We start from the raw sequence: 70,266 nt of genomic DNA on the forward strand, positions 1-70,266 counted from the left end.
AATTAGCTGGGTGTGGTGGCAGACGCCTGAAATTCCAGCCACTTGGGAGGCTGAGGCAAGAGAATCACTTGAAACCGGGAAGCAGAGGTTGCAGTGAGCCGAGATAGCGCCACCGCACTCCAGCCTGGGTAACAGAGTAAGACTCCATCTCGAAAGAAAAAAAAAAAAAGAAAAAAAAAATTATATGGGAGAATGTACATACGTTATATGCAAATACCATGCCATTTAATGTGTCCTGGCTGTGTGTGGTGGTTCATGCTTGTAATCCCAGCAATTTGGGGGGCTAGGCGGGTGGTTCACTTGAGGTCAAGAGTTTGAGACCAGACTGGCCAACAAGGTGAAACCCCATCTCTATAAAAAATACAAATATTAGCTAGGCATGTAATCCCAGCTACTCAGGAGGCTGAGACATGAAAATTGGTTGAACCCAGGAGGTGGAGGTTACAGTGAGCCAAGATTGTGCTGCTGCGCTCCAGGCTGGGTGACAGCAATTCTGTCTCTAATAATAATAATGAAATGATGATGATGTAAGAGTCTTGAACAGCTGCAGATTTTGGTATAGGGGAGTGTCCTGGAACCAATCCCTCACAGATACTGAGAGATGACTGTACATTTATCTTCTAAGATATCAACTCTAGAATCTGATAAGGGAGAATAAAAACAAGTCTTGGCTGAGTACAGAGGGCTTAAATAGCAGTCAGGAATTCAAACTCCCACAACCACCCCCAAATTACTGCTTTATGGCAGGCGACATAGGACTCGACTAAAATGTAGGAATTTGACAGAGGAAGGATCATTGGCAGAGTCAAGGACATGGGAAACTCACACTCATGGAATCAAATGTTTAGTGAATAGGGTTCATGCAGGGGAGCAGAAGTGGCCTGGGCAGCCTTTCATCACTGTTAAAATTTTTGTTTGGGCTGGGTGTGGTGGCTCACACTTATAATCCCAGCACTCTGGGAGGCCAAGGCAGGCAGATCACCTGAGGTCAGGAGTTCGAGACCAGCCTGACCAACATGGAGAAAACCTTTCCCTACTAAAAATACAAAAATAAAAAATTAGCCAGGCATGGTGGCACATGCCTATAATCCCAGCTACTCGGGAGGCTGAGGCAGGAGAATCACTTGAACCTGGGAGGCAACAAAAGTGAGACAGTCTTACTTTGTCGCCCAGGATGGAATGCAGTGTCACCATCTTGGCTCACTGCAAACTCCACCTCCCCGGTTCAAACGATTCTCTTGCCTCAGCCTTCTGAGGAGCTGGGACTACAGGCCATGCCACCACACCCAGCTAATTTTTTTTTTTCGAGACGGAGTCTCACTTTGTTGCCCAGGCTGGAGTGCAGCGGTGAGACCTCAGCTCACTGCAACCTCCACCTCCCAGGTTCAAGTGATTCTCCTGTCTCAACCTCCTGAATAGCTGGGATTACAGGTACCCACCACCAAGCTTGGCTAATTTTTGTATTTTTTGTAGAGATGGGGTTTCACCATGTTGGCTAGGCTTGTCTTGAACTCCTGGCCCCAGGTGATCCACTCGCCTCGGCCTCCCAAAATGCTGGGATTACAGGTGTGAGCCACTGCGCCCAGCCAATTTTTAAATTTTTTATAGACAGGATTTTGCCAGGTTGCCCAGAATGGTCTTGAACTTCTGGGATCAAGTTATCCTTCTGCCTCGGCTTTCCAAAGCGCTGGGATTACAGGCATGAGCTGCCACGTACAGCCTATGCTAAATCTGTACATCGCTAAGTTTTAGACAGCAAAGTGGGGCTTTGAAAGATAAACAGTCCAAAGTGATGTAACATGCCAGAAGGATTTACATAGGTTTAGAAATGGCAAAAACAACTAGAAAATAAATAAAAAGGAAAAAGAAACCAAATATTACAGATGCTTTAAAAAAGAGGTACCAATAGGCTGGGCGCAGTGGCTCATGCCTGTAATCCCAGCACTTTGGGAGGCGAAGGTGGGTGGATCACAAGGTCAGGAGATTGAGACCATCCTGGCTAACACAGTGAAACCCCATCTCTACTAAAAATACAAAAAATTAGCTGGGCGTGGTGGCAGGTGCCTGTAGTCCCAGCTACTTGGGAGGCTGAGGCAGGAGAATGGCGTGAACCTGGGAGGCGGAGCTTGCAGTGAGCTGAGATTGTGCTACTGCACTCCAGCCTGGGTGACAGAGTGAGACTCCATCTCATTAAAAAAAAAAAAAAAAAAAAAGAGGTACCAATAATAGTAAGGAAGACTATGACACTACCCAAGTGCTTAACTATTAGAGCTGACAACAAAACGAACCTAGACTGACTAAGGAACAAAGGGGAGGAAAGAATCTACAAGATGACTAGCTTTCCCAGGACTTTCATCATTTCTCAGGTGTTATGGACACTATTTCACTATCTTGTTTTACTAATTCATTTAAGAATTAACTCATCGGCCAAGTGGTGTGGCTTACGCCTGTAATCCCAGCACTCTGGAAGGCCAAGGCAGGAGGCCCACGAGGTCAAGAGATGGAGACCATCCTGGCCAACCAACATGGTGAAACCCTGTCTCTACTAAAAATACAACAAAATTAGCTGGGCATAGTGGCACATGCCTGTAGTCCCGGTTATTCGGGAGGCTCAGGCAGGAGAATTGCTTGAACCTGGGAGGCGGAGGCTGCAGTGAGCTGCGATCACCCCACTGCACTCCAGCCCAGGTGACAAAGCAAGACTCTGTCTCAAAAAATAAATAAATAAATAAAAGAATTAACTTATCTCTGAGGAGTTAAAGCTCCAAGAGAATTAAAACACTGCAATCAAAGAGGCAGAGACTTCAGCAAAAGGCAGGTAGGCTTATTTCTGAGCCCCTTGTAAAAGAGTATAGGCAGACGGCTTTGGACTGACCTAAGCAGGAAGCTAAAGCCATAGGCATCTCACAAGCCCCTTTCCATCCCACCTCAGTTCAGTCAGGATAGCCAGCAGTAAAAGCATGGCTTTGTTGGCCGGGCATGGTGGCTCACACCTGTAATCCCAGCACTTTGGGAGGATGAGGTAGATGAATCACCTGAGGTCAGGAGTTCGAGACCAGTCTAACCAACACGGAGAAACCCCATCTCTAAAGCAAGGCCTCTAGAACCACAGTGCCTACATATGAATTCCAGGTCTGCGACCCTTCGACAAGTTACATATCTATGCATTAGATTTCTTCCTCACAAAATGGGGGATAACATTACCTGTCTTAGAGGGCTGTTGTGAGGATCCATTAGTTAACATTCAAAATGACTAGAATACATCTGTTAGATAGTACTTACCTTCATTCTACCAAGTATTCAACTTAATATGACTAGGTCCTATGGTCAGGGAAGAGATAAACAAGGCTAAATGTATGAGTCATAAGGACGGACGTGAGGGTGAAAAGCCCAGTAGCCAAGTGGAACACTGAAGAAATCAAAGGATAATACCACCTAGCCTCTAGCATCGTGGGACCACTACTCAAGATTTTTTTCTCTCCTTGATAAAAACAAATGAAATTTAAATATTTTGTTTCTGCTAGCAGAAAGGCAGAGAGGTCTGACTGTGACAGGATACTGGCATGAGAATAGGCCGGAAAGCCAAAATGAAGACTGGAATCGTAAGGAACATTGGAAGAAGGCAGAGAAAAATAACTCCAGGTAAGGGGAGAATTCTGAAAACTATACGAAAAAAAAAAAAAAAGATGTTATATGTCCTTTATATGTTATATGTCCTTTATATGTTATATGTTATATACCAGAGCCCTAGGAGGTACTGGGTGTTGCTCTACACACAACCACATATGGGGAACACCCATGCTTTAGACAGGTTGCTCATTCTTTGGGTGGTGAATGCAAAATGGTGCTTCGTAAGCTTTACAGTATTATCCTTTGAACTCCAAAAGGGTCTTTCCAACCAAAATTTACTGAGAAATCTGAAGAATACTCCCTCAAGAAGGCAAAAGAGTCTGAATGCCCTCATTCCAGGTCTCCCTTCCCTCCCTAGTAAGGTTTTCTGCCTCCTCCTATTTGCCAGAAGATAAGAGAGATGGCCCAAGGTTGAAAAACACATAACAACTTTCTCAAATGACTTAGATTTAATCATCGGAAGCAAACTAAATGGAAACCTTACAATAGAGAAGAATTACATGTCAGTGTCTTTTGGAAAACTGAGCTGGGACAGAAAGGGACTGGGGGCTGCCCCCCAACCTGATCCCTTCTGAACAAAGACGTCCACAGTGTTCCTGGCACTCTGGCTCAGGAAAAGGGGAGACTCTGCTGGTTCTGTGCACTGAAGTAGCCTTGCCTAGCGCTCACTCCTGGCCAGCATCAGGAGCCCCGCCTTGCCGGCTCTGGTCATCGCCTTTCTTTTTGTGGCCTGAGACGATGTCATCAATTCGCAGTAGCAGAACTGCCGTCTAGAAGAAAAACCACAGATGCAAAGAGGTCAGCAGAGAAGGAAAGGACACTTTTCTTTCCTTTAGATCTATCACCTAGATCCTACTACAGAACTGCCATTTTGTCTGACATCTACCTTTTCAGTCTTTTATTCTTTTTTGAGATGCAGTTTCCCTCTTGCCACCCAGGCTAAAGTGCAGTGGCATGATCTCAGCTCACTGCAACCTCCGCTTCCTGGGTTCAAGCGATTCTACTACCTCAGCCTCCCAAGTATTTGGGATTACAGGCTCACACCACCATGCCTGGCTAATTTTGTATTTTTAGTAGAGACGGGATTTCTCCATGTTGGTTAGGCTGGTCTTGAACTCCTGACCTCACGTGATCCACCTACTTCAGCCTCCCAAAGTGCTGTGATTATAGGCGTGAGCCACCATGTCCCACCTTTTCAGTCCTGAATGTAAAATGCAGTTCTCAGCCAGGCGCGGTGGCACACACCTGTAATCCCAGCACTTTGGGAAGCCAAGGCAGGTGGATCACAAGGTCAGGAGTTCGAGATCAGCCTGGCCAACATGCTGAAACCCTGTCTCTACTAAAAATAGAAAAAATTAGCCGGGCGTGGTGGCAGGCACCTGTAATTCCAGCTACTTGGGAGGCTGACACAGGAGATTCGCTTGAACCCGGGAGGTGGAGGCTGCAGTGGGCCAAGACCATGCCACTGCACTCCAGCCTGGGCAACAGAGCAAGACTCCATTTCAAAAAAAAAAAAAAAAGAAAAAACAATTGCAGTTCTCCCTAAGCAAGTGATACAGCTTGTGCTATGTTATCTTGCTTTTAGTATGAGCTAAAGATAATTAGGGATTATCTTAGGTATAATACCTTGGAGGAATATTCTGCCTTCTATACGCCTCCCTTCAAGACTAGACCAGGCTGGGCATGGTGGCTCATGCCTGTAACCCCAGCACTTTGGGAGGCCAAGGTGGGCAGATCACCTGAGGTCAGGAGTTCGAGACAGCCTGGGTAACATAGTGAAACCCTATCTCTACTAAAAAATATAAAAATTAGCTGGCAGTAGTGGTGCATGCCTGTAGCCCCAGCTACTTGGGAGGCTGAGGCACAAGAATCGCTTGAACCCGGGAGGCAGAGATTGCAGTGAGCTGACATTACACCATTGCACTCCAGCCTGGGTGACAGAGTGAGACTGCGTCTCAAAAAAAAAAAAAAAAAGGCCGGGCGCGGTGGCTCAAGCCTGTAATCCCAGCACTTTGGGAGGCCGAGACGGGCGGATCACGAGGTCAGGAGATCAAGACCATCCTGGCTAACACGGTGAAACCCCATCTCTACTAAAAATACAAAAAATTAGCCGGGCGTGGTGGCGGGCGCCTGTAGTCCCAGCTACTCGGAGGCTGAGGCGGGAGAATGGCGTGAACCCGGGAGGCGGAGCTTGCAGTGAGCCGAGATCTCGCCACTGCACTCCAGCCTGGGAGACACAGCGAGACTCCGTCTCAAAAAAAAAAAAAAAAAAAAAAAAAAAAGAAAAAAAAAATTTAAACAGCATGTACATATCTTAGGGTGCCTTACCTCCACTGCTGTCTTGTAAGTCTGCAGCTTCACAGCCAATGGCTCCCATATGCCCAGTTCCTTCATGTCTACCAAAGTACCTGTCTCACCATTTACACCCCAGGTCTCACAGTTCTCCTGGGTGTGCTTGGCCTGCAATTGAAGCAAGAAGTAAAGGGGAAAATAATCGTTAACAGGAAACATCAGGTAAAAAATGAAGTAAAAAATAATGGACTGGTATGGAAGGGATAGGGAAAAATGGCAATGACAGCAAACAAGTCAAAGACTAAAAGGAGAGAAAGATTTCAAGGAATAAACTATAAAGAGAATTTGGATAGCCAGATATGAACCTTCCCCTCAGGGCAAACACAGCTTTCCCTGCTCCATCAAGAGAAAAGCTTGGAGAGGAACTCACCCGAAGAGAGGTAAGTAGACGGATGGTGCTGGCCCCACAGTTCTGGATCAGGGTACGAGGGATGACCTCTAGGGCCTGGGCAACCGCCCTGTATGGCCATTGTTCCACACCAGTCATGGCCTTGGATTTTTCTGTCAAGGCATGGGCCACAGCCATCTCGGAGGCCCCACCCCCTGGCACCAGCTGAGGGTCCAGGAGAACATTGCGACACACTTGCATGGCATCCTGGAGGTTGCGTTCTACTTCCTTGGAGAAGCAAACAGACAGTATGAAGCCAAAGCTTGATGACTCATAAAAAAAAATCAGAGGCACCAAAAGGACTTCCTAACTGCCAAAGTTAATAAACCACCAAGAAGGGCAACTAGAAAAGGTACTTGGAACCCCTGCTGGGCAGGGGAGATTATTTATCTGAGAATATGTAACTCATGACTATAATATAGGGTGGCAGGGAGTGGTAACTGCAAAGGGTTTGGGGGTATCACCCAACCATAAAGTTAGGTCTTTATCCATTATGCTAGATTAGAGCAATAACCTATCTCATCCCCTGCTAGTTATCTGGAAATAAACAGCATGTGTCTTGCTAGACAAGAGCCAAAACCTATTCCATCCCTTCCTAGCTGTATCTTTTAGGAGGTTGCATGGTGTTGTACAAACTCTCCCACTTACTAGCTATGTGCCTTTGGGAAAGTTACTTAGCCTCAACGAGGAAAAAAAAAGTAATATTTATAACTTCAACATAAAAAATAAGAAAGCAGTTGTTGCCAGGGAGGAGGAAATGAGATATCTTGTTCAAGGGGTACAGAGTCTCAGTTTTGCAAGATGAAAAAGTTCTGGAGATCTCTTGCACAAGAACGTGAATATACTTAACATTACTGAACTGTATAATTAAAATGATTAAGATGGTAAATTTTATGCTTATTACAATTTTAAAAATTTTAAATTATTTAATTTAAAAAAGGAAGCAGAAAAGGAATTTGTGGCTATAAGTCCAAATTAAATAGCTATAAATGGACCACAGAATTATTTCAGGCCCTTTGGGAAACTCTCAAGAAGTCCAGTGATCTATTTCATCTGGTCATACATCCAAGGCTGACTCACCGAGAGAATCTCTTTGCTAGCCCCCCGGAGGAGAATGGTGCAGGCCTTGGGGTCTTTGCACTCAGTGATGAATGTAAAGTATTCATCTCCAATTTTCTTGATTTCCAAGAGGCCTGCTCCTGTTCCAACATCATCTTCTCTCAGTTCCTCTGGTCGGCTGACTATCCGGGCCCCACAGGCTCTATTGGATGGAAAAGGTGGGGAGAATCAGATGATTTCAGATACTTTTACCCATTTCCCTAGTCTCTAAGGTCTGTAGTTAGGGATAAGGGCAAAAGTGGATTGCTGGAAACATCACTTAAGAGGTCTTGCCTGTCCGGTGAAAAAGATTTCCAGAGGGACAGGCACAGCGGCTCACACTTGTAATCCCAGTACTTTGGGAGGCCGGGCAGGAGGACTGCTTGAGCCCAGAAATTTGAGACCAGCCTGGGTAACGTAACAAGACTGTCTCTACAAAAAATAAAAAACTAGCTGGGCATAGTGATGCATACCTGTAGCTGCAGCTACTCAGGAGGGTGAGGTGGGGGATCCCTTGAAAACATGATACCAAGGATGCAGTGAGCTGTGACCATGCCATTGCACTCCAGCCTAGATAACAGGGTGGGACCCTATCTTAAAAAAAAAAAAAAAAAAAAAAAACCCAAAAAACAAACAAAAAAAACCACTGAAGCTGTCATTGCGTTACAGCAGCATTGCAGTTATGCCAGCAGCTGTGAAAACCCTGTGCTTTTTGAGAAATATACCTATTAATCTCATTGAAAATGCAGCTTTTATGTAGGTAAGAACAGCATACCTATATATGCTAATATGATTTGAGAAAACATGAAATCATTATGACACCTCATCAAAAAAGGAAGGTCAAAGATCTAAAGCTGGAGAATTTAATGCCAGCAAAGGATGGTTTGATAATTTTAGAAAGAGGTTTGTTTGGCTTTTAAAATGTCAAGATAACAGGAAATAGCTTCTGCTGACCAAGAAACAGCAGATATGTTCCCAGGGGCTTGGTGGCTCATGCCTGTAATCCCAACACTTTGGAAGGCCAAGCAAGGCGGGTGGATCGCTTGAGGTCAGGAGTTCGAGACCAGCCTGGTGAAACTTGTCTCTACTAAAAATACAAGAAAAAATTAGCCAGGTGTTGTGGCACACGCCTGTACTCCCAGCTACTTGGGAGGCTGTGGCAGGAGAATCGCTTGAACCTACGAAGCAGAAGTTGTGGTGAGCAAGATCGCGCCACTGAACTCCAGCCTGGGTGACTGTGAGACTCTGTCTCAAAAAAAAAAGAGAAATCATTGAGGAGAAATGGTATCTGCCTAAATACAATTTTAATGTATATGAAAGTGACCTAATCAGGAAGATTATGCCACAAATGACATTTATTAGTAAGAAAGAAAAGGGAGCACCAGGATTTTGTGCAAAGAAGTTAGCCTGTCCCTTGGAGGGTCAAGTTTATGTCTTGTGGTTGTACAACCAGGCCTGGACAATAAGAACACTTTTTCTGGATTGCTTCCATCCATGCTTTGTCCTTTAAGTCAGGAAGTACTTTTCCACAAAGGGACTACTTTTGAAAGTGCTTCTGATATTGGGCAATGCCCATGGATACCCAGAGACACATAAGTTCAACACTGAAGACATTCAAATACTCTAGACCAGACAGTCAGAGAAAAGCTTATTACACATGGTACTTCATGTAAAGAACCGTTGGCTGGGCATGGTGGCTCATGCCTTTAATCCCAGCACTTTGGGAGGCTCAGGTGGGCAGATCACGAGGTCAAGAGATCGAGACCATCCTGGCCAACATGGTGAAAACCCATCTCTACTAAAAATACAAAAATTAGCTGGGCATGGTGGTGTGCACCTGTAGTCTCAGCTACTCCAGAGGCTGAGGCAGAATTGCTTGAACCCAGGAGGCAGAGGTTACAGTGAGCCAAGATGACACCACTGCACTCCAGCCTGGCGACAGAACAAGACTCTGTCTCAAAAAAATAAAAAATAAAAAATAAAGTCAACATTATGAAAGAGAGCCCCAACAAAGAGAATATGATGAAAATATGAAAGGATTATACTACTGAAGATACCAGTTGTTATAGAAAAAGCCTTATGAAAGCCATCAAGCCCAAAACAGAAGATTTCTGCAGGAAGAAACTGTGTCCAGATGTTGTACATGACTTTGTAGGATTTATGACAGAGCCAATCAAGGAAATCATGAAAGAGACTGGATGTGGCTAAAAAAATTGGTGTGGTGGTGGTGAACAGTTTCAAGATATGAATCTTGGAAAAATTAAAGAGCTAACAGACAATACACCAGAGGAATTAACAGAAGATGACAAGCCAGGTGCGGTGGCTCACACCGGTAATCTGAGCACTTTGGGAGGCTGAGGCGGGCAGATCACCTGACGTTGGGAGTTCGAGACCAGCCTGACCAACATGGAGAAACCCCGTTTCTACTAAAAATACGAAATTAGCTGGGCATGGTGGCTCATGCCTGTAATCCCAGCTACTCGGGAGGCTGAGGCAGGAGAATCGTTTGAATCTGGGAGGCAAGAGGTTGTGGTGAGCTGAGATTGTGCCATTGCACTCCAGCGTGGGCGACAGAGCGAAACTCCGTCTCAAAAACAAAAACAACCAAACAGAAGAAGACTTGATGGACACGACTGCTTCCAAACCAGTGCCAGACGATGAGGAAGAGGACGTAGAAGAAGCAGTGCCAGAAAACAAACTGACATCAGACAATCTGGCAGAAGGCTTCTGATTATTCAAGACTGCTTTTGACTTCTTTTACAATATGGACCCTTCTATGATAGAGGCACTGAAACTAAAACAGTGGAAGAGCAACCGGTACTATACAGAAATATTTTTAGAGAAATGAAAAAGCAAAAGTCAGACAAATTACGATGTATTTTCATTGAGCTACACCGAGTGTGCCTCCTGCCCATCCTGCCTCCCCTTCCACCACTCTTCTGCCTCTGACACCCAAGACAGAAAGACCAGCCCCTATTCTTCCTCCACAGCCTATTCAACATGAAGACGATGATGACCTTTATGATGATCTACTTCCACTTAAGGCATAGTAAATGTGTTATCTCTTCCTTATGATTTTCTTTTTTTGGAGACGGTGTTTCACTCTTGTCACCTAGGCTGGAGTGCAATGGCACCATCTTGGCTCACTGCAACCTCCGCCTCCTTGGTTCAAGCGATTCTCCTGCCTCAGCCTCCTGAGTAGCTGGGATTACAGGCATGCACCACCACACTCAGCTAATTTTTGTATTATTATTAGAGATGGGGTTTCACCATGTTGGTCAGGTTGGTCTCGGACTCCTGACCTCAGGTGATCCACCTGCCTTGGCCTCCCGAAGTGCTGGGATTATAGGCATGAGCCTGTAATAAAAAAATAACATTTTATTTTCTCTAGCTTACTTTATTGAAGTGAATACAGTATATAACACATATGATGTACAAAATATGTGAGTTAATTGTGTTATTGGTAACGGTTCAGGTCAACAGTCAGCTATTAGGAGTGGGAGAGTTAAAAAATTATACATGGATTTTCAACTCCTTAGGGGCTGATTCCCCTAACCCCCAAGTTGTTCAAGGGTCAACTGTACACCTAAGGCAACTAGTCATCACTACTATAACCAGATATGGTTGAATTAAAAATATACTATGTGGTTACTAAAATTTGGACAAATTAGTTCTCATGCATATCTAACATGTACATATTTCAACTAGAGAATTAAAATGTGCAAAAAAGAAAGAAAAAATTAACATGTCTATACTATATAATGGTAATTTCTAGATACAACCCATCCTGTACAGCCCAGTTGAGTCTCCAGGCCAATAATAGGACTGTACCAAAGATGCAAACGTCAAGCAAGGAGGAAGGCGAATAAGCATGTAAGTATAGTCGGCCCTCTATATCCGCAGGTCCCGCATCCAGATTCCACCAACCAAGCATCGATAATATGGCAGGGGGGTGGGGTGGGGGGACGGACAATAATACAATGGCAAAAATAATATAAATTTTAAAGACAATACAGTATAGCAACTATTTATATAGCATTTACATTATGTTAGGCATTATAAGCAATCTAAAGGTGATTTAAAGTGTAAAGAAGGATGCGTATAGGTTATACACAAATACCATGCCATTTTATACAAGGATTAAGCATCCACAAACTTTAGTATTCAAGGGGGGATCCCAGAACCAATGCCCCATGGATATCAAGGGATGACTGCATACGTCTGACCCAAGTTTAATGAATATAGGACTAATTGCTTATTTGGCACTCCCTCCAACTCATGGGCATGTGAAGTCAACTATGTGTATGCATGTTAATACCCTTTGGGATATAAAGGTATAAAAGATGATTTGGATCTGTGATATATTATGTTGGGGTACATTTGTCAGCTTTTTAATAAATTAGTATTAAAAACGAATGAACTTTGCTGGGCATGGTGGTGCATGCCAATAGTTCCAGGTACTGGGAAGGCTGATAACAGGATGACTGCTTGAGCCCAGGAGTTTGAGACAGGCCTAGCTAATACAGCAAGACCTCGTCTATTAAAAAGAATGGGGGCCGGGCGCGGTGGCTCAAGCCTGTAATCCCAGCACTTTGGGAGGCCAAGGCGGGCGGATCACAAGGTCAGGAGATCGAGACCACAGTGAAACCCCGTCTCTACTAAAAATACAAAAAATTAGCCGGGCGCGGTGGCGGGCGCCTGTAGTCCCAGCTACTCAGGAGGCTGAGGCAGGAGAATGGCGGGAACCCGGGAGGCGGAGCTTGCAGTGAGCCGAGATCGCGCCACTGCACTCCAGCCTGGGCAACAGCGTGAGACTCCGTCTCAAAAAAAAAAGAAGAATGGTCTCTGAGCACAGACATCAGTGCAAAAGTAGTGAATGCAATCTAGAGTTGCATAAAACAGCAGTTAAGGATGTAGTTGAGGAAACTGATGGTTCTGCTATAATCCAGGCCACTTAAAACAGGCTATTCTGGAAATGTTCATTCAAAAATCATCATAATGACATTAAAAAAAAACCTCTTTGATAGGCAGTTATTTAGAAATGTAATGGACACCCACCAAGGTAGCAATTACAGATGTCTAAGCACGAGCTGCTCACTAATGGTTAGGGGCAGCACAGATGAGACTCATGCAGTAAATAACCATTGGACTAGAGGACTTCTGAAGAGGGCAGGCAGCTAAGCCAAGGTTATTTCCACCTGTTACTGTATCCTTTATTAAACCTTTTCAGGTAATGATGACTATGTTATACAACTACAAAAAGGAAACACACGGGAAGAAAAGTCTTATTTTTACCTGGCCTACTCACCTAGCGATGCGATTATTGTCTGTCTTCCGGACTCTGCGGATGGCTGTGATATTGGCCCGCATGAGGTAGTGCTGAGCTAAATCTACAAATCCAAGAGTACAGATGTCAAACTGGGTTCTGAACTGGTTTTATAATCAAAGTACTCTAACCATCATGCTATTACGCCTCTGCCAAACATGAGGGGAAAAAACAAATCACCCACCCTCATCTACCTCAAAGGTAGGCTGGAAAAATTAACAAGTCCCACCTGAGATGCCCTTTTCGGTGATGACCACATCGGGTTTCAGTTGGATAATGTCCTCACAGAGCTGCTGGATGTACTCTTCTTCCATTTGGAGAATTCGGGTGAAGTCTTCCTCTCGTGTAATCTCAATGTCAGTCTATGTGGTAAAGGAAAGACACGATTTTAAAATCCCTGGACTGGTGAAGCTCTAAGGGTCCTACTATACTCCCTCCACCCACGTCTCCCACGTATCTCAGACTCAGAATTATGTTAAAGCCATGACCTCAATACCTCTGTAAGCCAATTTAGCTCTAGTTATATCATTATAAAACAACCAGAACTGAAAGTCACACAGCAATTAGTGTTGAGTCTGGCCTTTCTACTCTGACCACCCAGTCCAATCCTACATCTGTCCTGGCAATGTGCATGAAAATTCCAGGCCTTAATTCTTCCCACTAACTGATTCTTGTTCTTTCCAAATGTGATGGAGCCTTGTGAGCCTCCTGCACCCTAGATTTTTTTTTTTTTTTTTTTTTGAGACAGGTCTTACTGTTGCTCAGGCTGGAGTTCAGTGGTGTGATAACAGCTCCCTGCACCCTTGACCTTCTGGGTTCAAGAATCCTCTTGCTTCAGCCTCCTTAGTGGTGGGGACTACAGGCATGTGCCACCACGCCCAGTTAATTTTTTTAAATAAAGACAGTATTCGCCATGTTGCCTAGGCTGGTCTTGAACTCTTGGGCTCAAGCCATCCACCCACCTTAGCCTCCCAAAGTGCTAGGATTATAAGTGTGAGCCACTGCATCCAGCTGAAATTCTCCTTTAGTACTTCAAAGCTGAATTAACTCCTACCTTATGTTCCCCTGGTACATTAGGAAAGGTCGCATGATAGTATAAAACAAGCCAAACACGACCAGGTTCAAATCTTGATTTTGGCCAATACCAGCTGTATTCCTTGAGCAATTAACCTAACTTGTCTGAGCTTCAGATCCCTCATCTATAAAATGGAATCAATACCAACTAAAGGACTGTTCTAAGAGTCAGTGTACACTATGCACCCAGAAGGCATGCAGTAAACATACCTTTTATTTCTGTTGTTCATATTTGTAGTCAGATTCTTGCATCTACTTTAAGGAACAAGGCCAAGAACCTTACCTGGCTTTCTCCTTTCTTGTATTCCAGAGAAGAATCCAAAAGCACAATGCGAGGGTTCTTGATATAGCGCCGCATGCGTGGATGGGTCACATCCTTGTTAATCATGACTCCACGCAAGACACAGGAGTCTTCAATGATGCCCCCAGGTATCTGAACAAAAGACAACTGCACTTTATAATCCACAATCAAGAGACAATTTCTTAATTTCCTTCCCAGATGTTCATCTTTCCCAAATAGCCACTGTTTCAGGTTTCTAAAGTTCCTTTCTTTGATGAAGTTCAAAAATATGGTTGGAATCACGTTTTTTCCCCACTAGGAAATACACCAATTTTAGACCATGACACTCAACTTGAAGGTCAGCTGAGACCCACAGAAATTCAATGACTTGACAAAAGACTTAGAGGGGCTTATGAGTCAGGCACAATGGCTCACACCTAAAATCCCAGCTACTCAAGAGGCTCAGGCAGGAGGATCCCTCGAGGCTGGGAGTTCGAGACCAGCCTGGGCAACACATTGAGACCCAATTGCTATTTAAATAAATAAGGGCTTAGGTCTCTCCAATTAAAAAAAAAAAAAAAAAAAAAAAGCTACCAGAGAATTTTAGGCTTGGGGCTCCATCTACTGGCCACAAGCTATACTACTAAACTTTTTGATCTTAATGAAACTTAGTAGAGGAGAGAAAGCTTTCTGGGGCTTACCATTATAATAGTACTATATAATAGAGCCCTTGTTAAGCTTATATCCTGATCAAATGACTGATGTATGCAAATACACAAACATGGAGACACCAATAAGCCTGTCCCTTGTCCTTATAAACCTTGTGTAGGGATAGCAGTGAAGGTAACAACAAAATTATTTCAGGATGGTAGCCTCTTTAGGTTTTTGTTTCCAGGCAGCAAGTATAGTTCTTTCCCGTTTTTTTTTTTTTTTGAGACAGAGTCTTGCTCTGTTGCCCAGGCTAGAGTGCAGTGGCGCAATCTCAGCTCACTGCAAGCTCCGCCTCCTAGGTTCACGCCATTCTCCTGCCTCAGCCTCCAGAGTAGCTGGGACTACAGGCTCCCACTACCACGTCTGGCTGATTTTTTGTATTTTTTTTTTTTTTTTTAGTAGAGATGGGGTTTCACTGTGTTAGCCAGGATGGTCTCGATCTCCTAACCGCATGATCCACCCACCTCAGTCTCCCAAAGTGCTGGGATTACAGGCGTGAGCCACCGCGCCCGGCCAATTCTTCCCAGTTCTAATTAAAGGTACCTTGTTCTGGCCAGGTGCAGTGGGTCACCCTGTAATCCCAGCACTTTGAGAGGCCAACATGGGCGGATCACCTCAGGTCAGGAGTTCAAGACCATCCTGGCTAACACAGTGAAACCCCGTTTCTGCTTAAAATACAGAAAGAAATTAGCTGGGTGTGGTGGCGGGCATCTGTAATCCCAGCTATTTTAAAGGCTGAGGCAGGAGAATCACTTGAACCCGGGAGGTGGAGGCTACAGTGAGCTGAGATTGCACCACTGCATTCTAGCCTCTGGGCGACAGAGCAAGACTCCATATCAAACAAACAAACATACCTAGCCCTGATTTAAAACTATTTCATTCAAGTAGGATGCGATGGCTTATGCCTGTAATCCCAGCACTTTGGGAGCCTGAGGTGGGAGGATCACCTGAGGCCAGGAGTTCAAGACCAGCCTGGGCAACATGAGACCCTCATCTCCACAAAAAGAAAAAAAAAAAATAGCTGGGCACAGTGGCATGTGCCTGTAGTCCTAGAAAATCAGTGGATTTGCTTGAGGCCAGGAGTTTGAGGCTGCAGTGGGCTATGACTGTGCCACTGTACTCCAGCCTGGGCAACAGGGTGAGACTCTGTCTCAAAAACAAAACAACACTAAAAACAAACTATTTCCTCACAAGTGAGATGACTCATGCTAAGATATAATTTGACCCAATGTATACACTGTGAAAGTTTACCTTTTCCACTTTTGCGTATTTTTTTATGTCAATCTCTTTCCGACCATTCTCCTCAAACTGTACCGTCTTGACAGCATCCAGGGCAATGTTGCAAGCCAAAGATGACCATCGACTGATGGCTTTGGTAGTAATGGAGCTGTTGATGATGTTCAGCATCATATCACTGTCATTGATGTCGACTGGGATACTAGAGAAAGAAAACCAGACGATATGTGAAGAAGGCATGTTAGATATGTAGAGATGTGCCTCATCTATACCGCAGTGACTATAATAATGGACCAAGAGGCAGAACATGGGGACTTGTTCTTTTGGAGGAAACAAAAAGGACATTAGGAGGTAACCTTTATCCATTCCTCTGCCTTTCAGCAAGATTACAACTCATCTGTAGAAGGTGCCTTAATTCCCTGAGCAACCCTTTACACTTACATACAAAGATTATAGTAAAATAATTTGTTCCTTATCTTCTGCTTCAACCAAGTAAACTTTTCAACTTTTACAACTCAGATCAAGACACTTTTTTTCTATGAAACTCTATCCTGTAACTAGCTAACTTTAAGAGTTTCATCAATCATTCATTTTGAACAGCAAATTTTATTTTTTAACTCATGGTGTGCCACAGTGGTCAAAGATGACCACCAACTGGTCATCTTTGTGTTTTTATGTTACTGTAAACACATTTTATGTATTTTCCATTTTTATATTAATTTCAGTCTCTCCTCACAAGATACTTTCGCATAATGCTAAAATATCTTTTTTGGCCGTGCACAGTGGCTCACACTTGTAATCTCAGCACTCTGGGAGGCCAAGGCAGGCAGATCGCTTGAGGTCAGGAATTCGAGACCAGTCTGGCCAATATGGTGAAACCCCAGCTCTATTAAAAATACAAAAATTAGCCAGGAGTGGTGGCCTGTGCCTGTTGTCCCAGTTACTCTGGAGGCAGAGGTTACAGTGACCTGAGATCGTGTTACTGCACTACAGCCTGGGCGACAGAGATTCCGTCTCAAAAAAAAAAAAAACACCACCAAAATAAACCAAATTCCTCTTTTAACAGTGAAAGGCACATAATATACCAATTATTAAATGGTTGAATTATGGACTTTTGGGAAGAAGCAATGACTCCAAAAGTAGTATCTAAGATAAAGGGGGCTGGGTGCCATGCTTCACACCTATAATCTCAACACTTTGGAAGACTGAGGAGAGCTTGAGGCCAGGAGTTCAAAATCAACCTGGGCAACATAGTAAACCTTATCTCTATGAAAAATAAAAAAAAATTAGCAGGGCGTGATGGACACATCTGTAGTCCTAGCTACTTGGGAGGCTGGGGCAGGACTGTTTAAGGCCAGGAGCCGGAGGCTGCAGTAAGCTGTGATTGCACCACTGCACTCCAGCTTAGGCAACAGAGTGAGACCATATCTCTAAAAAATAAATTTTTGGGGAGGCCGAGGTGGGTGGATCACCTGAGGTCAGGAGTTTGAGACCAGACTGACGAATATGGTGAAACCCCATCTCTACTAAAAATACCAAAATTAGCTACGTATGGTGGTATGCACCTGTAGTCCCAGCTACTTGGGAGGCTGAGACAGGAGAACTGCTTGAACCCAGGAGGTAAAGGCTGCAGTGAGCCAACATCGTGCCACTGCACTCCAGCCTGGGCAACAGAGCAAGACCCCCCACTCCCCCCCAAAAAATGTTTTTACATAAGACTAAAGTGTTCTAGGTAGGCAATTTTTACTTGATTAAAAAATATATATTTTGGGCCAGGCACGGTGGCTCATGCCTGTAATCTCAGCACTTTGGGAGGCCAAGGCAGGCAGTGGGCAGATCACCTGAGGTCAGGAGTTTGAGACCAGCCTGACCAACTTGGAGAAAAACCCCATCTCTACTAAAATTACAACACTAGCCAGGCCTAGTGGCACATGCCTATAATCCCAGCTACTCAAGAGGCTGAGGCAGGAAAATTGCTTGAAGCCAGAAGGCAGAAGTTGAGGTGAGCCGAGATCCAGCCACTGCATTCCGGCCTGGGCAACAAGAGTGAAACTCCATCTCAAAAAAAAAAAAAGCTTTCTAAGGGTGCAGCTCCACACAATAAAATCTCTAGGTACCTCTACATTCTCACAGAGCTTACTGCATAAAAATAATTAAACATTTCATTCCTTAAGTGTGCCAGACAAAGATATTAGTATACAACTTGTTTAAGAGCAGGCAGTATATGGCTGGGCGCGGTGGCTCACGCCTGTAATCCCAGCACTTTGGGAGGTCAAGACAGGTGGATCACCTGAGGTCGGGAGTTCGAGACCAGCCTGACCAGCATGGAGAAACCCCGTCTCTACCAGAAATACAAAATTAGCTGGACGTGGAGGTGCATGCCTGTAATCCCAGCTACTTAAGAGGCTGAGACAGGAGAATCGCTTGAACCCGGGAGGCGGAAGTTGCGGTGAGCCGAGATCGCGCCATTGCACTCCAGACTAGGTAACAAGAGCAAAAACTCCATCTTAGGAAAAAAAAAAAAAAAAAGCGCAGACAGTATAATATAAACCTCACCAAATTACTAAATACTTATGCATCTAGTGACTCAACCATATGAGTAGAACATTTAAATAAAGAAAAGAAAAAAACAAACAAACTATTTCCAGTCAGGCATGAAAAAAAGAATACATTATCGATTTTTATTTTTTTTTGAGACAGAGTTTTGCTGTTTGCCCAGGCTGGAGTGCAATGGCGTGATCTTGGCTCACCACAACCTCCGCCTCCCGGGTTCAAGTGATTCTCCTGCTTCAGCCTCCTGAGTAGCTGGGATTACAGGCGCATGCAACCACGCCTGGCTAATTTTTGCATTTTTAGTAGAAATGAGGTTTCACCATGTTGGCCAGGCTGGTCTCGAAATCCTGACCTCAGGTGATCCACCCACCTTGGTCTCCCAAAGTGCTAAGATTACAGGCATGAGCCACCGCGCCCAGTCCAGGTCTTACTTTTTATTTTCTTGAGACAGTCTCACTCTGTCGCCTGGGCTGGAGTGCAGTGGCACAATCTCAGCTCACTGCAACCTCCTGGGTCCAAGCAATTCTCCTGCCTTAGCCTCCTGAGTAGCTGGGATTACAGGCACCTACCACTATGTGCAGCTAATTTTCTCCACTTTTAGTAGAGACGAAGTTTCACCATGTTGGCCAGGTTGGTCTCTAACTCCTGACCTCGTGATCCGCCCACCTTGGCCAAAGTGCTGGGATTACAGACAGGCACGAGCCACCGGGCCCTGCCAAGTTTTACTTTTTAAACAAAAACGTTTATTCAAGACCTGCTCTACATGACTCCACACGATGTTAAACCTTAACTAAAATTCCCTGAAGCTAGAGGTAATATATGCTTTTTTTTTTCTTCTGAGACAGAGTTTCACTATTATTGCCTAGGCTGGAGTGCAATGGAGAGATCTTGGCTCACTGCAACCTCCGCCTCCTGGGTTCAAGCAATTTTCCTGCCTCATCCTCCCGAATAGCTGGGATTACAGGTGTGCGCCACCCATACCCGGCTAATTTTTTTTTTTTTGAGACAGAGTCTTGCTCTGTTACCAGGCTGGAGTACAATGGGGTTCTCTCAGCTCACTGCAACCTCTGACTCCTGGGTTCTGGAGATTCTCCTGCCTCAGCCTCCCGAGTAGCTGGGACTACAGACATGTGCTACCATGCCCAACTAATTTTTTGTATTTTTAGTACAGATAAGGTTTCACCATGTTGGCCAGGAAGGTTTCGATCTCCTGACCTCATGATCCACCCACGGAGGCCTCCCAAAGTGCTGGGATGACAGGCGTGAGCCACCAATTCTGGCCAGTATCATATTTGATACTACCTATTTCTTGCCCCCAAGATACCTGATTTTCTTTAGGGTGCTGATCATATCATCCAATGCCTTGCGGTAAGCACTGATCACCACTGTTGGGTGCATCTGCTGCTCCAGGAAGTGCTCAGCTACAGATAGCATTTCCCCTGCTGAAAAAGATATAAGCACCACAGTAATATTTAAAAGTATCTGGATAACAAGGCAAGTAACTTCATTATTCTTCCAAAAAATACTCTCCTAAATCAGACTCTCCCAAAAGATATGACATTTGGCCATTCATACTATTCCAAATTTTACACTTTGTGTAAGACAGGGCAATTCATACAGAAAACATCCTTGCTGTCCATTTTTTAAAAGACCAGGCTGGGCATGGTGGCTTATACCTGTAATCCCAGAAATTCAAGATCAGCCTGGGCAACATAGTGAGACCCTGTCTTTACAAAAAAAATTAAAATTTAGCTTAGTGTGGTTGTACGAGCCTGCGGTCCCAGCTACTCAGGAGGCTGAAGTTAAGAGAACCACTTGAGCTTGGGAGGTTGACAGTGCAATAAGCCTTGACTGCACCACTGCACTGGGTGACAGAGTGAGACCCTGTCTCAACAAATAAAATGATGAAAGAATGATTCCAGGGCTTACTTACTCTCTTGATCTTTTTAGTTTTTTTTTTTTGAGGAGTCTCGCTCTGTCACCCTGGCCGGAGTGCGGTGGCGCAGTCTCTGCACACTGCAACCTCTGCCTCCCAGGTTCAAGCGATTTTCCCGCCTTAGCCTCCCAAGTAGCTGGGATTACAGGCATGCACCACCACACCCAGCTAACTTTTGTACTTTTAGTAGAGATGGGTTTTACTATGTTGGTTGGCCAGGCTGGTCTCGAACCAGGTGATCTGTCTGCCTTGGTCTCCCAAAGTGCTGGGATTACAGGCGTGAGCTACTGCACCTGGCCTTCTCTTGATCTTTCTAAAAAAAAATTTCCCTAAAGGCAATAAAATAAAGAAAAATGCACAAAAGAAAAACTGACTTGTTTATTAGTACCTTAATACCTTAGGATCTAGTCAAACTGCTGGAACTAAAAACAAAACACACAAAAACTTACATTTGAAAGAATATTCAGGGTTGGATGCGGTGGCTCACACCTGTAATCCCAGCACTTTGGGAGGCTAGGGTGAGTGGATCACTTGAGCCCTGAAGTTTTTAGGCCAGCCTGAGCAACATAGCAAAACCCTGTCTCTACAAAAAAAATTCAATTAGCCAGGTATGGTGGCATTTGCCTGTAGCTACTTGGGAAGCTGGGTTGGGAAGCTCATTGAGCCTAGAAGGTCAAGGCTGCAGTGAGCCGTGATCACGCTACTGCACTCCAGCCTGGGCAATAGAGCAAGATTTTGTTTCAAAGAAAGAAAAAGTTAAAATTTAAAAATGTGCACAATTAAGGCTGGGTGTGGTGGCTGACGTCTGTAATCCTAGCACTTTGGGAGGCCAAGGCAGATGGATTACCTGAGGTCAGGAGTTTGTGACCAGCCTGGCCAACATGGTGAAACCCTGTCTCTACTAAAAATACAAAAATTAGCCGGGCATGATGGCAAGTGCCTGTATTCCCAGCTACTTGGGAGGCTGAGGCAGGAGAATCGCATGAACCAGGGAGGTGGAGGCTGCAGTGAGCCAAGATTATGACATTGCACTCCAGCCTAGGTGACAGAGTGAGACTCCATCTCAAAAAAAAAAGAAAAAAAGGCCGGGCGCGGTGGCTCAAGCCTGTAATCCCAGCACTTTGGGAGGCCGAGACGGGTGGATCACGAGGTCAGGAGATCGAGACCATCCTGGCTAACATGGTGAAACCCCGTCTCCACTAAAAAATACAAAAAACTAGCCGGGCGAAGTGGCGGGCGCCTGTAGTCCCAGCTACTCGGGAGGCTGAGGCGGGAGAATGGCGTGAACCTGGGAGGCGGAGCTTGCAGTGAGCTGAGATCCGGCCACGGCACTCCAGCCTGGGCGACAGAGCGAGACTCCATCTCAAAAAAAAAAAAAAAAAAAAAAAAAGAAAATGTATACAATTCACCCACTGGATGAGGGATTATTGGTAAAACATCTCCTTCTTTTAAAATTTGCCTTTACCCAGGACTTTGGGGAAGCCGAGGCAGGCATATTGCTTGAGGCCAGGAGTTTTGAGACCAGCCTGGACAACATGGTGAAACTGTCTCTACCAAAAATACAAATATTAGCCAGGTGTGTTGGCGGGTGTCTGTAATCCCAGTTAGTTGGGAGGTTGAGGCATAAGAATTGCTTGAATCTGGGAGGCAGAGGTTGCAGTGAGTGGAGGCTGTGCCCAGGCACCCCAGCCTGGGTGACAGAGTGAGACTCTGTCTCAAAATGAATAAATTTGTCTTTACTTTCTAATAGACACACACAAAATAACACATACATAGATATAAATGCACACACAAAAAAGCCTGTTTCTAGAAAAAGTGTAAAGAGAGTATTGTAAATATTCTTTTTGTCAAAAGCCTTTTGCACAAATTGCTTGTACTACCTGCTTATTGGCAGGTAAAATAAGCTTTTAGAAATGTACATAATATGTTATTCATTAGTTTGTGCTCCAGTGTTTGAATTCAATATATATATATATATATATATTTTTTTTTTTTTTTTTTTTGAGATGGAGTCTTTTGCTCTGTTGCCCGGGCTGGAGTGCAGTGGCCGGATCTCAGCTCACTGCAAGCTCCGCCTCCCAGGTTTACGCCATTCTCCTGCCTCAGCCTCCCGTGTAGCTGGGACTACAGGCGCCTGCCACCTCGCCCAGCTGGTTTTTGTATTTTTTAGTAGAGACGGAGTTTCACCGTGTTAGCCAGGATGGTCTCGATCTCCTGACCTCGTGATCCGCCCGTCTCGGCCTCCCAAAGTGCTGGGATTACAGGCTTGAGGCACCGCGCCCGGCCTGAATTCAATATATTTGGTTTCAATTCCTAAGTGTCAATCATGTATATTGAAAGAAAAATAATAAAAAAATACAGTCATGTACCACTTAATGTTTTGGCCAACAATGGACCACATATATGACAGTGGTCCCGTAAGATTATAATATCATATTTTTACTGTACCTTTTCTATGTTCAGCTATGCTTATTATACAAATACCACCGTATTATAACTATATTCAGTACAGTAATATGTTATACAGCTTTGTGGCCTAGAAGCAATAGGCTATACCATAAAGCCTAAGTATATAGTAGGCTGCACCACCCAGGTCTGTGAAGTGCACTCCATGAAGTCTGCATAGTAATGAGACTGTCTAATAACACATTTGTCTCAGAACGTATCCCTATCTTTTTTTTTTTTTTTTTTTTTTTTGAGACAGAATCTCGCTCTGTCGCCAGGCTGGAGTGCAATGGTGGGATATGGGCTCACTGCAACCTCCGCCTCCCAGGTTCAAGCGATACTCCTGACTCAGCCTCCCAAGTAGCTAGGACTACAGGTGTGCGCCACTACACCCAGGTTATTTTTTCTAGTTTTAGTAAAGACGGTGTTTCACCATGTTGGCCAGGATGGTCTCGAACTCCAGAGCTTGTGATCCGCCTGCCTTGGCCTCCCATAGTGCTGGGATTACAGGCATAAGCCACCGTGCCCGGCCCATATATCCATCATTAAGCAGCATATTATTGCATTTTAAAAGATGGCTGAGAGGCATGGTGGCTCACGCCTGTAATCCCAGCACTTTGGGAGGCTGAGGCAGGAGGATCACCTGAAGTCAGGAGTTTGAGACCAGCCTGGCGAACATGGTGAAACCCTGTCTCTACTAAAACTATGAAAATTAGCCGGGCACAGTGGTGGGCACCTGTAATCCCAGCTAACAGAAAGGGTGAGGCAGGAGAATCACTTGAACACTGGAGGTGGAGGCTGCAGGGAGCCAAGACTAGGTGACCCTGTCTCAAAAATAAATAAATAAATAAGTAAATTCAATTTGAAAAATCAGCTAGGCTTAGCCAGGCATGGTGGCTCACAGCCTGTAATCCCAGCAATTTCGGAGGCTGAGACAGGTGGATCATGAGGTCAGCAGTTCAAGACCAGCTGGCCAACATGGTGAAACCCCGTCACTACTAAAAATACAAAAATTAGCCAGGCACGGTGGTGGGCATCTGTAATCCCACCTACTCGGGAGGCTAAGGCAGGAGAATCGCTTGAACCCAGGATCAGAGGCTGCAGTGAGCTGAGACTGCATAACTGCACTCTAGCCTGAGTGACAGAGCAAGATTCCATCTCCAAAAAAAAAAAAACACTTTGGGAGGCTGAGGCAGGAGATCGCTTGAGCCCAGGAGTTTGAGGCAAGCCTGGGTGGGCAACATGAGACCCCATCTCTATGAAAAATAAATAATAATTTTGATTAAGAACTTTATTTTTAGGTATGTGGGCCAACACTATAAATTAGCATCCCTTGGCTGGGCGCAGTGGCGCACACCTGTAATCCCAGTACTTTGGGAGGCCGAGGTTGGCAGATCACCTGAGCTCAGGAGTTTGAGATCAGTTCGGCCAGCACGGTGAAACCCTGTCTCTACTAAAAATACAGAAATGAGCCAGGTGTGGTGGCACATGCCTGTAATCCCAGCTACTAGGGAAGCTGAGGCAGGAGAATCACTTGAACCTGGGAGGCGGAGGTTGCAGTGAACTGAGATTGTGCCAATGCACTGCAGCCGGGGTGACAGAGCAAGACTCTGTCTCAAAAAAAAAAAAAAAAAAAAAAAAAAGAAAAAGAAAAAAAGAGACATGGTCTTGCTTTGTTGCTTAGGTTGCAGTGCAGTGGCACGAACACAGCTCACTGCAGCCTCAACCTCCTGCCTCACCGACCTCAGTATCCCCAACAGCTGGGACTACAGGTGTATGCCACCACATCCAACTGATTTTTAAATTTTTTTATAGCAACGCGGTCTCTCCATGTTGCCCAGGCTGGTCTCGTGATCTGCCCACCTTGGCCTCCCAAAGGGCTGGGATTACAGGCGTCAGCCACCACACTTGATTGCAATCAGATTTTTTAAAACTAGTGTTTCTAGTATAAAAATTTTACTATCATCTTGACATTTACACAATAAAGGCAATAGGCCAAGATTTGAAAAATAATTCTTTATGATCCTATAGGAAGTAGAAAGATCAGTCTTTAAACATACATAGCCCAGGGTCCTTATCCTAAAGATTTCATTTCTTATTATTTGCAACCCCCAAATCAATATTCATGACACTTTCATAGTCATTCATGGAAATTCACAGGATGGCAAAAAATCTGAGTCACCCAATGACAGACATTCCTAGGTGAGGTCAAACAAGGCCTTTAGCTCTCACACTGTAAAAAAAGTGTCCTTTATGCAGTATATTTAAGGTTATGTTTTTCACATTTTTCTTGATGATTTCGGTATTTATAACGGCTCACAAGTGTAGTGCTTCACTGCTATCTAACGCTTCTACATGCGAGAAGGCTGTGATGTGCCTTACAGAGAAAATACATGTTAGGTGAGCTTTGTCCAGGCACGAGTTATATTGCTATGGGCTATGAGTTCAATGCTAATAAATCAACTATATATATTAAATGGGCGTCTTGAAGACAGAAAACACATACAATAAGGTATATATTTATCAGTTGATGAAAGTGTGACCAGCCGGGCGCAGTGGCTCACGCCTGTAATCCCAGCACTTTGGGAGGCCGAGACGGGCAGATCACGAGGTCAGGAGATCAAGACCATCCTGGCTGACACGGTGAAATCCCATCTCTGCTAAAAATACAAAAACAAAAAATTAGCCGGGTGTGGTGGCCGGCACCTTGTAGTCCCTGCTACTTGGGAGGCTGAGGCGAGAGAATGGCGTGAACCCAGGAGGCAGAGCTTGCAGTGAGCCGAGACTGCGCCACTGCACTCCAGCCTGGGCGACAGAGCAAGACTCAAGTCTCAAACAAACAAACGAACAGAAAAAAGAAAGTGTGACCAGAGGCTTATAGGTACTTAACCCTGTATTTTCTATAGAAGCAATGATTTATTATTTGCCAGTTCAGTGTTTGTGGTGACTTTATAGAATATTGTAACTTGTCCAGGCGTGGTGGCTCACGCCTGTAATCCCAGCCTTTTGGGAGGCAAAGGCAGGCAGATCACGAGGTCAAGAGATCGAGACCATCTGGCCAACATGGTGAAACCGTCTCTACTACAAATACAAAAATTAGCTGGGCATGGTGGCGCGCGACTACAGTCCCAGCTACTTGGGAGGCTGAGGCAGGAGAATCACTTGAACCTGGGAGGCGGAGGTTGCAGTGAGCCAAGATCTTGCCACCGCACTCCAGCCTGGTGACAGACTGAGACTCTGTCTCAAAAAAAAAAAAAAATTATAACTTACAGTGAATAAAGAGAATTAACTATTACTTTATCAGCCAGATTTGCATGGCTCACCTTATTCATATAAATTTTTTTTTTTTTTTTTTTTGGAGACTGAGTCTGGCTCTGTCACCCAGGCTGGAGTGCAGGGGCCAGATCTCAGCTCACTGCAAGCTCTGCCTCCCGGGTTTACGCCTTTCTCCTGCCTCAGCCTCTGGAGTAGCTGGGACCACAGGCGCCCGTCACCTCACCCGGCTAGTTTTTTGTATTTTTTAGTAGAGACGGGGTTTCACCGTGTTAGCCAGGATGGTCTCGATCTCCTGACCTAGTGATCCGCCCGTCTCAGCCTCCCAAAGTGCTGGGATTACAGGCTTGAGCCACCGCGCCCGGCTCATATAAATGTTTTATACTCAATTGGAGAGAATACATAGAAAATAACCAATAAGTTATTTAAATATTTGTAATTAGTGGATTGGTAACATAAATTCCTTCTTAAAATATGACGCGGGTGTTATTTCTAATTTTTCTTATCAATCTCCTATTCTCCTCTTACCAAGAATAATTACTGATGTGGTCCCATCTCCAACCTCTTCATCCTGGGTCCGGCTAATTTCAATCATGGACTTGGCTGCTGGATGCTGGACTTGAATCTAAAAAGGTAGATCACTAATGAATTCACACTATTCAAAGACATCTTAACTCATGAAGCTTGGCCCTAACTCTTGGGCTTCTTGCTTCTATACGTACTTACTTTCCCTTTAATGTTTTACCATATCTTGAAAGATTAAAAATGGCACCCCAAATAGCTTAAGTAAAGCACTTTCCAAATTCTTTTTGGGAAAAAATGTATTACATGAACTCAACTATTAAAGTTTCCAGAGGACAGACCAATATCTTTTAGCTTATCTACTGGAGGCACCACTGTGGTTGAATTGTGTTCTTCAATAAGATATGTTGAAGCCAGCCAGGCACGGTGGCTCACACCTGTAATCCCAGCACTTTGGGAGGCGGAGACAGGTGGATCACCCGAGGTCAGGAGTTCGAGACCACCTGACTAACGTGGCGAAACCCTGTCTCTACTAAAAGTATAAAAATTAGCCGGGGGTGGTGGCGCGTGCCTGTAATTCCAGCTACTCAGGAGGCTGAGGCAGGAGAATTGCTTGAACCCATGAGGCGGAGGTTGCAGTGAGCCGAGATCACACCACTGCACTTCAGCCTGGGTGGCGAGAGACTCCGTCTCAAAAAAGAAAAAAAAAAAAGATATATTGAAGTCATAACTCCCAGAACTTGTAAATTTTACTTTATTTTAAAATAGGGTTTTTGCAGATGTAACCAAGTTAGATACGGTCATTCTGAATTAGGGCAGGCTCCAAGTCCAATCACCAGTGTCCTTGTGTAAAAGACACATAAGGGGAATAACATGAAGACTGAGGCAGAAACCAAGTTCATGCCAAGGAAAGCCAGCAACCATCAGAAGCGAGAAGAAAAGTAGGGATCTTCCCGAGACTTCAGAAGGAGCATGGCCCTGCTGACGCCTTTATTTCAGACTTCTAGCTTCATTCTATAAGATAATAAATTTGTTGTTAATAAAAATGTTGGGCCGGGCGCGGTGGCTCACGCCTGTAATCCCAGCACTTTGGGAGGCCGAGGCGGGCGGATCACAAGGTCAGGAGATCGAGACCACGGTGAAACCCCGTCTCTACTAAAAATACAAAAAATTAGCCGGGCGCGGTTGTGGGCGCCTGTAGTCCCAGCTACTCGGGAGGCTGAGGCAGGAGAATGGCGTGAACCCAGGAGGCGGAGCTTGCAGTGAGCCGAGATCGCGCCACTGCACTCCAGCCTGGGCGACAGAGCGAGACTCCGTCTCAAAAAAAAAAAAAAAAAAAATGTTGGCCGGGCGCAGTGGCTCAAGCCTGTAATCCCAGCACTTTGGGAGGCCGAGACGGGCGGATCACGAGGTCAGGAGATCGAGACCATCCTGGCTAACACGGTGAAACCCTGTCTCTACTAAAAAATACAAAAAATTAGCCGGGTGTGGTGGTGGGCGCCTGTAGTCCCAGCTACTTGGGAGGCTGAGGCAGGAGAATGGCGTGAACCCGGGAGGCGGAGCTTGCAGTGAGCCGAGATCGCGCCACTGCACTCCAGCCTGGGGCACAGAGCAAGACTCCATCTCAAAAAAAAGAAAAAAAAAAAATAAATAAATAAATAAATAAAAATGTTGAAGCCAACCAGTTTCTGGTAATCTGTTATAGCAGCCCTAAAAAAACTAATCAGAGCCTGTATCTTAATAGGTCCCTTATGTTTATAGAACTGTCAGAAAGAAAAAAATAAAAACAAAAACAAAACACACCTCTCGAAGAATAGCATTGCCATCGTTGGTCATCACAATGCCTCCCATTGGGTCCAAAAGCATCTAAGATGAAAGCAAAAGGTATATTTAAAGTGTCCTAGATAACAGGAAGAAAAAAATTGTAGTCTAAGAGTTTTAGGAAGAGATAAGCCTACCTTCATCATGGACTTGGGTCCCAAACATGTGCGGATGATATCTGCAATAGTCTAATGGAAAGGGAACATAAAACATGCAAGCACAAATCAGAGGACAGTGTGAGAATGTTGGAGTAATAGGGGAAAGGGGCATGAACAACCCACAGAGCCAGTGTTTTATTTTATTTTAATTTCATTTTATATTTAGATATGGGGTCTCACTATGTTGTTCAAGCTGGTCTCAAACTCCTGGGCCCAAGTGATCCACCCACTTCGGCCTCCCAAAGTGTTAGGATTACAGGCATGAGCCACTGCGCCCAGCCAGAGTCAGTGTTTTTAATGACACCCCTAAAGCATGGTTAGCAATCACTTTAGACACAGCATGCCACTTTAGATATAGCATGTGGCGGCCGGGCACGGTGGCTCAAGCCTGTAATCCCAGCACTTTGGGAGGCCGAGATGGGCGGATCACGAGGTCAGGAGATTGAGACCATCCTGGCTAACCCGGTGAAACCCCGTCTCTACTAAAAAATACAAAAAACTAGCCGGGCGAGGTGGCGGGCGCCTGTAGTTCCAGCTACTCGGGAGGCTGAGGCAGGAGAATGGCGTGAACCCAGGAGGCGGAGCTTGCAGTGAGCTGAGATCCAGCCACTGCACTCCAGCCTGGGCGACAGAGCGAGACTCCGTCTAAAGAAAAAAAAAAAAAAAAAAAAAAGATACAGCATGTGGCTAGCTCTGTTGTTTTTCTCCCCTTGGGAATGCTTTCAGGATGGATACAGAAATGACTTTTCACAAGAGTAAGGGGGAAATGGCTCCCAGAGCTTCTGTTTCCCAGCAGTCCTTATTACTAGAAGTCCACGTCTTAGTATTTCTTTCCATGACAGTGGCCTCTACACCATCCTAAATCAGATATAAGGCTACTTCACTATTTCATTCAAAAGACATTTACCGAATATCTATTCAAGATCTACGGTGGGCACTAGGAATACAAAAGGGAATTAATAAAGTACTTCTGTTCAAGTAACTCAGTTTAGTATGGGAGACAAACACAAATGGAATACTATAAAACAATATACAGCAACAGAATAATGCACAATATGAGAAGATTATCAGTCCTAACTCGGAAGGGGAGGGCTTCCTTTCCCCCACCATCATCAGGAAAATGTTCTGAAAGAAGAGGTCAACTTTTCCTCTGTCTATTTGCTCACTCTATAAAGTCTAGATGCACAGGACACACGGCTATGACCAAATACCAGGGAAGATAGCTGGAGACAAACTACCATAAACACTTAAAAGATTTGTGACCTTGGCAGCATTGATGTTTCCAGATTGAACTTTTCTTCCAGATTCACGCTTTGTGTTCTGGCCTAAAATAGATAAAAACACAACAGTTAACAGCCCAGGACTGCCCCATCGTACGCAAGCTATTTATTTCCCAGTCTTTGAAAAATGAGAATGCAGGTTTCACGGTGTATCCACAGAGCAAAGCTTATCAAACTCTACACTTTAAATAAGTGCAGTTTATTATATGTCAACCATATCTCAAAAAACTGTAAACATATGTCCCTATGGCTGTTTACTTCCTTCTGTATTTCAACCCTTGATGTATTAAGAAATAACTTTGCAATCTTGGTTAATACTTATCTTCTAACCAAATATTCATATATTTACAGCAGGGATTCATAACCTGAGATCCATGAATCGGCCTTAATGGGATAGTGAACTCCCTGAGATTATGTGAGAAAATGAGAGAGACTGCAATTTTTTTTTTTCCCCCAGAAAAAGGATCCACAGCTATTTATCTCAAAGGGCTGGTGACCCTAAGAAATGACCATTCATTGCTTTATGTAAGCAGGGAAAGAGTTTGGGGATTCACATTTTCTGCTTGGATAGGGGGATCATACTCTAACAGGTCCAACATAATTAGTGATAGTGCCCCCACAGTATACTGTTTAGAACACACTCAACAGTATGCAAGATAAATTATATAGTCACCTCATAACTGGATGTAATAAGAAGGCCTCAGTAACCCATTTACCACCACTAAGAACTGACTACATACTTTAACTGGGAGCCTAATTGGTCACAGTCAACTAATGCCAGAGATTAATGCAGATCTGAAAGGAGCTTTGCAAATACACCACTCACCCCCAGGTCATCCCAGTGGAGACAAGCCAGTGGTTACAACCAAACCAACATAATGTTTATTTCCTTCCTCTCTCTAAATTACATTCCCTTACAATTTAAGTCTGTAAATCTTTCAATCCAGTCCCATCAAACCAAAACACCCACAATGCTTAGGATTTACATCTATCTCAGGGAGCTGTAACCAAAAACCCGCATGGACCTACAATCCATCAGAAACAAGGTTTTTTGTTTGTTTGTTTGTGAGATGGAGTCTCGCTCTGTCGCCCAGGCTGGAGTGCAGTGGCGGGATCTCGGTTCACTGCAAGCTCCGCCTCCCGGGTTCACGCCATTCTCCTGCCTCAGCCTCCTGAGTAGCTGGGACTACAGGCGCCCGCCACCACGCCCGGCTAATTTTTTATATTTTTTAGTAGAGTCGGGGTTTCACTGAGTTAGCCAAGATGGTCTCAATCTCCTGACCTTGTGATCCGCCCGCCTCGGCCTCCCAAAGTGCTGGGATTACAGGCGTGAGCCACTGCGCCCAACCTGTTTTTTTTTTCCCCAAAATAGCGTTGTTTTATTTTATTTTTTTCCTTAAAAGTTATTTCCCAGGTACAGAGATAATGAATAAAAACTCTGAAAGGCATTCAGTATACAGAAGACGGTAAGGGAGGAGAGATGGCTAGTCAGGCTCTGCAGATGAGGTACAGAAGTTACACACAGAATGGAAACATATCAAAGGAAGACAATGGAGGTGGTGCTCATTAGAAGAAATAAGGGACCAGGCGCGGTGGCTCACGTCTGTAATCCCAGCACTTTGGGAGGCTGAGGTGGGCGGATCACCTGAGCTCGGGAGTTGGAGACCAGCCTGGCCCACATGGTGAAACTCCAGTTCTACCAAAAACACAAAAATTAGTCTGGCGAGGTGGCGCGCGCCTGTACTCGCAGCTTACTCGGGAGACTGAGGCAGGAGAAATGCTTGAACCTGGGAGGCAGAGGATGCAGTGAACAGAGATCGCGCCACTGCACCCCAGCCTGGGTGACACCGCGAGACTCTGTCTCAAAAAATAGAAAGAAAAAAAATAAGGGATCTTCCAAAGGGAAAAGATGACCAGTCAAGAAATCTGGGAAAACCCAACTGGTGAGTGGGAAAGATTACAACGCCGGGGACACGGAGGGAACGATTACATCTATGATCAGTGAAGCAAGTACGGTTACTTCTAGAACAGGGGTTGCTGTTCAAGTGACTGTTACTGAAAATAAATGTAACGTAAAGTGACCAAGGATATTACCTATTCACCAGACCCTCTTCAAGCAGTCTGCCCACTTATCTCATTTAATTCTCACAATTCTACTAGGAAATACTATTAACTCCGTAACACAGATTGAAACATTTAAATGACCGCTACTAAGGGATGGGCCAAGGATATAAAGCTAGACCTAACTGAAAAAACAAAAAACATTATTCATGCAACTATATAGCGACAATCAGGCTAGAAAGGGTGCAGCGGCGGGGGAAGCGTGGGGACTGAGGGACAGAACGCGGAGTGGGAAGAGCTTCCCAAGACGAGCACACGTCAAGAAAAGAGGCTCGGCGAGAAAAAGGTCAGTTTGAGTTTGTGAAGAGAAGCGAATAGGTTAAGAGAAGAAAGGAAAGCGGGACACCGGGCTTCCAAAATGAAGATGATGACTGGAAGGCTCGGGGGCCGGGTCAGGGCGGGACGGAGCTGAGGCAACACAGAAAACCACGGACGCAGAAGGGTGAAAAGGGAGTCCCTTTCCTGGTATCCCCAGAACTCACTGAGCACGAGTACGGGACGATGGCCCATCATGGCGGCGCGATGCAGAGCCGGGTACCCAGAGCTGGGGGAACCGGCAGAATCTTCTGGAGAGAGAGAACCAGACGGAAACCCAGAAAACGCTGCCTCCTCAGGGCTTACACCTTAACTCGCTACTCTCAAGGTAGTCACCAATCACCGCACCTATCTCATTGATCGGCACAAAAACAGACCAATTGACATCCTGAGTCCCGCCCTCTACGCAAGAACGACCAGACAAGTTAGGCAGAGAGAGCACGATGAAGGCACTGGGAGGGCACAGGCGCTTGCGCAATAGGGTGGCCGCTCCCGGCCGCGTGCAGCGCGAACGTCGGCGCAGGCGCCAAGGCTCTGGCAGTTGGCCGGCACGCCACTACGCATGCGTGTCAACTCTAGGGTTGGGTGCTGGGGTTGCGGATTTCGGTTAACACCGCAGGTGAGGTCGTTAAACTGTGTATTGCGACTCGGCTCCTATCCGACCGTGAAGGCTAAGAAAGGCTTGACAGTTTCCACTCTTTTGTTCTAGCCTTAGCAATAGGTGGACTAGAGAGGCGGGACTCCGGCCAGCAGATGGGGGAAGACCTGGCCGGCTTGGCCCTGGGTGAAGTGGGAGTTGTAGTCTTACAGTGCGGGACTGGGCAGCCTTTTTCCGGGCACACTGGGAGTTGTGGTTTATCGCATCTGGACTAATGGCTGTGTGTGGACTTTTCCCTTCTTAGGAAATGCTTTCAGTGAGGCTGTCAGCAGTACCGGAGGGTGATGGCTTGCGTTTCCTTAAGTTACCCTATCTAAAATATTTTCCCAAGTATTTCCGCCGGGCGCTGTGGCTCACGCCTGTAATCCCAGCACTTTGGAAGGCCGAGGCGGGTGGATAACCTGAGGTCAGGAGTTCGAGACCAGCGTGGCTGATATGGTGAAACCCCGTCTCTAATAAAAATACAAAAATTAGCCGGGAGTGGTGGCGCGCCTATAATCCCAGCTACTCGGGGGGCTGAGGCAGGAGAATCGCTTGAACCCTGGAGACGGAGGTTGCAGTGAGCTTAGATCGCGCCACTGCACTTCAGCCTGGCGACAGAGCGAGACTTCATCTCAAAAAAAAAAAAAAAGTATTCCCTGTGGTGCTTTGAGATTTTATTTCCCCACATCCATCCCTCTCCCGCTGTCCTCAGTCTTAGTTAGAGATGATGGGGAGCCAGAGTTTTAAAATTATCATTCGGGATAGGAGAAGGACTCATCATACCGTGGAAATTAAAACATGGTGAGAACACGGAAAGTAATTGCCCGTTCATCAGAGAGGTTTAAGGTTTGGCTTTGGTTAAATTACTATTTTGTCCAGAAAAAAAAAATGAAGCACTGGTATAGAAATAACTGTTTTCCAAACTAGTGAAGGAGAACAGTCACGCGTTTGGCCATGAAATAGAGTTTCCTACTTTTTCCTCCGCAGACTGGAACAGCCTGAGATCTGCTGGAGACAACTTAGGAAATTGTCATAGTGAAAATACTAGCATGGATTGTTGATCATCTGACGCTATGATTCTTTCCCAGGCACCACACCTGTTGGTGTTCAGATGGAGCAGCACACTAGTCATCCTAACAGAAAAGGTGTGTGTTGGAGGCCCTGCTTCCCCTCCCTTAAAAAGCAAGACCTCCTTTGCATTCCCCATTAAATTGGGAGCATTGCTGTATTCCCAGAACCTAGAACTGGATCTGTTAAATAGTAGATGCTCAGTAATTATTTGTTAAATGAATTTATTATTCTTCCTTTGTATCTCCTCTTAGTACTTAGAACAAGATTGTGTACAGGATCTTAGAAGACATGGTGTTAGCTAGAGTGAACAGATACTGAGTTATAGTGGGACAGTTCCATTGGTGGCCAGGGAAATGCCTGAGGCCTTCTGACTCCAGAGCCTATCCACTTAACTTTAGGTGGAATACATTATCTGAAAGACCTACTATTCCAAAACTTGGACATAATTTTTTTTTTTTTTTTTAATACGGAGTTTTGCTCTTGTTGCCCAGGCTGGAGTGCAGTGGCGTGATCTTGGCTCACCGCGACCTCCGCCTCCCGGATTCAAGCAATTCTCCTGCCTCAGCTTCCCGAGTAGCTGGGATTACAGGCATGTGCCCCCACGCCCAGCTAACTTTGTATTTTTAGTAGAGATGGGGTTTCTCCATGTTGGTCAGGCTGGTTTCCAACTCCGGAGCTCAGGTGATCTGCCTGCCTTGGCCTCCCAAAGTGCTGGGATTACAGGCGTGAGCCACCGCGCCCGGCCCCAGCTTGGACATAAATTAACTAGCTCTTTTCACAGAGTATGTAGTGCAGTGGTAAAGAGCATGACTTTGGAGTCTACAGGACCAAATTTAATTCCAGCTGCTATTTGCCAGACCCTCTTTTTTTTGTTTTTGTTTTTGTTTTTTGAGATGGAGTCTCGCTCTGTCGCCCAGGCTGGAGTGCAGTGGCCGGATCTCAGCTCACTGCCAGCTCCGCCTCCCGGGTTCACGCCATTCTCCTGCCTCAGCCTCCCGAGTAGCTGGGACTACAGGCGCCCGCCACCTCGCCAGGCTAGTTTTTTTGTATTTTTTTTTTTTTTTTAGTAGAGACGGAGTTTCACCACGTTAGCCAGGATGGTCTCGATCTCCTGACCTCGTGATCCACCTGTCTTGGCTTCCCAAAGTGCTGGGATTACAGGCTTGAGCCACCACGCCCAGCCTTGCCAGACCCTCTTAAGCAGTTTACCTACTTAGGATCACTGCAACCTCTGCCTCCTAGATTCAAGTGATTCTTGTGCCTCAGACACCCAAGTAGCTGGGATTACAGGTGTATGCTGCCACGCCTGGCTAATTTTTGTATTTTTAGTACAGATGGGGTTATGCCAGGTCTTGAACTCCTGGCCTCAGGTGATCGACCCACTTTGGCCTCCTAAAGTCTTGGGATTACAGGCGTGAGCCATCGCGCCCAGCCAGTTTACCACTTATTTAATGCTCACAATTCTACTAGAAAATACTGTTAACCCCACAACAGATTGAAACATTTAAATTTACTGCTACTAAGGGATGGGCTAAGGGTATAAAGCTAGGCCTAACTAAAAAACATTACTCATTCACACATATTAACTGTGGAATCTTGAGCAAATTTCCTGACTTAAGTTTCCTCAAGTAAAATGTAGGTAAAGCTACCTACTTTATCTGCATTCCTCAGGTCACATTCCCCAGTTCCACAAGACTCTCATAGCACTTACTGAAATGTAATAGTGTGTGTGCTTGATCACCTAATGACTGTCTACACTGCAAGACTATCAGTTCCAGGAGAGTAGTGACCACATCTGTTTAGCAGACTGTGGTATCCACAATGACTCTACTTTAAGGGTCATTGTGAGAAACATATAAGAGAATGTACGTAAAGCACATTTTATTATCATATCCTCTGTTCTGCCTCCTTTGGCCTCTCTCCACCCTCATCCTCTGTCATACGTTGTCAGAAATACAGCTCCTTTAGTATAGAGTGTATGTAAAGCAGTCTCTTTTTTTAAATTAAAAACAATTTTTAATTTCTCATGCCACCTTGTGTAAAAATGTGTAAAGCATTCTTCAAACCTTATAACCCAGTATAAAATGCATTCTCAGCCGGGCACGGTGGCTCACGCCTGTAATCCCAGCACTTTGGAAGGCTGAGGCGGGCGGATCACGAGGTCAGGAGATCGAGACCATCCTGGCTAACACGGTGAAACCCCGTTTCTACTAAAAATACAAAAAATTAGCCGGGCATTGTGGCGGGCACCTGTAGTCCCAGCTACTCAGGAGGCTGAGGCAGGAGAATGGCATGAACCTGGGAGGCGGAGCTTGCAGTGAGCCAAGATCATACCACTGCACTCCACCCTGGGTGACAGAGCAAGACTCCGTCTCCAAAAAAAACAAAATGCATTCTCATATGTCTAGGAAGAACTCAAATTATTTTGAAGTGCATTTGCATGGGAATTAACATATTTTGCATGGAAATTAACACATTATTGAGAAGAGTCTTGAGACCTGAGTTTCAGCTTCTGTCTCCTTACCACATTCTGTACAAACCATCAAATAAGCTGATGACTCTGGAGCAGGAGGGAAAAGAAGATGGATGACCTACCAGTAAAGCTTGGAAAATCCACAAACCCAGTAACCCAGTGCAAAAGAAAAATAGCAAAACCAATAAAATATATTTTCCTCACCAAGAGTGACTGACAGAGAACAGATTTCAGTTTTCATAGGCTCAGTGACCTTCCAGACAGAAAGCATCTCACCCTGGCACCCACATATAAGCACTTCTTCCTCTTACCAGGCCATTCCTTCTGTTGCCCTCTGAGTAAAGAACAAGAATAAGACATCTTTCTTCATACAACCTACTTTTCACACTTCTGCCACCAGGCTTGTTTTTTATGAAGAGGCCCTTCTTTATCCTTCAGATCCCAGCTGAGATATCACTTCCTCAGGACATGTTTTCCAGCTCTACAGACTAGGTCAGTTGCTTTCATAGCACTTACTGAAGTGTAATAGTGTGTGTGCTTGATCACCTAATGACTGTCTGCACAGCAAGACTGTCAGTTCCAGCAGAGTAGTGACCACTTCTGTTTAGCAAACTGTGGTATCCACAGTGACTGACACATAGCAGGCACTTAGCTGTCTCTTTATGTGTGTGAATGAAAATGAATTGTTTTTCCGTCCTTTCTTGATTTCATTATAACAGTGAATTATTGTCTCCCTACTGTCTTGCCTTTTTAACTCTTACCTAGTTCCAGCTGTCTGACTTTCCATCCACTGCCCTTGTCTACTTTGCCACTTCCTTTTCATCTTCTAGACTCTTGAGGAGGAGTTCTTTGAAGGTTCAGTTTTTCTCTCTGTTTTTTAGCTTGGAGAGCTAATGTATTTTTGCAGCTTCTTTATCCTCTTTTTGGGGCTGGCCTGGCAGTTTGACCTTTCACTTGAGCTCCGGTGCCAGCTCTCTGGCTGTTTTTCTAGGCACTTCTATTGGCATTTCCTACTCTCACCTCAGATTCAATATGTCCAGATGTGATTATGTTAATATGAGAGTTGAGTTGTACTCAAACTTCTTTAAGTCAAAAAGGCAATTCAGGGGTTGTGCAGTTGGGAGAGATGCTGAAGTAGCTCACAGAATAATGGGAAGAAGAGTGGCAAAAACCAGGGCCTCAGGGACTAAAACTGGAGATTCAGTGCCTCTTGGTGTCTGTGTGTCCATCTATCTCCTATGCTTTTTCTTGTCTCTGATCTCTTGCTTTTATCCACTTCTCATGGTGTAGTAGCCATATAGCTTTCACTGGGCCCAACCATACATTTTCTCAGAATAAGAGATCAGAAGAAAGTAAATTTCTTAGATACGGAATCCATATATTGATCCCAGGGAATGACTCTGGCCCAGCTTACCTCATGTGCCTACTCCCTTGGCTCAGTCACAGTTGCCAAGGGGAATGGGAATACCATGATTGGCCTGTATTGGGTCACAGGCCAATCCTTGTTAGGGAGAGGGGCTTGATTGTGGTCTTACCAGTATAGCCTGGCTTCTCAAGCTTTTTGTTGTTGTTGTTTTGTTTTTTTTGAGAAGGAATTTCACTCTTGTTGCCCAGGCTGGAGTGCAGTGGCGTCTTGGCTCGCTGCAATCTCTCCCTCCTGAGTTCAAGCGATTCTCCTGCCTCAGCCTCCCAAGTAGCTGGGATTATAGGCACCCACCACCACGCCTGGCTAATTTTGTATGTTTTACCATGTTGGTCAGGCTACTTTTTGAACTCCTGACCTCAGCTGATCTGCCCGCCTCGGCCTCCCAAAGTGCTGGGATTACAAGCATGAGCCACCGTGCCCAGCCACTTCTCAAGTTTTTAAGATTTAGTGAATATCCTCTACCAGAAGGCAGGTAGAGTTCTCTCACTACTCATATTGATCTCTTCTCCCTTTTAAAAAACATTCACCTTGGCCGGGCGCAGTGGCTCACGCCTCTAATCCCCCAGCACTTTGGGAGGCCGAGACGGGCGGATCACGAGGTCAAGAGATCGAGACCATCCTGGTTAACACGGTGAAACCCTGTCTCTACTAAAAATACAAAAAAATTAGCCGGGCATGGTGGCGGGCGCCTGTAGTCCCAGCTACTTGGGAGGCTGAGGCAGGAGAATGGCATGAACCCGAGGCGGAGCTTGCAGTGAGCCGAGATTGCGCCACTGAACTCCAGCCTGGGCGACAGAGCAAGACTCCGTCTCAAAAAAAACCAAAAAAACAACAAAAAAAATTCACCTTTACATGTAATCACATAGTATAACTAACAGATAAAAGGCTTTTATTTTCACCCCAGACTATCAGACTCATTGTTTATGTCCTCGTCTTGTTAGATCACTGTTTCACCTGCGATTTGTCTTCCTAACTAGATAATAAGCATCTAAGAAACCACGTCTTAACATATCTCATGTACTCGCTAGGATTTAGTATAGTTGCAAACATGTAGTGTGTATCAGTAAGAACTTGTAAACAGATTTTAGCTTATCCCACTCCTGCTTGGTTTCTCTTAATCCTATTATGATTTCCTTTTTGTCTTATGTGTCTTTCTGATATGTAACATATTCAAGGCAGGGCCTGGGCACCTGCTTTCATGGACCAGGTGCAGGGATCTAATTAGAATGGCTGTCCCTTGTTGGAATGAGCTCTGATTTAGTTACCTCTGATTTAGTTCCAGCCAAAGAGGAAGCTAATGCTGTGCCTCTTTGTAGAGCAAAACCCTCCCCCAGCTATATTAATCTTCAAGCAAGTTCCCCACCAGCCACTTTTCTGAACATCCAGACAACAAAGCTGCCCTCAGGTAAGTATGTAGGGAGGGTTTTCTAATGGACTCAGCAGGGGGAGGGGTTGCATGGAGGAGGTGGCTTGAGCTGTCACCTATTGATCAAGAGCCAAATCTATGTTAGGCATCTACAGATTTTTCCATGGTAGCTTGTTGATTATTTAGTTTCATTGATTTCATTATCATCCCAGTTCTACCAACTTGTATTGTTTCCTTGCTTGTTAGCACCTTTGCTAGACTAGGCAGGAGTGAAGTGAACCCCTCATTGCTTACTGATAATTTTAGTTAAAAGATGGCCAGGTTTACCCCTGTTCACTTGGGAAGGTAAAATTTTAAAAAATGGTGGCCAGAGAAGGAAACTATTAGCTCAGTCTCAGGTTCTTTGAATTTTCATCATTCATCTTCCCCTGGGGAGGTCAGTGGGTATTTGGCATAGCTATGGGGAACCAAACAGGGCACTAACTAGATAGTCATAACCCCTGTTTTTGAGGACCTCAGAGTCCAACAAAGAAGTCAAGACTGATAAAAATACAAACAGCAGATAATATAATTACCAAAGTTAACTGGCTGTGTATAGTGTAGTTTAAAATATTAGAAAAAGTAGCTGGCCACAATGGCTCACGCCTGTAATCCCAGCACTTTGGGAGGCCGAGGCAGGTGGATTGTCTGAGGTCAGGAGTTCGAGACCAGCCTGACCGACATGGTGAAACCTCATCTCTACTAAAAATACAAAAATTAGCCGGGTGTGGTGGCAGATGCCTGAAATCTCAGTTACTCCGGAGGCTGAGGCAGGAGAATCGCTTGAACCCGGGAGGCGGAGGTTGCAGTGAGGCAAGACTGGGCCATTGTACTCCTGCCTGGGCAACAAGAGTGAAACTCCGTCTCAGAAAAAAAAAAAAAAAAAAAAGAATGGACTGGCGGGGCGTGGTGGCTCATGCCTGTAATCCCAGCACTTTGGGAGGCCGAGGCGGGCAGATCACCTGAGGTCAGGAGTTTGAGACCAGCCTCACCAACATGGCGAAACCCCGTCTCTACTAAAAATACAAAAATTAGCTGGGCATGGTGGCACCTGCCTGTGATCCCAGCTACTTGGGAGACTGAGGCAGGAGAATTGCTTGAACTGGGAGGTAGAAGTTGCAGTGAGCTGGGATTGTGCTGCTGCACTACAGCCTGGGAGATGGAGCAAGGCTCCATTGAAAAAAAAAAAAAAAAGAAAAAGAAAATTATTAGAAAAAGAATGGACTGGCCAGGTGCAGTGGCTCACGCTTGTAATACCAGCCCTTTGGAAGGCCAGGGCGGGCAGATCACCTGAGGTCAGGAGTTCAAGACCAGCGTGCGCAACATGGTGAAACCTCATCTCTACTAATGATACAAAAATTAGCCGGACATGGTGGCACATGCCTATAATCCCAGCTACTCAGGAAGTTGAGGCAGGAGAATTGCTTGAACCTAGGAGGTGGAGGTTGCAGTGAGCCGAGGTCGTACCATTGTACTCCAGCCTGGGTGACAAGTGAAACTCCGTCTCCAAAAAAAAAAAAAAAAAAAAAAAAGAATGGACCGATGCAGCAAGAATGGTTGAAGTTAGGGAACTTCAGGTCAGTGAGACACTATGTCAGGTAACAGAGGAGGCTGAGGTATCCCATGAGCTCTAGGGAAGTTAGGATTCCCTCCCAGACCATTTCATTCACTTATCAAATATTTGTTATATGCCGGGCATTTTTCTAGGTGCTGGGTTAAAGTAGTGAATCAATCAGATAAAAATCCTTGCCTTCCTGGAGCTTACATTCTAGAAGAGGAACTTAGACAAAAATTAAGTAATTATAAAATATGCAATATGACCATAAATATTATGGGAAAAGTAAAACAAGGGAGAGAGGTATAAGTTCCAATGACTGATTTCAAATTAAAATAGGATAGCCAGGTATGCCTCACTGGGAGGTGACAGCTGGGCAAAGGTATGTCTGGGTTGGGTTGTGCCTGGAAAGATTGGAGAGGTCATTTTATTAGGGTCCTTCTAACCTCAGTACAATTACCAAATCTCTCTCCTTTGTTTCCTTGCACCTCCATTGCTTTTCCTTCTGGAGTTGATCACAAGCCCAAGGAATGCCTAGGACTCCTGGAATGTATGTATGCCAACCTCCAGCTTCAGACCCAGCTCGCCCAACAACAGATGGCTATTTTGGAACATTTACAGGCATCCGTGACACAACTGGCTCCTGGGAGGGGAAGCAATAACTCTTCTCTCCCAGCCTTATCTCCTAATCCATTGTTAAATCACCTGCCCCAATTCAGTAAATGAATTGTGGAACAAAGTTATTGTGTTTTTTTTCCTCTGTCTTCCCAGTAAACCCTTGTTGGAATCTGGGTATATGTATTCTACATATGGTTAATTTGTTCACAGGTTCATAATAAGTGCTCATTGAGTTCAAAGCATTGTACAAAGGAGTTTGGGGGAATTACTGTCTAAAGAGGCAGACAATTCATTGCAAAATGTAGTGGTATTCTGAAAGGGGATGGAGGTTAAGAAATAACACTGGAGATTACTAGGATACAACTGGACCAATTTTAGAATCTTGCTGGAGAATGTGGCTTTATGATGCCACTTGAAGAAGGGAGGGGTTGGGTGGCATGGACAGATGAAGTCAGGTAGGTCCATATCAGTTGGGAAGCTTGGACAAAAACCTAGAGGTAGATGTATTAGTCAATTCTTGCATTGCTATAAATAAATACCTAAAGTTGGGTGATTTGTAGAGAAAATATGTTCATTTTGGCTCATGGTTTGGTTCTGTAGGCTGTGTGTGCCACATCTGCTTCTGATGAGAGCCTCAGGGAGCTTTGCATCAGGCAAAGATGAACAGCATGTCACATAGCAAGAGAGGGAGCAAGAGAGTAAGTGAGAAAGAGAAGTACCACACACTTTTAACCAAGCAGATCTTATGTGAACTTAGAGTAAGAACTCACTCATCACCAAGGGGATGGTGCTAAGACATTCATGAGGGATCCATCCCTATGATCCAAACACCTCCCACCAGGCCCCACCTCTAACACTGGAGATTACGTTTCAATATGGGATTTGGTGGGGACAAATATCCAAACCATATCAGTAGGAGAATAAGTCATCGTAAATAAGGGGAAGAGTTTTTTCCCCCAGAATATAGAGTGTGAAGTAGAATGTAAAGGAGCTGAGGCAAGTCAGCTTTTCCGGCAGAATTATTCTGATGGCAGCTTTTAGAAGGTCTGGAGAGTGGCTGGGTGCAGTGGCTTACACTTGTATTCCCAGCACTTTGGGAGGCTGAGGCAGGCAGATCACTTGAGGTCAGGAGTTACAGACAAGCCTGGCCAACATGGTGAAACCCTGTCTCTACTAAAAAATACAAAAATTGGCCGGGCGCGGTGGCTCAAGCCTGTAATCCCAGCACTTTGGGAGGCCGAGACGGGCGGATCACGAGGTCAGGGGTTCGAGACCATCCTGGCTAACACGGTGAAACCCCGTCTCTACTAAAAAATACAAAAAACTAGCCGGGCGAGGTGGTGGGCGCCTGTAGTCCTGGCTACTCGGGAGGCTGAGGCAGGAGAATGGCGTAAACCCGGGAGGCGGAGCTTGCAGTGAGCTGAGATCCGGGGACTGCACTCCAGGCTGGGCGACAGAGCGAGACTCCGTCTCAAAAAAAAAAAAAAAAAAACAAAAATTATCCAAGCGTAGTGGCACGCGTTTGTAATCCCAGCTACTCTGGGGCTAAGGACTAAGGCAGGAAAATCGCTTGAACCCAGGAGGTGGAGGCTGCAGTGAACTGAGATCGTGCCACTGCACTCCAGCCTGGGCAACAGAGTGAGACTCCCTGTCAAAAAAAAAAAAAAAAAGAGAAAGTCTGGAAAGCCATTGTCAGCGTCCAGGTTGCGATGAGACACACATAAGATAGTAGAAACACTATGGGCAAAACATTTTGATGTGGAGGGAGAATGAAAGTTGAAAGGACTGATGCTACCCAACTTCAAGACTTAATATAAAGCTACACTAATCAAGACAGTGTGATACTGATGGAAGAATAGACATATACCAATGGAACAGAATACACAGCTCTTGAAAAAATTCACACAAATATAGACAACTGATCTTTGACAAAGAAGCAAAGACAATACAAAGGAGAAGAGATAGTCTTTTCAACAAATAGTATTGGAACAATTAGACATCACATGCAAAAAAATTAGACCCTGCCAAAAAGTCATGCTCACTGAAAAGGCCTTCAAACAGTGATTAACTTGGTAGCAACAATACCCCTAGCACACAGATTATAGTCTCTAAATACCACTTTTTTCAAGAAATGAAGGAAGGATCCTGAAGAAATGACTGTTTTCAGGTCTCAGGCAGGAAAAAAAAATACAAGATAAGCCTAGAATATCTTACCCTATTTGGTAAAAAGAGGCTATCAAATCTTGCTAGAATTGTGGGGGGAAAAAAAAACAAACCCTCAGGAGTCAGTCTGATTAGAGACATACTTTTTTTTTTTTTTTTTTTTTTTTTTTTTTTTTGTTGAGACAGAGTCTCGCTTTGTCGCCCAGACTGGAGTGCAGTGGCCGGATCTCAGCTCACTGCAAGCTCCGCCTCCCAGGTTCACGCCATTCTCCTGCCTCAGCCTCCCTAGTAGCTGGGACTACAGACGCCCGCCACCTCGCCCGGCTAGGTTTTTTTGTATTTTTTAGTAGAGATGGGGTTTCACCGTGTTAGCCAGGATGGTCTCGATCTCCTGACCTTGTGATCCGCCCGTCTCGGCCTCCCAAAGTGCTGGGATTACAGGCTTGAGCCACCGCGCCCGGCCCCAGACATACTTTAAATATAAAAACATTTAGGTGAAAGTAAATGGATGGAAAAAGATACAGTAGGCCACGGGTAATCAGAGGATTACTGGAATGGCTATATTAATATCAGAGAACATAGAGCAAACTTTAAGACAAACTGTACTGTCACAAATAGAGACATTTCATAATGATAAAAAGGTTAGAATAAACTTACATTCATGCAATTGAACACTACTTAGCAATAAAATAGAACAAAGGACTCATAAATGCAACAGTATGAAAGTATCTTAAAAACATTACATTGAGTAAAAGGAGTCTTACACAAAAGAATACACATTGACCGGGCACAAATTGGCCAGGCACGGTGGCTCATGCCTGTAATCCCAGCCCTTTGGGAGGCCGAGGCGGGTGGATCACCTGAGGTCAGGAGTTCAAGACCAGCCTGGCTAACATGGTGAAACTCTGTCTCTACTAAAAATACAAAAATTAGCTGGGCGTGGTGGCAGGCACCTGTAATCCCAGCTACGTGGGAGGCTGAGGCAAGAGAATTGCTTGAACCCAGGAGGCAGAGGTTGCAGTGAGCCGAGATTGTGCCATCGCACTCCAGCCTGGGGGACTTCATCTCAAAAAAAAAAAGAATACACATCGTACCATTCCATTTATTTGAAGTTCTAGTACAGGCAATATAATATATGGTAGATAAAACTAAAAACAGTGGTGGCCATTGTGGGAGGAGTGGGAATAGGGATTGACAGAAGGGGCATAGGAAACTATAGGTTGATGGTTTTATATTTTGATACAGTGGCTTGGGTTATACAGGTTTATGCATTTATTAAAATTCATCAAACGGTACCCTTAAGATTTGTGCGTTTCACTGGATATACACTTTTTTTTGAGACAAGGTCTCTGTCGCCCAGGTTGGAGCGCAGTGGTGCAATCTCCACTCACTTCTACGTCTGCCTCCCGGGTTCAAGCAATTCTCATGCCTCAGCCACCTGAGGAGCTGGGATTACAGGTGCCCTCCACCATGCTTGGCTAATTTTTGTATTTTCAGTAGAGATGGAGTTTTGCCATGTTGGCCAGGCTAGTCTTGAACTCCTAGCCTCATGTGATCCGCCTGCTTCAGCCTCCCAAAGTGTTGGGATTACAGGTGTGAGCCACTGTGCCAGGCCTACTGGATATAAATTTTACCTTAAAAAACTGTAAACAAATACTGAACTGTACTTAATGCTACTCATACAGAAGGTCTTAGGGGTGAAGTATACTGACATCTGCAATTCACTCTGAAATGCATACAAAAATAAAATGGATTAATGGATAGATGTATAGTTATGTAAAAAAGCAAGTAGAATAAAATGTTACCCAGGGGTTCTGGTGAGTGTGCTTTAGGTTTCCTACCCCTCTGGGTCCATGATTCTCCTGCCAGGAGTCACCCGGCTATCAGCCTAGCCTCAGGAGGGCCAGCCCCCTCCCAGGGCAGCAGGTCTGGGTGAGAAGGCTCTTCCTGTACCTGGACCTGGGTGTGACTCCCACATCTTTCTCCAAGCCCGTAGTGAGCCAATTTCGTAGGAAAGACAGGGACCAATTTTGCTCCCCCTCCCATCCTAGGCCCCTCTTCTCCAGATCAAGCAGCCCAGTTCCTTTAACACCCTCCTGCAGTTTTCATCCAAACTTGCCTGTTTATTGCCCATCTCAGATGCAGCACTGCTAACTGAGTCCAGAGATCCAGGTGTGTTCAGAGTCTGGGAGAAATGGAATTTGGAAGGGGAGATTCAGGAAGCTGGCAGGGGTTCTCCAGGCATGCTCCAGGGAGCATCCTCCCCAAGACATCCTGTTGGGTCCTGCTCCAACACCTAGCCCATCTCTTCTCTTCCTGGAAACATGATCTGGGATTTTTCTTTCTTCTTTTCTCTTTTTTTTTTTCTTTTTGAAACAGACTTTTGCTCTTATTGCCTGGGCTGAAGTGCAATGGCACGATCTCAGCTCGCTGCAAACTCCACCTCCCAGTTTCAAGCGATTCTCCTACCTCAGCCTCTAGAGTAGCTGAGATAACAGGCATGGGCCACCACACCCAGCTAATTTTTACATTTTTAGTAGAGATGGGGTTTCACCATGTTGGCCAGGCCGGTCTTGAACCCCTGACCTCATGATCCGTCCACCTCAGCCTCCCAAAGTGGTGGGATTACAAGCGTGAGCCACCACACCCTGCCAGATTTTTCATCTTCTAACATTTGCGATCCACTTGGTAGGAGTTTGGTGTAAAGTCAAATTACCAGTTTTAAGTAGTAACACATTTTAAAACAATTCAATTTTTTTTTTTTTTTTTTTTTTTTTTGAGACAGATGCCCGGGTTCACGCCATTCACCTGCCTCAGCCTCCTGAGCAGCTGGGACTACAGGCGCCTGCCACCACACCCGGCTAATTTTTTTGTATTTTTAGTAGAGCCGGGGTTTCACCATGTTAGCCAGGATGGTCTTGATCTCCTGACCTCGTGATCCACCTGCCTCGGCCTCCCAAGGTGCTGGGATTACAGGCGTGAGCCACCACGCCCCGCCTAAAACAATACAATTTTTTAAAAGTTTCACACTAGTGAAAAAAAATCAGTTTTTCCCCCGTTCTTGACAGTTTTTTTTTTTTTCCATTGCTGTATAACCAGTGCACAGAACAGTGCCTGTCACATAGCTGTCACTCTTAAGTATTTGCTACCTATTTGACTAATAAAATTAAATACATACATATTTGAGACAGTGTCTCACTCTGTCACCCAGGCTGGAGTGCAGTGGTGCGTTCATAGCTCAGTTCAGCCTCAGTCTCCTGGGCTCATATGATCCTCCAGCCTCAGCCTCCCGAGTAGCTGGGACTAAAGGCACGCGCCACTATGCTCGGCTAATTTTTTTCATTTTTTTACAGACAGGATCTCCCTATGTTTCCCAGGCTGGTCTTAAACTCTTGGCCTCAAGTGATCCTCCCAACTTGGCCTCCCACAGTGTGGGGTTACAGGCAAGAGCCGCCTTGCTTGCCCAAAATTAAATATTTAAATAGATAAATACTTATTGAATGGATAAGTGGGAAGGATAATATTGTTTACAAATTAATCCGGCTGAGAAGAAAGGGAGGCTAAGAGGAAACAGCCAGCCAGGGAGCACAGCCCAGTCAAGGCAGTGGGGGGCACCCCTTCCCCTCGGCCACCAGTGGTGTTGGAGAGGGAGGACGTACCCTTCCCTGCGCTGCTCCCTCCCCCAGCTCACAGGCTGTGGGCTAGCTGCAGCCGCTGGTCCCTGCTCTCTATACCTGAATGAACTATTTGGCTGAAAGCCTACGGTGAGGTGTTTGGCCGACAGAGAGTAGGGCGTGGACTTCGCTCCGCCGCTAGGTGGCGGGCTGGCTCAGGACTAGTGAGCCCGGCAGTGAGAGCCGGAGGGGGAGGAGCCCAGCAGGGAAGGGCAGGGGAGGACCCTGGCGGTGGGAGGGAATCTGCGTAGGACCCCCAGCAACGTTGGGGGACGCTTCCCTTGGGTGGAGTCAAGGCTACGACTTCGTTCAAGGAGATATTTCATTCAGGAATTGGGAATAGGGACCATGCTATGCCCAGTATGAGGGGCAGGGGTGAAGGGGTGTCACCTCAAGGCACCCCCCGTCCAGAGAAAGGGGTGGAAGTATAAATCCCAGTGGGGTGCCCTGTGCTCTAATTCGGGGGGAAAATGCAGCAAGGAGTCCAAAGGCAGGGGTCGTTTCCTAAGGAAATCACATTTGAGGTGCGCCTTGCAGGCGGAGTTCTGTTTTAGCAGAAGCAGCATGTGGGTAACAGCCTGAACAAGTGCAGAGCCTGGAAAATGAGTCTTTCAACCTGGAGGGAGGAACAGGCTGCGTTGGGGAGGGGTCTTCTCAGTTCCCCGCTGGAGATAGGCCTGCCTGCTTCTGTCCGAAGGGGTTTGGTGGCTGGAGGGGGTGAGGTCTTGGGGAGTGTGGGGTTGTGTGTGGTGTATGTGAATTGCAAAGACGAGTGGAGGCTGACCGAGGCTTCCAGCGACACCTTGACCACGGGCTAGCTCTCCAGCATCTGTAGGAATCAGAGGGAGAAGGGATGTTCTAAAATGATCATGGAGGGCCGGGCGTGGTGGTTCACGCCTGTAATCACAGCACTTTGGGAGGCCAAGGCAGATGGATCACTCGAGGTCAGGAGTTCGAGACCAGCCTGGCCAACATGGTTAAACGACGTCTCTACTAAAAATGGAAAAAAAAAAATGGCTGGGTATGGTAGTGGGCACCTGTAATCCCAGCTACTTGGGAAGCTGAGGCAGGAGAATGGCTTGAATCTGGGAGGTGGAGGTTGCAATGAGCCGAGTTCATGCCATTGCACTCCAGCCTGGGCGACAGAGCAAGACACAGTCTCTAAATAAATAAATAAGTAAAATGATCATGGAAGAACTGGGGACCTGATGGTGTGGTTCTGCACCCCCCACCAGTTGCTTCATTCATGCATGCATTCTACAGATACTCCCTGAGCACCTACTTCCATCTGGCATTGTGCTGGGCACTAGATAGAGGTCAATGAGACAGGGCCCTTGCCCTTGAGGGGTTCATAGTCTACCCAAAAAGGTACATAAACAATTCATTACAATACTACGTAATAATAAAGTGATAATAGCTCTGTTCATTGTTTATTCTGTCCTGGGTACTGGATACACAGCATCTTAGAATCACAACCACCTGGTCAACCTCATAGTGGCATTCCCATTTTAATAAACAGAGATTGAGGCCCAGAGAGGTTAAGTAATTAGTTCAAGGTCATCCAGTTTGAGCAGAAGCAAGATTGATATCCAAGTCTTTTTGACTCTAAAACTGTGCTCTTTCCACTGTACCATAAGCTCCTACTTAAGGAGTCTATACCCAGAGAGGGGGCACAGGAGTTGGTGTTGGGGGAAGGTTCCCCAAGGTGGGCAGGAGACTTGGAGAATGAGTTGGAGGCAGGTGGAAAAAGGGGTTGCTAAGCCAAGGGAAAGACATCAGAGGCCAAGTGCCCTGTGTCTCAGGAAGAGTGAAAATGTCACCTGTCCAGGGCCGGGCTGGACCCTCAGCCCTTCAATCTGGTGGTCTCCATGACAACAGGCTCACCCAAGTCTTTTGAAGTGCATTTTCCTGGAATTGGCACAGCAGAGGCATGGCCCATCTCTTTTTCTCTGAAAGGTGAGCTGGCTGTTTCCCAGGCTTCCCCCTCTCCCAGATTGCTCACTCTCCACTCAGGCTGTCTCTTCTCCCAAGAGCAGCAAGAGGCTAACTTATCTTTGCAATTTCTTTCTGTTTGGAAGTTACTTTCCTCTTTAGCGGCTGGTATGCATGCTTCAAGAAACAGAAATATTTTCTGAGTATTTTCAGTTGCACTGCATCTTCCTATATGGTATGTTATAAGGATCCTTTAAGATTAGGAGAAGCTGTGGGAGATTTAAGCCATTGCTACTTTACTCCCAAATTCATCACTAGGATTTAAAGATTTTAAGCTCATAACTCATGTTGCCATATGTGAACTGCTCAGAAAATGTTTTCCTAGAGCACTTCTGCAGAGCCATCTTTATTACTCTCATCTGTTTGGTAAGTAGGTTTGTGAACAATAGTTTTGATAAATTCTACCAGCATTTTACCAGTTCAAAAGCACTTTTTTTTTTTTTTTTTTTTTTGAGACAGGGTCTTGATGCATCACCCAGGTTGGAGTGCCATCATCGTGCAACCACAGCTCACTGCAGCCTAGACCTCCCAGCTCAATTGGGATCCCCCTCTTTTCCTGTCCCTCTCTCTCTACTTGCTTTCAAGCTGCCCTCACCCAGAACATGACTAAATGCCAGCTCCACACTGACGATGCCCACATTTCCACATTTCTTTTCTTTTCTTTCTTTCTTTCTTTTTTTTTTCCAGGCACAGTCTTGCTCTGTTGCCCAGGCTGGAGTGCAGTGGCGTGATCTCAGCTCACTGCAACCTCTGCCTCCCAAGTTTGAGCGATCCTCCTGCCTCAGCCCCACTAGTAGCTGGGATTACAGGCATGTGCCACCATGCCCGGCTAATTTTTGTAGTTTTAGTAGAGACGGGGTTTCACCATGTTGGCCAGGCTGGTCTTGAACTCCTGACCTCAGGTGATCCACCCACCTCGGCCTCCCAAAGTGCTGGGATTACAGGCTTGAGCCACGGTGCTAGGCTTTGACGACGCCCACATTTCTGTCCCTACCCTGGACCTCTTTCCTGAACTCTGGGCTCATGTATCTGATGCCTCCTGACATCTCAGATGGAACACCCGATGGCTCCCAGACCTGCTCTTCTCTCAGTGCTCCCCAGCTTGGCACACGGTACCACCATTCTACCAGTGGCTCAGGCCAAGCACCTGGGTACCATCTTTGACTCCTCTGATAGTCAGCTTGGGCTGCCATAAAAAAGTACAGTCATGCTTTGTTTAATGACGAGGATACAGTCTGAGAAATGTGTCATTAGGCAATTTCGTTGTTGTGTGAACATCATAGAGTGTACTTACACAAACCTAGATGGCATGGCCTACTACACACTTGACTGTATGGTATAGCCTGTTGCTCCTGGGCTACAAACCTGTACAGCATGTTACTGTACCTAATACTGTAGGCAATTGTAACACAGTGGTATTTGTGTATCTAAGTGTATCTAAACATAGAAAAGACACAATAACAATATAATATAAAAGATAAAAAATGGCACACCTGCAGGGTGCTGTGGCTTACGCCTGTAATCTCAGCATTTTGGGAGGCCGAGGTGGGCAGATTGTTTGAATCCAGGAGTTTGAGACCATCCTGGGCAACATGGCGAAACCCCGTCTTAAGAAAAATTAACTGGGCATGGTGGTGCATTCCTGAACACCCCTGTAGTCCCAGCTACTTGGGGGACTGAGGTGGCAGGATCACCAGAGCCCAGGAGGTCGACACTGCAGTGAGCCGAGATGGTACCACTACACTCTAGCCTGAGTGAGACAGGGTCTAAAAAAGAAAAAGAAAAAAAAATAACGTATACCTGTATAAGGCACTTACCATGAATGGAGCTTGCAGTGCTGGAAGTTGTATTGTATGAGTCAGTGAGTAAGTGGTGTATGAATATGAAGGCCTAGAGTGTTAACACTACTGTAGACTTTATAAACACTACACTTGGGCTACACTAAATGTATTTAAAAGCTTTTTTTTTTTTTGTCTAACCCTATTGGAAACAAAAAAAAGTGTTTTTTAAATTTCTTTCTTTTTTTTTTTTTTTTTTTTTTGAGACGGAGTCTCGCTCTGTCGCCCAGCCTGGAGTGCAGTGGCCGGATCTCAGCTCACTGCAAGCTCCGCCTCCCGGGTTCACGCCATTCTCCTGCCTCAGCCTCCCGAGTAGCTGGGACTACAGGCGCCCGCCACCTCGCCCGGCTAGTTTTTTGTATTTTTTAGTAGAGACGGGGTTTCACCGGGTTAGCTGGGATGGCCTCGATCTCCTGACCTCGTGATCCGCCCGTCTCGGCCTCCCAAAGTGCTGGGATTACAGGCTTGAGCCACCGCGCCCGGCCTTCAAATATTTTTAACTTTTTTTTTTTTTTTTTTTTTTTTTTTTTGAGATAGGGTCTCACTCTGTCACCCAGGCTGGAATGCAGACTGGCATGATCATGGCTTACTGAATCCTTGACCTCCTGAACTCAAGCAATCATTTCACCTGAGTAGCTGAGACTACAGGTGTGCACCACCATGCTCGGCTAATTTTTTTTTTTTGTTTTTTGGCCTGGCTAATTAAAAAAAAAATTTTTTTTAGAGACTGGGTTTTGCACCGTTGCCCAGGCTGGTCTCTAACTTCTGGACTCAAGCAGTCCTCCTGTCTCAGCCTCCCAAATTACTGGGATTACAGGCATGAGCCACTGCGCCCGGCCTAATTTTTTTTTTTTTTTTTGAGATGGAGTCTTACTCTGTCACCCAGGCTGGAGTGCGGTGGCACAATCTCGGCTCACTGCAAGCTCCACCTCCTGGGTTCACACCATTCTCCTGCCTCAGCCTCCCAAGTAGCTGGGACTATAGGCGCCTGCCACCATGCCCAGCTAATTTTTTGTATTTTTAGTAGAGACGAGGTTTCACTGTGTTAGACAGAATGGTCTCGATCTCCTGACCTTGTGATCCACCTGCCTTGGCCTCCCAAAGTGCTGGGATTACGGGTGTGAGCCACCGTGCCCAGCAATTTTTTTAACTTTTAAAAACTTTTTATACATTTTTTTGAGACAGGGTCTTGCTCTGCCACCCAGTCTGGAGTGCAGTAGTGCGATCATGGCTCACTGCATCCTCGACCTCCCAGGCTGGGTGATCCTCCCACCTCAGCCTCCTGAGTAGCTGGGGCCACTGGAGTGTGCCACCATGCCTGTCTATTTCACATTTTTTGTAGAGACTGTTTCCCTGTTTTGTCCAGGCTGATCTTGAATTCCTGGGCTTGAGAGATCCTCCTGCCTCGGCTTCCCAAAGCTCTGGGATTACAGGCATGAGCCACTGCACCTGGCAAATTTTAAAAAACTTTTTTACTCTTTTTTTTTTTTTTTTTTTTTTGAGGCAGAGTCTGGCTCTGTTGCCAGCCTGGCATGATCTCGGCTCACTGCAACCTCCCGGGTTCAAGTGATTCTCCTGACTCAGACTATTGAGTAGCTGGGACTACAGACATGCGACACCACGCCCAGCTAATTTTTGTATTTTTAGTAGAGACGGGGTTTCACCATGTTGGCCAGGATGGTTTCGATCTCGACCTCGTGGTCTGCCTGCCTCAGCCTCCCAAAGTGCTGGGATTACAGGCGTGAGCCACCGCGCCTGGCCTTTTTTGACTCTTTTGTAATAACACTTAGCTTAAAACACAAACACATTGTATAGCTGCACAAAATATTTTTTCTTTATATCCTCATTCTGTGCTTTTTCCTACTTATTTTTTTTTAATTTAAAAAACTTTTTGTTAAAAAAGACACAAACACACACATTAGCCTAGGTCTGCACAGAGTTAGGATTGTCAATATCACTGTCTTTCATCTCAACATTTTTTTTTTTTTGAGATGCAGTTTCACTCTTGTTGCCCAGGCTGGAGTGCAACGGCACGATCTTGGCTCACTGCAACTCTGCCTCCTGGGTTCAAATGATTCTCCTGTCTCAGCCTCCTGAGTAGCTGGTATTACAGGCACCTGCTACCACGCCTGGCTAATTTTTGTATTTTTAGTAGAGATGAGGTTTCGCCATGTTGGCCAGGCTGCCACTTCCACATCTTGACACACTGGAAGGTCTTCAGGGACAGTAACACACACGGAGCGCTCATCTCCTGTGATAACAATGCCACCTTCTGGATACCTCCTGAAGGACCTGCCTGAGCCTATTTACGGTTAACCTTCTTTTTAATAAGTAGAAGAAACATAAGCTAAGAGAATGATAAGAAGTATAGGAGGGTAAATGCCAGGTGTAGGAATTTTTCAGCTTCATTACAATCTTATGGGACTACTGTCATATATAATAGTTTCTTGTTGGACAAAATATCATTATGCAGTGCATGACTGTACCATAGGCTGGGGGGCTTAAACAACATAAATTTATTTTCTCACAGTTCTGGAGGCTGGAAGTCCAAGATCGGAGTGCCCACATGGTCAGCCAGGATGGTTCTGCTGAGGGCCCTCTTCCTAGCTTGTAGACAGCCACCTTCTTGCTGTGTCCTCACATGGCAGAGAGAGACAGAGATAGAGAATGAGGTGGGGTGGAGAGGGAGAGAGGGAGAACAAGTGTGCACAAGCTCTCTGGTGTCTCTTCTTATAAGGGCACTAATCCCATCACGAGAGCCACCCTTGGGACCTCATCTAAACCTAATCACCTCCCAAAGGCCCCATCTCTAATTACCATCACATTGGGGTTAGAGCTTCAACATGAACTTTGGAGAGACACAGTCTGGTCCAATCAGCACTCCTTTGTCTCTCACCCTCATACCTAATCCTTCAGTAAATCCAACAGGATGTACCTCCTACTTTCCAAATACATCCAGAACCTGCCTACTTCTCTTCACCACTGTTACCATGACCATCTGCTCTTGCCTGGGTTATTGCAGTGGCCTCTTGACTGGTAACCTGCTTCCACTGGCTCCTACAGCCCATGGTCCCCAGGCAGCCAGGACTTTAACATAACAAATCGGATCATATGACTTCTTTTTTTTCTTTTTTTTTTGACATGGAGTCTCGATCTGTTGCCCAGGCTGGGGTGCAGTGGCCGGATTTCAGCTCACTGCAAGCTCCGCCTCCCGGGTTTACGCCATTCTCCTGCCTCAGCCTCCCAAGTAGCTGGGACTACAGGCGCCCGCCACCTCGCCCGGCTAGTTTTTTTTGTATTTTTTTAGTAGAGACGGGGTTTCACCGTGTTAGCCAGGATGGTCTCATTCTCCTTACCTCGTGATCCGCCCGTGATCCGCCCGTCTCAGCCTCCCAAAGTGCTGGGATTACAGGCTTGAGCCACCGCGCCAGGCCGGATCATATGACTTCTCTGCTGTTAACCCCTTAGTTGCTCCCCGTAGTCCTCACTGTGAAGTCCCTGCTCCTCCCTGCACCCTGGGTGCCCTGGCCCAGCTGCCCCCCTCCCAGCATGCCCCTTGCACTGCTCGTGTTCCAGCCACAAGCTGCTCAGGGCCAACAGCTCTTGCCAGACCTTGAGGACCCATCTCATCATCTCCATCCTGTCTCTTCCTACCCTGCTGTGCCACGTCTCTTGCCAGGCCCTGGGTAGAGATGATGTATAGCAGGGGTTATACCTTGTTCCACTGGATGCCCAGTGCCTAGCACAGTGTCTGGCACACAGTAGGTGCTCACTCAACACATGTTTGTTAAATGAAGGAAGACTTTGTCTTCTTCCAAATCTCATCTGTTCGAAAGTTGTTATGGACTGGGCACATAATTGCAGCACTTGGGGAGGCTAAGATAGGAGGATCATTTGAGCTCATGAGTTCAAGACCAGCCTGGGCAACATGGAAAAACCCCATCTCTACAAAAAATACAAAAGTTAGCCTGTAGAGTGGCTTGCACCTGTAGTCCCAGCTACTCGCTTGGGAGGCTGAAAGTGAGAGGATCACCTGAACCCAGGATATTGAGGCTGCAGTAAGCCAAGCTGTGATTGTACCACTGCCCTTCAACCTGGGTGACAGAGTGACACCCAATCTCAAAAAGAAAAAAAAAGTTATTATGTCATTGGGGCTGCTGGTCTGATGGTCCTTCCTGAATGTGCCTATCCTAGGCCCCTAGCCCCTGCTGCCACCTCCCTCCAGTCAATGACAGGAGAATGCGTCAAGACTCTGCCTGCCCTCTCCATCTGTTCCTATCAGAGACACTATCACCCCGTAGTGTATTGGAGCCAGCCACCCATTTGCCCTTCCTGCTCAGCCAATCAGAACAATAATAATCAGCACATCTGTTGAATGCTTACAAAAATGCCAGCGATCTACATCACTTATTTGGAATCCTTATACTTCCACAAAGGAACTATGTTATTACTCCTACAGATAACAAAAATGAGACTCAAAGAGGGTTCAATTACTTGCCCAAGGTCATACAGTAAAGATGTGATGGATGGATGGATGGATGGATGGATGAATGAATAAATGGATTAACAAGAGCTTTACTGACTCTGGTGCTTTGCTATTTTTCTCTCTTTCCAATATAAACATTGGGGGTGGCTCCATGGAACTAAAGGGGCCAAGTGGCTTTGGGGATTCCTGAGCCAAGAGAGCAGGAGGTTGGGAGGAGTTGACCCTGGTAGAAATCAGCTCTGAGCAACCCCAAGTTACTCAGTAACCTCAAATACTTGGTCCCCAGGGACAAACTGGCCAATCTGGGCCAGGGCAGGCAGCAGACACCGGTTCCCCTTGGCCACCCTTCTGGCACTCAGCTGGTCACAGCTGGAATCTGGAGATGGAAGGTCAAAGATGGGACAGACTTCAGGCCAGGCAAATGACAGCTGATGGTGGAGTCAGGGGCTTCTCAGAGGAGGCCTGGAGTGGAAGGAGGAGTGAGAGATGAAGCCCTCACCATTCCATCAGAACCACCAGGGCCAGAGAAGGCAGGGGGAGGACCAAGGGCTTGACATCACTTCACAATCCAAAAGGAAACCATAAACTAAGCCTCTCCATAGTGTTTGGTAAGTGGTGGGCCAGGGGGTCCTCTAAGATCCTCTAAGGTGGCAGCCTGGCAGGGAAGTCCTCAGACAGGTGGGGGAGCCAGGGAGGGGACCCTCCCAAGGGGAGGGCTGTCAGGGTCTTGCTGTCTTCTGGACCAGGGCTGATACCAGCTAAGCTGGTGCTCACTAGCTGTTGAAATATCAAGATTATCTCATTCAAGTTGGCAAGTAGCTGTTGCCCAAAGGTCTCTAAGTGTACCCTCCAGAGATTGGCCCAGCTCTCCTGGGCCAGCAGGGGGGAGTTCCTTTACATCTCCCCATAATCCAGCAACGAAGAGGTTAACACCTACCAGGCAGAGGGCCCCAGGACCGAGCCCTGTTTTATACCTTGACTAGAACATGAGGTTGTAGCCCCAGACCTGGCCCAGGGTTGGTGCTAAATGAGTATTTGTTGAGTGAATGAATGAGCAACAGAGGAGAGAGAATCAGAGACCTAGAGGAATGAAAAGAGACTAAGGTGACAAAGAGATGGAAGAGGCTGGAATCAGGGAGGCACTTCCCAGAAGATGCTGGGAAGGCCCAGCCTACTCCTTGTTTTCCCTGGTTTGCAGCTTTTGAAGGCTCTTCCCATCCCAGGGCCTGTCCAGTCCCTGCTTGGACAGCCCTGAGCAACCCCCCACTCCCAGACAGGACTCAGGCAGTGTCTTGGGGCAGAAGGCTGGACCTGGGTGGAGCCTCCAGATGCAGAATCATTATACAAAGGATGCTGACCTGATATACCCCTTGCCCCAGGAAGGGCTAGAAAACAAGCTTCCTGCTGAGCAAGTAGGGACAGAGAGTCTCTCTGGGACAGAGGCCACTGAGGGCCAGAAAGCCCTCTACCAGAAAGCAGTGCTACCAGAGTCTGCCACCCAGAGTCTGACCCCTGGCTGGCACCTGAGTTAGGGAAACTGGATACCTAGAATCCAACTGTCCTCCAGAGTCCACTCTGTGCCAGAGGCTGGAGCCCCTAAGGGGAGGTAGAGAGAAGTGAGCTGGGGAAGGGACAGCAGGAAAGAAAAGGAAGAGGTTAGGGACTCTACTGTTGACCCCATCCCTGCCCATTCCTGAGAAGGAGCCCTACCCTGCATCTGTTCTGGGGGGAGGCTGGCCCCTAGGGACCTAGGCCATATTCATGGGAGTGGCAGCTTTCCCTTGGGACTGGGGTTTGGGACACCATTACAGACACCCACGGGCTCCTTCCACACAATGGTTCCCTCAGACAGGCTGGCCTGGGATGGGCGGCAGCATAGAGAGAGAGCCTCCCCTCCCACCAGCCCCATGGAACACTTGCCTTCACCCTGTGGAGGTGTCACATGTCAGAACCAATAGTGCCAGGGTTCCACACCTATTTAGAGCCCTTCAGTGGCCCAGAACCCACTGAGTAGAGGCTCTGTGCCTTAGCAGGGCCTTCAGGGCCTTCCCAGCACTGCCCCCAGCCTCTCCCAGCCTCAGTTCCTGAACACATTGGATGCTTACACTGCCAGGCTCGGTCTATGTTGGTCCCACTTCTTGTAATATCTCCTCTTCCTTCTTCACTTGTCCAGTTCATAGGTTGTCCTTCCAGATCACCTTCATATATTCACTACCTTCTCAGGAAGCTATTCTCCGTCTCAGTCCCCTCCTTTACCCCATCCCTGGGGCCTCTGCAGCCTCTCCTCTTGGGCCCCTGCAATCTCTGTTCCTCTCTGGGTTGGTCGCTTATCCCACTGGTAATCAAATTTCCTCCTAAGTGTCTGTCTCCACACCAGACAGTGGCTCCTGGAGGGAGTGGCTATCTGGTTCATCTCCAAAGCCTGCCTCACAGTAAGTGTTCAATAAATGTCTGTCTCCTCCATGTCTGTCTACCGGGCCCCCAGTGGATGCCAATCTTGCTTGGGTAATGAGGAACTCTGGACTTGGAATTGAGAAGCCCTCGTTGCATTCAGCCTCCCTCCACTGCAGCTGCAGAGGCAGCCCAGGCTCTCTCACATCCACAGTGGGCACGCAGGGAACCCGGGTGTCAGTGTGGCCCCTGCCCGGCCTGCTTCCCTGTGGTGTGGTACAGATTGGGGGTAGGAAAGGGAAGAGTCCCTTACCTTACACCACTTAGAGCAGTGTAAGGGACTCCACTGCAGAGGCCCAGACTCCCCAGCCTGATTAATCATGAGTGCCTGAAGAGCATTGTTTATCTCTGTTCTCCACCTCTGCTTTTTCAGTAGGGAAAAGATTGAGTAACCCCTAAACTCTCTCTTGTATTAACCCTAGAGGGGCCAAACCAAGGGTTTTTGTTTTTTTTTTTTTTTTTTTTTTGGTTTTTTTTTGTTTTTTTTTTTGGACAGAGTCTTGCTCTGTTGCCCACTCTGGAGTGCAGTAGCACGATCTCGTCTCACTGCAACCTCCACCTTCTGGGTTCAAGAGACCCTCCTGCCTCAGCCTCCTGAGTAGCTGGGACTACAGGAGCACTGCCACCATGCCGAACTAATTTTATTTTATTTTATTTTATTTTATTTTATTTTATTTTATTTATTTATTTTATTTTTAGTAGAGACAGGGTTTCACTATGTTGGCCTAGCTGGTCTCCAATTCCTGACCTCAAGTGATCCACCCAACCCGGCCTCCCAAAGTGCTGGGATTACAGGCCTGAGCCACCGCGCCCGGCCCAGACCAGGATTTTTAAGGGCCACTTATTCCTTGGGAGACACTCTAAAGTAACATCATGTATGAGGGTGCGGGTTCTCCCACCCCCAGGTCCCACAGCTGTGCCTATCAGGGCAGAACACATGGTGCCTTTCCAGGGTCACGTCCAAGGACCTGGCACCGTAACAGTGCTAGGGTCAGCGCCAGGACTGTGCGACTCCCTTCCCCAAGTCTTGGCCCCACCTCGGGCCGAGGGTCCAGGACCCCCCGACGCCCTGCTCCTGGTCCCCGGGGCCCTGGGCCTGCGGCAGGTGAGGGCGGGGCCTCTGTGGGCAGGGCCTCTGTGGGCGGAGCTCTGCGAAACCTGCCCTGCCGCCGGGGATTGTCTGCCAGAGCCTGCGAGCGCCAGCCTAGATCGCAGCCCAGACCTATGGCCGGGTCTCCCAGCCGCGCCGCGGGCCGGCGACTGCAGCTTCCCCTGCTGTGCCTCTTCCTCCAGGGCGCCACTGCCGTTCTCTTTGCTGTCTTTGTCCGCTACAACCACAAAACCGACGCTGCCCTCTGGCACCGGGGCAACCACAGTAACGCGGACAATGAATTTTACTTTCGCTACCCAAGTGAGTGTGGGGTGAGGGCGCGCGGGAAGCAAAGAACCCAAGCTTTGCAAAGATCCTCCGGCGTTTTGGGAGGGAGCATTTGGGTGCCCCCATGTAGCTGGGCAGCCATCTCGCTCTGAGGTGGAGAGGCTCTGGGTTTAAAATCTCACCCTTTCACTAGTGCCTGCTATGATCCAGGGTACCGTGCTGGTACATATACATTATCTCACTTAGTCTATGAGATAGACAAAGGTGGGGAAACTGAGGCTTGGTTAAGTGGCTGATTCAGGGTCACATAGTCACAAGTGGGGGAGTTGGGATTGGAAGCCAGATCTAGAGCCCCAGCTTTAACCATCCCCTTGTCCCACTCTCAATTGGCCTAGTTGGGCTTTGCTGGGCCCAACTAGGCCCAGCAAATTGGCCTAGTTGAGACTGCCTTTCCTAGGGGCTCCACCCTGAGCATGGGAAAGAGAATCCTGCTGGGCAAGGAAGGTAAGAGTGGGGTTGCGAGAGGTCATAATGGCAGGTGTTAGGTATGAATCGCCCACACATGTAGGCAGCCAAGACCAGCTGGGATCAGGCATTTCTTCCCCAGTCCCTCAAAGCTGGTCCTTTCAGAGACAAAGAGAAAATGAGGCAACTGGCCAGTCGTGGTGGCTCACACCTGTAATCCCAGCATTTTGGGAGGCTGAGGCAGGTAGATCATCTGAGGTCAGGAGTTTAAGGCCAGTCTGGCCAACATGGTGAAATCCCCATCTCTACTAAAAACACAAAAATTTAGCCGGGTGTGGTGGTGGGCACCTGTAGTCCCAGCTACTTGGGAGGCTGAGGCAGGAGAATCTCTTGAATTCGGGAGACGGAGGTTGCAGTGAGTCAGGATCATGCCACTGCACTTCAGCCTGGGTGACAGAGCCAGACTCCATCTCGAAAACAAAACAAAAGAAACAAAAAATTAGCCGGGCGTGGTGGTGGGCGCCTGCAATCGTGGCTACTTGGGAGGCTGAGGCAGGAGAATCACTTGAACCAGGGAAGTGCAGGTTGCGAGGTTGCAGTGAGCCGAGATTGCACCACTGCACTCCAGCCTGGGCGACAACAGAATGAAACTCTGTCTCAAAAAAAAAAAAAAAAAAAAAAAGAAAGAAAGAAAGAAAGAAAGACAAAAAGAAAGAAAATGAGGCACCCTCTACCTGCTAATCACAGAGCAGCAGCCCCCAGACTTGGCAGGAAGCATGGTAGGGTCATTAGCCCATTTCACAGAGGGGGAAGCTGAGTCTCAGAGGGGTTGTGAGTTGTTCACTATCACCCATCAGGTGAGTGGCAGAGCTGGAACTAGAACTTAGGCATCCTAAGCTTTTTGCCCAAGTCACCTGCCTGCTGACAAGTTTCGATAGAGAGAGAGTTAACCTCCCACCCCCACCCTTAGCCCCATGGGAATAGAGCCTCTCCTTCAAAGGTTGGGGACCCTGTCTTGCAATTTAGACCCTAGGCATCTGGGACCAAGAGCACCAGATCTCCCAGAATTTATCACAAGTGCTTGGGCAGGTCATCTCCAAGCCTCAGTTTTTCCCATCTGAGCAAGGGGAAAAAGGATGCCTCAGTTTAAAGGAGATACATTCAAACAAGGCCTAGAGCGTGAGAGTCTCCTATTAAAAATTTCCAGCTGTCATTACCCTACTTCCTTTCTCTCTCTCTTTTTTTTTTTTTTTTTTTTTGAGACAGAGTCTTACTCTGTTGCCCAGGCTGGAGTGCAATGGCACGATCCCGGTTCACTGCAACCTTCACCTCCCAGGTTCAAGCAAATCACCCTCCTCAGCCTCCTGAGAAGCTGGGATTACAGGCGCCCATCAAAACGCCTAGCTAAGTTTTGTATTTTTAGTAGAGACAAGGTTTCGCCATGTTGGCCAGGCTGGTCATGAACTCCTGACCTCAGGTGATCCACCCGCCTTGGCCTCCCAAGTGCTGGGAGTACAGGCGTGAGCCACCGCACCTGGCCCTATTACCCTACTTTCTGTATGCAGAGCTGATGGCAGGCTATCCCCACCTCACCCTGTTCTAGACCCAACAAAATGAAGCTCAAAACACTGCGGATATAGAGCGTGAGGTGGAAACTTGGACTTGGGCATGAAACACCAGACCCCCCACCCACCCTAGGCAGAAGGGGCTACAGCTCCTCCCTCCCCATATTTCATCCACAGTCCTGGCTAGAAAAGAAGGATAAAGAGTTGGGAGGGAGCAGTCCAGAGTCTGACAGAAGTAAGCTGTTGTGTAAGGGTCTGACCTGGCTGCTTGTCGTGAACCCCTGACTTGCTTCTCCTCGAAGCCCTCCTTATTACAAAGCCTTCCCTGGAGTCCAGCCTCTTGCCCCTGTGCTGCAATGGTAGGCTCTCCTCAGACATACAGTATTTCATCTCTGAATTGCAATAAGGGAGATATAACAGGTGGGATTCCTACTTCTTTTTTTGCCCTAGGTTTCCATTCCTGTGGACTTGGATACTGTTGTGGGGGAAGGTTGGAAAGGAGGGAGGTGCAAGGTCCCTAGAGCCTGGGGCTTTGATGAGCCGGGTCCTCATCTGTCCCGGTGCCCAAGGGAAGGGGTCAGGGCCAGAGGGAGGTGTAGCCACTGCCCTTTGATTCGGGAGATGAAAGGGAGTTGTGCGGCTGTTGCTGAGCTCCAGGACCGGCCAATGCCAAGACATGGCTAGTCTGAGGGTCCGTCTGTTTTCTCTGCTGGAAGGACCCTGAGAGCCCATCTGGTTCACCCACTCAGATGTTGAGAGTGAGCCAGAGAGGTCATGTGACCTGGCCAAGTCACACAGCAAGTTACAGAAGAGCCAGGCTAGAACTAGGTCTCTTGATTCCCCATCTGTGTCCTTCCCCCTACACTACAAGCCTCTTCTTCCTGAAAGCAAGTGGTGGAAAAATAACAAAGAAGGGGAAAGAGCCAGGGCTAAAGGGCTACAGAAGCAAACATGAGAAAGCGTTCTGAAAAAACATGGACAGGTTCTTATTTTTATACGTATCACAGACCTTACTTGCAGAGAGAGGGATTTAGGATAGATGGAATCAGGATCTTCCTGGAAGAGATGGGGGATGAAGGATGTGACCAGCACCAGAGTGGCTTGTGATCTCTTCTAGGAGAGAGAACACAGCCCTACTGTCCCCTAGAGGCAGGCGGGATGAATGGTGGGGAAGTTGGGGTAGATGGCCCCCTCAGCTCCCCCTGCTTCTTCTTGCTTATCATATTTAATATCCATACTTTACAGATGAGAAAACAGGCTCAGAGGCTTGCCCAAGGTCATAGGATCAGAAGGAGGCAGGGAGTCCTGGAATTAACTGATTGATTGAAACAGGGTCTCACTCTGTCACCCAGGCTGGAGTGCAGTGGCATGATCACGGTTCACTGTAGCTTCCACCTCCCAGGCTCAAGCAATGCTCCTGCCTCAGCCTCCTAAAGTGCTTGGATTACAGGCATGAGACACCAGGCCTGGCCAGACCTAGAATTTAAATCAAGCTCTGCTAGATGCCAAAGCCCCAGCTTTAACAGCTTTCTTCTCCCATAATCTTGTCTGGTCCAGGATTTATCTAGCTGGATTGCAGAGAGGCAGTAAGAGAAGGAGGGAGAGTAATAGGTGGCTTTGAAGAGCTTTATCTTCTCTCCAGTCAAAGGTGCTTGGGGCTGGGCACTGTGGTTCATGCTGTTATCCCAGCACTTTGGGAAGCCAAGGTGGGAGGACTGCTTGAAGCCAGGAATTTGAGACCAGCCTGGGCAACAAACAAAGTGAGACCTCTTCTCTATAAAAAATAAAATTAGCCCAATGTGGTAACAAGCACCGGTAGTCCTAGCTACTCTGGAGGCTGAGGAGGGAAAATTGCTTGAGCCCAGGAGGTTGAGGCTGCAGCGAGTTGTAATGGCACCACCGCACTCAAGCCTGGACAACAGAGCAAGACTCTGTCTCAAAAAAATTAAAAAGTGCATGGGTTTGGTGGAGGTGGGGCAGGGTGGGCATCAGACTCCGTCCCACCTGCACAGGCATACTCTAAAGGGGATGTTGAGAGGTTGCCTTATCTTTTTCCTCCACCTCCAACTGGAACAGCCCCTCACCTCTCAGAGCCCAAAAAGAATTTCTCATTGTGGAATGTTCCCAGAGAAGGAGATTTCTTGATGTTTAGACTCTAGTTGAAAGGTCAGAGCCTTGAGTTTTGATTCCCAACAAACCTGGGGTGGGAGATGTAAACACTTACACCACACAAGTTCTGGACTGGTTTTGGCATGTAATGGTCAGGAGCCCTTCGACCTAGCACCCTTCCTTATCTTGCTGTCCTTGAGCACTAGAATAGACATGGATTCTCTTTACTTTTTGCACAAGGAGAAAAGCAGCCAGCGGTGAGGCTAAAAGAACTTAGGGTGCGGGCTGAGTTTTAAGTGATGCTTCCCCTCCCTTTTTTTCCCCATCATCTCAAATGTTTATCATTTATTTGTGTTGGGAACATTCAGTACCCTCCTCCTGTTTGAAATGATAGAATATATTATTGTTAACTGTAGTCACTCTACAGTGCTATAAGGTCCTCAACTCCTAGGCTGGTTAGGACTGGGGTTGCACAGCAGGAGGCGAGTGAATATCACTGTCTGAGCTCTGTCTCCTGTTAGATCATGGTGGCATTAGATTCTCACAGGAGTGCGAACCCTATTGCGAACTGTGCATGTGAGGGATCTCGGTTGTGCACTCCTTATGAGAATCTAATGCCTGATGATCTGAGATGGAACAGTATCAATCCGAAACCATCTCCCACCCCCCAACCATTTGTGGAAAAATTACCTTCCAGGAAACTGGTCCCGGATTCCAAAAAGGTTGGGGATCACTGGGTATAGATCACTAGATCTATACCTTATTCCTTCTATCTTAGATATAATTGGCTGTAATTTTGTATCCTTTAACAATCTCTCCCTATTCCCCCTTCCCCCTACTCTTCTGTCTTTATTATCGTTTGTTCTACTTTTTACTTCTATGAGAGCAACTTTTTTTTAACTTCCACATATGAGTGAGAACATGCAGTGTTTAGCTTTCCATTCCTGGCTTATTTCACATATAAAGTCCTCCAGTTCCATCCGTGTTGCCAGGAATGACAGGATTCTTTTTTTTTTTTTTTTTTTTTTTTTTTTTTTTGAGATGGAGTGCGCTCTTGTTGCCCAGGCTGGAGTGCAATGGCACGATCTCAGCTCACTGCAATCTCTGCCTCCCAGGTTCAAGTGATTCTTCTGCCTCAGCCTCCTGAGTAACTGGGATTACAGGTGCCCGCCACTACACCTGGCTAATTTTGTATTTTTAGTAGAAATGGGGTTTCTCCATGTTGGTCAGGCTGGTCTCGAACTCCCGAACTCAGGTCTGCCTGCCTCGGCCTCCCAAAGTGCTGGAATTACAGGCATGAGCCACCTCGCCTAGCCAGAATTCCATTCTTTTTTATGGCTGAATAGTATCCCACAGTGTATATATACCACATTTTCTTTATCCATTCATCTGTTACTGTTTTAGGATCTGGATGATTTGGGGAGTGGGTAGGTCTGGAGAAGCAGTGCAGGGTTGGTAGCTGCAGACCTCTCTAATTTCTTTTTTTTTGGAGACACAGCTTCGCTCTTGTTGCCCAGGCTGGAGTGCAATGGCACTATCTTGGCTCACTGTAACTTCTATCTCCTGGGTCAAGCGATTCTATTGTCTCAGCCTTCCTAGTAGCTGGGATTGCAGGTGTGAACAACCACACCCGGCTAATTTTTATATTTTTAGTAGAGGTGGGGTTTCGCCATGTTGGCCAGGCTGGTCTTGAACTCTTGACCTCAGGTGATCCACCCACCTCAGCCTCCCAAAGCGCTGGGATTACAGGCGTGAGCCACTGCGCCCGGCCTCAGACCTCTAATTTCAGCACGTATCCAGCCCTCTTCCAGGGCCTTGCTAACTCATTTCTTATCTGCCCATGCATATGACACACACACACACACACACAAAGCATAAAATCATACTTCTCTCAAAGTTATTGATTGCATTCTAAAGTTCAGTAATTGAGCCAGGTGTGGTGGCTCATGCCTGCAATCCCAGCTACTCTTGAGGCTGAGGTGAGAGGATTGCTTGAGGCTAGGAGTTTGAGAGCAGCCTGGGCAGTAACATAGCGAGACTGACATCTCTACAAAAATAAATAAAGTTCAACAATTATTTTCTGACTTGTCGGTGCCTCATCAGATTCCACCAAAAAAAGGGGAGCATAATTTTTTTTCTTTTCTTTTCTTTTTTTTGACGTGGAATCCACTCTGTTGACAGGCTGGAGTGCAATGGCGCTATCTCGGCTCACTGCAACCTCCGCCTCCTGGGTTCAATTGATTCTCCTGTCTCAGCCTCCCGAGTAGCTGGGACTACAGACACATGCCACCATGCCCAGCTAATTTTTGTATTTTTAGTAGACATGGGGTTTCACCATGTTGGCCAGGATGGTCTTGATCTCTTGACCTTGTGATCTGCCCGCCTAGGCCTCCCAAAGTGCTGGGATTACGGGCGTTAGCCACCGTGCCTGGCTTGTTTTCTTTATGATCAACCTCTTTCTACAAGAGACTTGAAGTCATTTACAACCAAAACATGTGTATAAGAAAAGCAAAGGAGGCCGGGCGTGGTGGCTCAAGCCTGTAATCCCAGCACTTTGGGAGGCCGAGACGGGCGGATCACAAGGTCAGGAGATCGAGACCATCTTGGCTAACATGGTGAAACCCCGTCTCTACTAAAAATACAAAAAACTAGCCAGGCGAGGTGGCGGGCGCCTGTAGTCCCAGCTACTTGGGAGGCTGAGGCAGGAGAATGGCGTAAACCCGGGAGGCGGAGCTTGCAGTGAGCTGAGATCCGGCCACTGCACTCCAGCCTGGGCGACAGAGCGAGACTCTGTCTCAAAAAAAAAAAAAAAAAAAAAAAAAAAAAGAAAAGCAAAGGAGAGAAGCAGAACATAAATAATGAACCACATACGGGGCCTACAGTTGTCCAGTTGTGATTCCAGTGGAACTCTGAGCTCCAGGCAGCCAAGGAAGCCTCACACATGCAGTGCTTTGACTCTTCCATGCCTGTCTTCCTTGCTGTGTGAGAGTATGGACTATGGCTGCCTTGATGACAGTTAATTCCCAGAGCCCGGTCCATGGTGCGCAGCACCTTGGCTGCCTGAAGGTGGGAAAGCAGACCGGTTCCTGGGGAAAGTGACATTTCTTAGCACTAAGTTCTAAGGGAAATTTTTCACAGCCGGGTGCAGTGGCTTATGCCTGTCATCTGAACAATTTGGGAGGCTGAGGCAGGTGGATCACTTGAGATTAGGAGTTTGAGACCAGCCTGGCCAACATGGTTAAGCCCCGCTTCTATGAAAAATACAAAAATTAGCCAGGCAGAGTGGTGCATGCTTGTAATCCCAGCTACTGGAGAGGCTGAGGCACTAGAATCGCTTGAACCCAGGAGGCAGAAGTCGAAGTGAGCTGAGTCACACTACTGCACTCCAGCCTGGGTGACAGAGTGAGACTGTCTAAAAAAAAGAAACAAAATTTTTACATGAAGCTATAAAATTGGGGTTTAGGGTGATAATAGCCCATTTCTCAATAACATATTTACAACAAATGCAATAACAGTGCTCATGACATGCTTTCTCTGGTGTTTCTTGATTAAAGTAAAAAATATAGCATGGTATTACTATGTACATAGACCCAAGACAAAAGAAAACAGGACCAGATGGTTGGGCTGAACATCATCAGACTAGGTTGATTCAAACCTTATTTACAAGTTTACAAATAGATGGGAGGGGGCAGTTACAGAACAAGCTAATAACTAAAGCAAAGTATTTGCATTTACCTCATACCTCATTTTCTTTCTTTTTTTAGATGGAGTCTCACTCTGTTGTACAGGCTAGAGTGCAGTGTCGCGATCTTGGCTCACTGCAAGCTCCGCCTCCCGGAGTAGCTGAGACTACAGGCGCCCACCACCACGCCCGCTAATTTTTTGTATTTTTAGTAGAGATGGGGTTTCACTGTGTTAGCCAGGATGGTCTCGATCTCCTGACCTCATGATCCGCCCACCTCAGCCTCCCAAAGTGCTAGGATTACAGGCGTGCGCCCCGCACCCGGCTGACCTCATTTTCAATATTACTGTATGTTATTATTTGTTAGAGATGGGGTCTCACTCTGTAACCCAGGCTGGAGTGCAGTGATGTGTTCATAGCTCACTGTAGCCTCAGACTCCTGAGCCCAGGCGATCCTTCTGCTTCAGCCTCCTGAGTAGCTATAGGCGCCTGCCACCAGGCCAAGTTGATTATTATTATTGTTTTATATAAATGGGCCCGCCAAAACGCCTAGCTAAGTTTTGTAGTTTAGTAGAGACAGGGTTTCACCGCGTTAGCCAGGATGGTCTCGATCTCCTGACCTCGTGATCCACCCGCTTCGGCCTCCCAAAGTGCTGGGATTACAGGCGTGAGCCACCGCGCCCGGCCCCAAATTTTTTAAAAAAATAACTGGGCACAGTGGGCCTCACCTGTAGTCCCAGCGTCTTAGGAGGCCAAGGTGGGAGGATTGGCTGAGTACAGGAGTTTGAGGCTGCAATGAGCTATGATCATGCCACTGCACTCTTCCCTGGGTGACAGAACGAGACATCTAGTAATAATAATAACTTAAAAATCCTCAAAAGGAAGAGGTATAGTCTCTGAAGTATGAGGGATGGAGGGTAGATGTGAAGAAGGACTTTCTTTCTTTTTTTTTTTTTTTTTTTTGAGACGGAGTCTCGCTGTGTCTCCCAGGCTGGAGTGCAGTGGCGTGATCTCGGCTCACTGCAAGCTCCGCCTCCCGGGTTCACGCCATTCTCCTGCCTCAGCCTCCCAAGTAGCTGAGACTACAGGCGCCCGCCACCACGCCCGGCTAGTTTTTTGTATTTTTAGTAGAGACGGGGTTTCACCATGTTAGCCAGGATAGTCTCGATCTCCTGACCTCGTGATCCACCCGCCTCGGCCTCCCGAAGTGCGGGATTACAGGCTCGAGCCACCGCGCCCGGCCGTGAAGAAGGACTTTCTAGCAGAGAGGAAATGTTGAAAAGAAGTCTGTAGTGGGGATAATTTTGAGCATGGAGAAAGTCAGGGACTGCAGCAGAAAAGAGCACAGGTTGGACTTCCAGCCAGTCTGTTGTAAGAGACCCAGGGATAAGGCAAATGAATAGAGCAGAAGGCTTTACTCCCTTGCTCTGACATGAGGACGGCAGGGATGTTGGGGTCCCACTGCTCCAAGCTGGCCAGCTCTGTGCAGGTGGCTCAGAGCTGGGAGCCCCTGACGTGCCTGGGGAGTTTTATAGGCTCGGCTCAAGGCAGCCCTGGCTGGTGAGAGCCAGGGGCACTGGCAGGGTAGCTGACTGAATTATGGGCTACGGCTAGAGCAGCCCCCAAGTGCCCCACCTGTCCCTGTCCACCGCAGGCTTCCAGGATGTGCATGCCATGGTCTTCGTGGGCTTTGGCTTCCTCATGGTCTTCCTGCAGCGTTACGGCTTCAGCAGCGTGGGCTTCACCTTCCTCCTGGCTGCCTTTGCCCTGCAGTGGTCCACACTGGTCCAGGGTTTTCTCCACTCCTTCCACAGTGGACACATCCATGTTGGCGTGGAGAGGTGGGCAGCCACCGCCTACCCAGCTCCCCCAGGTTCACTCGGGGGGCCCCTGCCCATGGGCCCCAGATCTAGCCCTGCCCTTCAAGTCTGCTTCCTGACTCATGATTCTGGGTGTCACTTGGTTTCTCTAGGTGTCCTGCCTGTCCTTATTGCCTGATTTCCTCTCCCATCCTTGACCCTCACACTCAGCCCCACCTCCTCATTCTTTAGGGCCCTTGTTCCCCAAGAGCTGTGAGAAGGGTAGACAGCTCTGGTTCCTCCACCTAGTGTGGCTTTTGTCAGCCGAGTCACAGAACCTCCTTGAGACTCGATTTCCTCATCTACAAACAGGGCCAGGTGATCCCTTCCAACTCCAGGGAGGAGCTTGACCTCCTTGTCTTTTCTCCAGAACTCCACCCCCACCCCACCCACCAAGTCATGCTGCCCTGGCTTCATGCCAGGCAGGAGCCCAGAGGCCAGTCTCCCTCACCCCTCTTGTGCTCCCTCTTCTGCCCCATCCCCAGCATGATCAACGCTGACTTTTGTGCGGGGGCCGTGCTCATCTCCTTTGGTGCCGTCCTGGGCAAGACTGGGCCTGCACAGCTGCTGCTCATGGCCCTGCTGGAAGTGGTGCTGTTTGGCATCAATGAGTTTGTGCTCCTTCATCTCCTGGGGGTGAGAGTCGGGGGAGGGATGGAGTGGGGGGTGGGGGGTGGTCAAGGTCAGCCTCTGAGCCAGGAGCGTGGGGGCGGGGGCAGGGTGCTGCCTCTCCACCTCACCACACCTCCCCAGGTGAGAGATGCCGGAGGCTCCATGACTATCCACACCTTCGGTGCCTACTTTGGGCTGGTCCTTTCGCGGGTTCTGTACAGGCCCCAGCTGGAGAAGAGCAAGCACCGCCAGGGCTCCGTCTACCATTCAGACCTCTTCGCCATG

General features: G+C 46.8%; 3 protein-coding genes across 8 annotated transcripts in view; 2 read left to right on the forward strand and 1 right to left on the reverse strand.

Moving 5' to 3' along the window:
* Positions 1 to 4,064: 4,064 nt before the first annotated feature.
* Positions 4,065 to 32,996, reverse strand: CCT3 (chaperonin containing TCP1 subunit 3). 2 transcript variants are annotated; one of them, XM_050753808.1, is made up of 14 exons: positions 32,687 to 32,996; positions 30,067 to 30,128; positions 28,783 to 28,833; positions 28,628 to 28,690; positions 26,831 to 26,927; positions 19,973 to 20,090; positions 16,111 to 16,297; positions 14,152 to 14,301; positions 13,024 to 13,156; positions 12,777 to 12,858; positions 7,451 to 7,631; positions 6,353 to 6,598; positions 5,959 to 6,090; positions 4,065 to 4,400 (listed from the first exon to the last, which is right to left on the reverse strand). In XM_050753808.1, the coding sequence occupies exons 1-14, from the start codon at positions 32,715 to 32,717 to the stop codon at positions 4,296 to 4,298; spliced, it is 1,638 nt and encodes a 545-aa protein (XP_050609765.1). In that variant the 5' UTR covers positions 32,718 to 32,996; the 3' UTR covers positions 4,065 to 4,295. The 2 variants fall into 2 exon arrangements, with proteins under 2 accessions (XP_050609765.1, XP_050609774.1); XM_050753817.1 differs by having other exon boundaries at positions 28,783 to 28,823; positions 32,687 to 32,844.
* TSACC (TSSK6 activating cochaperone) lies at positions 32,987 to 41,828 on the forward strand. 4 transcript variants are annotated; one of them, XM_050755697.1, is made up of 4 exons: positions 32,987 to 33,138; positions 34,147 to 34,304; positions 39,406 to 39,534; positions 41,601 to 41,828. In XM_050755697.1, the coding sequence occupies exons 2-4, from the start codon at positions 34,271 to 34,273 to the stop codon at positions 41,813 to 41,815; spliced, it is 378 nt and encodes a 125-aa protein (XP_050611654.1). In that variant the 5' UTR covers positions 32,987 to 33,138; positions 34,147 to 34,270; the 3' UTR covers positions 41,816 to 41,828. The 4 variants fall into 4 exon arrangements, with proteins under 4 accessions (XP_050611654.1, XP_050611674.1, XP_050611645.1 ...); XM_050755717.1 differs by having other exon boundaries at positions 41,612 to 41,828; XM_050755688.1 differs by having other exon boundaries at positions 34,248 to 34,304.
* Positions 41,829 to 59,487: 17,659 nt separating this feature from the next.
* The window catches only part of RHBG (Rh family B glycoprotein), a 17,385-nt gene continuing 6,606 nt past the window's right edge, over positions 59,488 to 70,266 (forward strand). The window contains exons 1-4 of one of the 2 annotated variants that reach the window (XM_050754463.1): positions 59,488 to 59,722; positions 69,165 to 69,351; positions 69,855 to 70,005; positions 70,123 to 70,266. The exon at positions 70,123 to 70,266 is cut by the window's right edge and continues 4 nt beyond it. In XM_050754463.1, the coding sequence (XP_050610420.1) occupies positions 59,536 to 59,722; positions 69,165 to 69,351; positions 69,855 to 70,005; positions 70,123 to 70,266 (669 nt within the window). In that variant the 5' untranslated portion in view covers positions 59,488 to 59,535. Of the gene's footprint in view, positions 59,723 to 69,164; positions 69,352 to 69,854 lie in introns of both variants that reach the window. The other variant, XM_050754454.1, reaches the window with a different exon arrangement.

This window comes from Macaca thibetana, chromosome 1, assembly GCF_024542745.1.
Source record: "Macaca thibetana thibetana isolate TM-01 chromosome 1, ASM2454274v1, whole genome shotgun sequence".
In the NCBI taxonomy this organism is placed as follows: Eukaryota; Metazoa; Chordata; class Mammalia; order Primates; family Cercopithecidae; genus Macaca; species Macaca thibetana.

Bases quoted from the DNA above. Each gene is read 5' to 3' on its own strand.
- CCT3 (XM_050753808.1), bottom strand. From the start codon at position 32,717: ATGATGGGCCATCGTCCCGTACTCGTGCTCA. The intron at 20,091-26,830 runs GTAAGAGGAGAA...TATCTTTTTCAG, and splicing joins CACATCAGTAATTATTCTTG to CAGGGGAAATGCTATCTGTA. The intron at 16,298-19,972 runs GTATCTTGGGGG...TTCTTTCTCTAG, and splicing joins AGCACCCTAAAGAAAATCAG to TATCCCAGTCGACATCAATG.
- TSACC (XM_050755697.1), top strand. From the start codon at position 34,271: ATGGAGCAGCACACTAGTCATCCTAACAGAAAAG. The intron at 34,305-39,405 runs GTGTGTGTTGGA...CCTCTGATTTAG, and splicing joins TAGTCATCCTAACAGAAAAG to TTCCAGCCAAAGAGGAAGCT. The intron at 39,535-41,600 runs GTAAGTATGTAG...TTCCTTCTGGAG, and splicing joins GACAACAAAGCTGCCCTCAG to TTGATCACAAGCCCAAGGAA.